This window comes from Ovis aries, chromosome 20, assembly GCF_016772045.2.
Source record: "Ovis aries strain OAR_USU_Benz2616 breed Rambouillet chromosome 20, ARS-UI_Ramb_v3.0, whole genome shotgun sequence".
NCBI lineage: Eukaryota > Metazoa > Chordata > Mammalia > Artiodactyla > Bovidae > Ovis > Ovis aries.
The window spans coordinates 33,648,005-33,720,093 of NC_056073.1; the positions used below are offsets into that span (position 1 = coordinate 33,648,005).

The window sequence follows — 72,089 nt, forward strand, 5'->3', positions numbered from 1 at the left end:
TTAATTGACAGATAAACTGTTTTCCTATTTTTCCACATCAATATCCAATCAACCTTTCAAAACTCCATTCTAAAGCCATCCCATTTGCGTCACTCCTATGATACACTCAGATGGACCTAGCTTTACTTCAATCCACTGTAGCACTGTGTTGGCATCACATCTTCTTTTTCTTCACTCTACCATGCCATATAGTAATTTGTGTGTTTATATCACCCTCTCCTTCTCCACAACTTGAGGGCCTACTTCTGGAAAATAGAGATTTTTTTTTAAATCTCAGTTTAAGTCCTCATTGTATCCATGCTATATGATTTACTAATCTATAAGGTCAGTGAACTTCAAAGGTTCTTCATTTGTTTGTTTCCATTCAGTAAACACTGCTACTATTCTTGATATAGCAAGGCCATTTCTTCAAATGTGATCTTACATGGAAATCTGTAAAGAGGGAACAATCGACACTTTCTGGATGGCAAGGAAGTGGTTGTTAATTCCTGTCTAAATGTCCCCTCTTTGGCTATTCCTTACTGACTCTATAGAATATCTATGATTCTGTTCAATATTGTCTGAAGTGTACAGTATTAACTTTATATGTCACAGTCAAGCAAGGAGAGTGCTTTCAAAGTCACCACCTTTGTTGTTGATCTAACATCCTAATTTATGCCTGAAATAAATTTTATAAGAGACAAATACATGAAGGTGTGTGTGGTCTATTGGTGAATGTATGTTTCCTCCAATTGCATTGTCCCCCTTATTGCCAAATTTCCCCTCTAATAAATACCATCCTCTTTGCTGGAAATATCTAGACATTGAAGGAAAAATATTTAAGCAAGTAACACAATAGAATTAGATGTTTTTGGCAGTAAATGACTTAGAAAGTGCTTACAGGGTTTTTTCACGGTCTTTTGCGTTTTGAAAGAAGAAAGTGAAAATACAAGAAAGCTGACACTTTACATGCATGAAGAAGCCAAAAGAGGAATTGATAGATTGCTTTAAGGCAGAGTATTCTGTTACGTTCTGAAAGGTTTGGGTCATCCCAGGTAGAGGCAGGGCAGGACTCAGGCAAGAATAACCCTGCCTATGAAGGAAGAGGTTGGTTTTGTGGGACAGTGTTCCTGTATGTGGGTGAAGGTGTCTTTGCCTAAAAAAAAATAATTTGGCTGGATTCTGCCCTGAAGAGTTGCCAAGCTTTGTTCATCTCTAGAACAATGACCTTTAGTAACAACATAAGAATACTCCTAATATAAAGGACAATTCCAGAAAAAAAGAGAAGAGAAAATGAAAATAAAAGGGAATATGAGATATTCACTCTTAGGATATTTATTTTTTATTTATTTTTTATTTTTTGCTTACAATCTTTATTGAAGTTATACAAAAAGAATCCCCGAAAAGTGAAAAAATACATTATATACAAAAACACTTTCCATTAGGAGGAAGGCTCTGCTCCCTCTCTTAACATGCAGTGCTTTCAACTGTAGCTCCGGCCTCCACTGTCCCCTCCACTGCTGCCCGGCTTTCAGCTTTATTCTCAGCCTCCTCCTCCATGTTTTCGGAAACTTCGGTTCCACTGGAAATAGTGTCCCCACTGCCTCCATTCACCTCCGGCTCTTGTTTGGCTTTCTTTGCATCATCTTTCCGGGGGCTCTCTTCCTCTGGTTTCCTCTTCTTTCTGACAAGGTGGGAAATATCAGTAACACAATTTGATGAGGAAGCACCATCTGTTGGCTTTCTACTGGCAATCATGGAAACTGAAGAGCTTCCGCCACTAGGAGTGAAACCTGAAGTAGAGCTCTCCACCAGAGTTGCTTTCAGAGCCAGTTCAGCTACATTCCCACTATGCTGGGACTCCTTTGCATCTTCTATCTTCTCTCTAATTTCAGGGAGCAGCTCCTTCAGCTCCTCAATTTCTTTCTCATATTCAGAAGGTGATCCTTCAGCCTCCTTCATCTGCTCATTTAGTACAGCCATTCTCTTCTCAATAACTTCAACAGATCTGCTGAACTGAGCCACTGCTTCATCATACTGAGAGTTGTACCCGTAGGCCAAGCCCAGCTGGTAGTGAGTCTCTGCAAGGAGCCGATCATGGGCTTCCAGATACTGTTCCTGCAGGTTTAGGCAAGTCTGGAACTCCTCCACAGCTTGGAGGTAATTCTCAGATTCAACACTAACTTCTCCAAGTTTAAGATGTGCCTGTGCAGCATAAAGCTGAGCCTCCTTCGTGTCTTGCCTTTTAAAAATGATCTTTGCTAAATCCAGCATATCCCAGGCAAGCTCTAGGTTCCCAATCTCCTCCTCTTCATTTTCTTGAAGGGACTTGTTTTCAAGAGCTGAATCATTTAGTGTTTCTTCAGCCTTGTCATTTTCTTTATCCTCCTCTTCTGAGCCCTCGGTTTCTTCACCCTCTTTCATCTGTTCTTCTTTGTCTTGTGCTTCTTCATTAGCAGCTATCTTAACTTTGTCTTCAGAGGAGTGCTCAGTAGCCCCCTGGGGCACCTCAGTCTCCACCCCATCTCCGGCTGCCTCAGACTCTTCTACAGCCAGCTTAGTCTCCTGGCTAGGAACCAACTCTGCCCTGACCTTCTCTAGTCCTGAGCCATCTTTTGTTCCTATCAGTCCTTCTGCAGTAGTCTGCAGTTTAGTGGAGGCGTGATCCCCTGCAGCTGACAGTCCATTGACTGCACCATCCTGAGGCAGAACTGTGTCCTGCCCGCCAGGCTTCTCAGAGACTTCTGATCCGGCTTCTGCAGCTGAGGCATCTGCAGCCTGTGTTGTCACCTCCGGTGACTCTTCAGCAGAAGGCAATTCTTGCCCTACCAACTGCTCAAGAATGGCCTTTCCTGGTTCACTTTCAGAGGCAGCTACCTGCTCCTTTGGCTCATCCCCACCCATATCCACTGGCTTGACTGCTTCTATCTCCACTGGAGTGCCCTGCTTTTCTAGAGTCACAACAGGTTGTTCTTTCAAAGCTTCTTTTGGTTTCTCCTCTATGCTCACAATTACTTCTCCCTGACCCCCTTTTTCTCTGCACTCTTCTTGGACGTCAGTTTCAGAAACTGATTTTCCTTCCTCAGCACCCGGTATTTCCTGATCTGGCTTCTTAGAAATGACTTCAGCTTCACTCAATCCTTCTGGTGCCGCTGCTCCTTTTCCCTCTTCAGTGGTTTCAGTTAACTGATCTGGAGCTGATTTAACTTTCTCCTGTAGTTCCTCTGCAGGCTCACCAATATCCATATCTTCTCTTGCACCCTTCTCCATTTCAGTTTCCTGTTCTTTATCCATTTCAGGCTTTACCAGAGACTTGTCTTCTGTTTTTTGGGCTTCTTTTTCTCCCATGGCGTCATAAACCTGTTCTCTCAACTCTTCCCTTGCTTCCTCATCTATGTTATCATTATTTTCTACCAGAGATTCTTCTTCTGTTTTTTCTCCTTCCTCCTCTTCCACATGCACACCTTCCAGGGCATTTCCCAATACACCATTCTCCATTCTTGCCAACTCCAAAAGCGATTTCCCATAAAAAAAGAAGGCTTCTCCACATTCATTAGCTGTCTCTCCATACTTCTTACCTAAAAGACTAGCTGCTTCCTGGAAGGCATTGACAGCTGCAGGAATATCACCCATTACCAGATGTTTCTGTCCTAATCCCAATAGTTTCTTAGCTTCACTATCCACATCCAGACTCTCCACTTTATCTGCAGAAGTGGAAGGAGCAGGGGCATCTTCTTCAATTTTGTCGGTGGAAACCAGCTCCGCGGTGATGGCGGCAGTGGCTGTGGACTCTGCGGCCATCGTTCCCCTGAGTGGTGGGCCAGCGGACGGGACACAGCCTGTGAGAAAAACAAGACGGAATTCAGGACGCCAGAGACTTGTTCAGGGACAGAAAATGGCAGATTGGAGTACTCTTAGGATATTTAAAAAAGCATATATATTTGGGTCCTTAAAAATAAAGTGTTCTAACAGCATTTCATCCTTCACTACCCAAGTCCTTGACTCACTTTCCCTTTCCTGCTTTCCTTCCTTCTTTCTCTTCCTTCTCTCTTATTCATCCCCCTTTCCCTTCTACCTTCTTATTTCCCATTTTCTGTTTATTAGAAATTACTGCTAACGGCCTAAAGATGCTGCAACACCAGCCCAGCAATGTCACTGACTTCTTAGGAGAGCCAGTCAAGAGATTGGCCCTCATCCCAGGTTGTTTGGAGGTGGTTGAATAAGCTGAGCAACCCTAATCCAGTCACATTGCTCCAGACTCAGTAGAGATTCAGTCTATTTGGAGAATTTTATAATTCAGGGACCTACAAGCCCATATTTGTAAGGCCAAATAATTAATGACAAGGATAGTTACTCTAAAAGGAAGAGAGAATGGCATCTCACTTCTCAGATAAATGTGTTTTTGAATCCAGCGTTCTGTCTACTTGGTGTCTATATGACCAGTTGGACAGCTATCCAGAGGCCTCAGGCGGGGGACAGATGCACACCACTATTTCTGCCATTCAATTGTTCAGAGTGTTTATGATACATGGGTTTCCTGCGGGTCAGCTAGTAGGCATCTGACTGTGGGCTACTTAATTTTCTCACGATGGTGCTTGCAGAGTGAGGGAAACAGATAGGCTGTCGTGACTACTGCAGGTGGGGAGCTGTGGGTTCCAGAACATTTCCCCTGATTAAAAAAGAAATATGAAAGATGCTCAACATCACTCATTATTAGAGAAATGCAAATCAAAACCACAATAACTTGTGAATGGCTCGATCCAAAATCTGCAAGCAATAAATGCTGGAGAGGAATTTTAGAATCAGCAATCCATCTGGGCACCACCAGAAAAAGGTTCATAGCATAGCCAGACATGAAACAACCTAGATGTCCATCAGATGAATGGATAAGAAGCTACATATACACAATGGAGTATTACTCAGCCATTAAAAGAATTCATTTGAATCAGCTAACACATATATGGAATTTAGGAAGATGGCAGTGACGACCCTGTATGCAAGACAGGAAAGAGACACAGATGTGTATGTCTGACGCAGGATGCAGCATGCTTGGGGCTGGTGCATGGGGATGACCAGGAGAGGGGAAACATGCATGAATTAAAAGCTGATCCCTAACTTGTGAATGTCCTGGAAAATCACAAGGATACCCCTCAAGGGAAACACTTGTCAGTCAGGGGGAATTTCGGATCAGTCCATCTGGACCAAGAAAAGGCTACAACAGCAGCATGTAAGTCAGTGATGGCAGAACTTTCCCATCTTGTTACCATCTACCCTGTTTCAACATGGCCTGAGGAATGACGATCCAGAGAGGAAGAGAGAAGGAACCTTGCAGAAATGGACACATCTGCATTTCCTGGTCAGTCCCCTGGGCCTCAGCAGGGGAGAGGGAAACACTGAAAAAGCTGAATATGAGATGGAGTTGACACTTGACTGACCTGGACTTGGGAAACCCAGAGTGATGGAATGCATGAAATGGGTGCAAGGTGATGCAGGAAATGAGGATGCAGTGGAGTGTGGGTGACGACAGCCCCTGGAGAAGGATGAGCCAGTTCACCTTTGAATCTGCTATGGTCTCAGCCTTTGTGTCCCCCAGAAATTTCATATGATGAAACCCTGATTCCCATGTTTATGGCATCCATAGGCGGAGCTTTTGTGAGGCGTTGGAGTTATGAGGATGGAGCCTCCTCAGTGAGTTGAGTGCTTTTATATGTAAGAGACACACAGATCTCCTGAGCCCTCCCTTCGTGTGAGGATACAGAAAGAAATGTGTGACCAGAAAGGACCCTGCATGACCACGCTGTGGAAATCCATTTCCATTGTTTTTAAGTCTGTGATTCAGTTTTGTTATAGCAACCCAGAAGGACCGAGACAGCGGCCTAACAATCCTTAGACAGTTCAGTAAACCTCGTGCTATTTATACAAAAGTGCAAAGTATTTATCTTGTCTGGTGTAACGCTGTCATAGCTGGCTGACAGTTCATGGCTGGCTTTTATAATGAATCTAGAGAATTCCGTCTTCTTGGTAGCATGACCAGAATGATGAACAATTGTCTAATTCTTTGATTCTAATAATTTGACCCAGAATAACTGGCTGTGATTCTTAAGTAATCTCTTCTTTTTTAATTTTAATTTTTTATTTTATTTTACTTATTGTTTTTGCCATACATTGACATGAATCCACCACGGGAGTACATGCGTTCCCAAACATGAACCCCACCTCTTAATGGTCTTCTTTGTAATGCCAGGTTCTGCTATTTGTGACTAATTTTAATAGAAGCTTCATTCTCTCAATTGTAGGGGTAGATTTTCTTTTGATCTTCTATTAAATGAAAATAAGAAATGTGAACAAATTGCCCTCTTAGATTTTGACATCTCTACAGAGTCTGTGTTTATTTTTTTTAAGAAGAGACCCGTTTCACAGAGCATGCATTAAAAAGCTGTAAATTTCAAACAAGCTTGCTATGGGATAGATCGTTATGACCATCTCAGAGCTGGATGGGATGGATGTGGATTTAGCAGTTGTTGTAGATCATTCGGCACGCCAGGAACTTGGTGTAAGTGTCAAGTTTATGTGCATCTCTGCGCATGCAGTGGAACAGCCTATAAAATGCAGAATGACGCCTATTTTCATTGCTCGACAGTAGGGGGTGTCCATACCAGTAAATGCGAGCCATCCTCAGCTTCTTCCTGACTGTAGAAATAACCTGAATATCCAAAAGATGATGACTTCTTATGTGTTTTATTAGTATTGGTTTATCTTTGTTCGTTCTAATTATCAAATTAAGATTTTGGGAAGACATACAAATATAAAATTCTCTAGATATAGATTTGGAGCCAGCCTCTAAGAAAACTATTAGGAATCTAAAAAGTAGAACCATAACTCAAGTTTGATTTTAACTTTCCTCTTTTCTTCCTTCCCACTCTCATCTTTTGATTTTAGGAGAACAGAGAAAGAAGACAAGTGGAACTTCGATAGCAGATGTTCTGGGTTACTTTGAAGAAAATGCTTGTCTTGGAAATTCTGTTCTCTAGTTCTCTTACTCTTGAAAATATTTCAACCATCTGTGCCCAGAAAGAGCAAGCTTTTGGTGGAATTGTGTGCAGTGCAGGGAAGGCTGCACATGTCAAAAATTGCAGTGAAATTCTGATTCCTTTACTATCACTGTGAATGACTAGGCTCCTGCTTTATGTAGTAGCAGTCTAGAATACAGAAGACATGAATCTTTTTCTTACAAAATGAGATATTTCCAAACTCCTTACCCTTACAGAAGTCACCTCTTTCATTCATGAGCAAAGCATGAAAGCCCTCTGTAGGATGCTCACCTGGCTGAACGGCCTCTCTATGAGTGCTTGAAGTTCTTTGGCTTTTTTCACATTTTCTCTAGCGCTGGATAGGGTAGTAACTGAGATTTCTTCCATAGTCCGCAGTTCCGTGACTAGCTGATACAGAGGTTTTTGCCAGGAGTACAGTAACATGAGTATCCACCTAATAAGGCCTTTGTTCTAAGCAACCATAAGAAACAGTCTCATTAAAAAATCATAATTCAGTGGTTTGGGTAACATGTGATCTTTGCTCAGAGCAGCTGACCTAAAAAACTTTCGGTTATTCCTATGTGCATGCAGAGATTTTTGAAGGTAGTAAAAGTTGCAAATGTATAAAATGAAAGCTATAAGTTCACACTTTGCTGAATTATTAGAAATCTAGGTTATTTTACTAACTAATACTTCTGATAAGTTCTAATTTATAACATGAAATATTTTCTTTGTTCTTCTGAATTCTACCACCACTCAGTGAGTTCTTTTATGTTTGTATATTTGTGTGAGAGAATCTAAGTATTTACAGCAAGTCAGTACGTGCCTGCAGTGCCTGACCCAGAAAAGAGGGATTCCACCTGTGCCCACATCATTGTCACCCAGTGATTCATTCGTATTATGAATCAGATTAGTGCTTCGTATTGATTTTCGATCAGTAATTTGTTCTATGATATTACAATAAAGAGACAAGGAAGAAGACATGGCATTCCTAAACAGGCTTCTCTCCTCAGCTGATCCCAACACCAGCCCCCTGCTGACTCAGAAGAGTCTGTTTTGTTGACATGTCTCCGGGCAGAAAAAGGCACAGCACTGTCTTTAGTAACAGCATCAGTGGGATTCACAATGGAGGGTTTCCCCCCTTGTTCACTACTACTAACAGAATTGAGCCTGAAAATCCAGGGGGTGAAGATCTCTAGTTAATATGCTTGATTTCTTTCAGCCATGAATTGTTTTACTGGTAAAGAACAGAGAACTGAATAGGATTAAATATAGTAATGCACATAAAGTGCTCAGTAAAATGTCTGGCCATGTAGTAACTCTCGATGAACTTTAAATTCAAGCTTGTTGAAACCGCTTCCTCTTTGACCTTTGTCCTTTACTTGATTATTCTCATTATTAATGAGCTTGACAGAGGAAAAGAATGCTGGTATCATTAAGAAGGTTGTAGAGAGAGAAGATAGTATTTTAAGGGGGGATGCATGTGAAAATATTTAAATAATGTTAGGACGAAGGATAACGCAGCAAATCAGAAAGGAAAGATTATAATGATGAAAATTTGGAGCTGCCATAAATGATTGAGGCTTGACACGTAAACTGTGTTGTCCTCAGAACAGAGGCAATCATTATGGCCATGAGAAGCAAGGCAATGTTTTATAGGCCATCATGGGGGACACTTACAAATTAAGAATAAAAGGTGACAGAGGAGTCATTGAGAATGACGAATGAAGGTGTCAGAGAAGTAGAAACAGAATCAGGAGAGCCTTGAAAGGCAGGTGTGGGGGCTTGGGTGGTGCAGTATAGGCTTCCCACATAGCAGTCACTAGTAACAGGGAGTACGCAAAACTGGGGTGTGTTTCTTACATATTCATGAATTTTGCAATCTTATATTTTACACATGGAAGTTCCCATTCATTTCCTGTTTTCATACAGTATAACAGCTGCAATCCTGTGTCTAATCCATTGGTTGAACTAAACTTGTCCGCATGGACGATCTATAGATCTGTTATTTATGTTGCTACTACATATCTTTAGTCATCTCTTGATTTTGCTCATGCTTCATCAACTGCATAATATAATTTATCTTCAATTGCTTACAGGCCTCCAACTTTTTCTGCATTTACAGTTGCCATTACCTCGAATAACCTGAAGCCTGGTAACCTACATACTGTCTCATTTGATCTGGTAAAAAAAATACCAGGTAAAAGACTCACGTTCATGCGTTGGATGTGCTCTCTCTCTTGAGGGATATAGAGGAAATTGGTGTGGCAGTCGTCGGAGGCATTGATATAGTATGGTTTGTCCTGGGCATACTGTAAATCCTGAAAGTGATCAGACAATTAGTTAGGGTTGTTGGGCATTCAGTAGATGAACCCATTACCAGAACATTAACATGTTGATACATGTATAATTTTTATTGGGGGGGCATCCGAAAATTTGAAAGTCATTCTTTTCCTACTTTTTCTATACATTGTTTCTACAAAATTGATTTTACATCTAACTTTTCTAAGTTTAACCTTTTCCCTTCTCTGTTATATTAGTATATATATTGTTTATTTTTTAGTATTTGAACCAAATATAGCACATATGTACCAATATTTGGTGCTTTCTAGGTGATGGTAGTGGTAAAGAACATTCCTGCCAATGTAGGAGATATAAGAAGACTTATGTTTGATCCCTAGGTGGGGAGCATCCCTTACAAGAGGGTAGAGCAGCATACTCCAGTATTCTTGCCTGGCTAATCCTATGGACAGAGGAGCCTGTTGGGCTACAGTCAGTAGGACTGCAAAGAGTTGGACACAACTGATGTGACTTAGAATGTATGCATGCACCTATATGTAACCATTTAATCTCTTGTTTACTGTGGGTTAGAGCCAATATATTCCCTTGCAAGGAGTTATACAGTTATGAGTTTGACTTATCTCTGAGTCCGCACCCCAAAATCTTAGTGTTCATTCCAGGTGCAGAATACAGTGTTGTTTATGGAGACAAAATGGTGTGGCAGAAATACATGGTATAAAGTTACAGGAAATACTAAGCAATGGACTGAGAATAATAAGAGTAGTAAAATCTAGCCAACACATTGATAGAGAAAAACTGATCTTTAGCAAAAGTTATGAACATTTAAAGAGATTACTTGGAAGAGTTGGAAAAAAAAAAAAAAAAGGACAGTCAAAAATGGAGGATGAAGCAAAAACTAGTGAGTAAGGGGAACTACGTGAATTTAGTAGAAACCTTTAGCACCGCTTTTTATTAGCTGTCTGCTCTGCTGTGTGCTCCTTGATTGACCTAAAAGAATTAACATACAACTTTCAAATATTTTCCTCAGAAATAGAATAATTGTTTCCATTGTAAACTCCCCTTCTATGGTAGCTCAAAACCTATTCCCTGCAAATCTTAAAACAATAATTCGTAGCATTAAAGAAACTACCAGCATTCGTTTTTGTGACCGGGATTCATGTTCTAACCACCAACTTCACTGCAGAGCAGTTCTCATTTATTGGCTATTTACTGTGAGCCTGGAGAAGAATGCCCAGAGAGACACTGAAGGACCTGAAAATCAGCATGCTTCCTTTCCCCAGTCCCACCTAAAAGTGCTTTGTGTCAGGTAGTATTGTGGACTGAATGTGTGTTCTTCAACTTCATGTGTTAGAGCCCTAACTGCCAAAGTACTGTGTTCTGAAATGGACTGTAGCCCATCAGACTCCTCTGTCCATGGGATTTCTCAGGCAAGAATACTGGAGTGGCTTGTTGTTCCCTCTTCCAGGGAATCTTCCAGACCCAGGAATAGAATCCAGGTCTCTCACGTTGGGGGCAGATTCTTTATCATCTGAGCCACCAGTGAAGCCCATTAACATTAAATGAGTTCGTAGGGTGGAAAACTGATCCAATAAATTTAGTGTCTTCATGAAGCGAAACAGCAGAGCATTTTCTCTTTTCTCTCTGTGTCTCTGTGTCTTTTCCTCCGTCTCTCTTCCCCACCCCCCACCCTGTGTGAGGATGCACAGAGAAGCCAGCCTGGGATGAAAGAGTTCTTACCTGAACCTCTCCTTGCTGGCTCCCTGATCTGGGACATCTAGCCCCCAGAACTCTGAGGAAATAAATTTCTGTTGTTTATTCCACTGAGTCTATTATATTATTTTATGGTATTCCTAGCCTACAAATACAAAATCATTTATTTTGGAAAATAAAAAACAAAATGAATGAAAGGAAATTGAAAAAGTTATTGCACTTGTTAGGAATCTTTGAGATTTCATTAAACTGATCCTTTCTTCGATTTCCACACCTTATGAGCAGACAGCTTCTTTGACCTAGTGTATTATTTGAAGTTTGGCTGATGCAGCTTTCTTGTTGAAAGGATGATATAGCCCAGTCACTTACGTGAAGGTTCCTTCTGGGAGCCTGGTGGGCTACAATCCATGGGGTCACAAGAGTCAGACACGACTTAGCAACTAAACCACCACCACCACAGTACTTACAAACTCATTGAACATTTGCACGGAGTGGTTATAGATGTTACTGGTCAGCTTGGCGGCATGGGAAAACAGGTCCATAAGGGCGGTCCGGCAGATGTCATCCCCATCAGGACAGAGGGACGGACATAAGAGGCCTTGGCACAAGAGCAGATTTGACATGATCAGCAGCAGGAGCAGGCAGGACCCTGTTTAAATAAAAACATGAGCCATTCTGAGATGATCTAGTCATGTGAGATGATCAAATCCATCCTGTGGAGGGAAGCCTTCTCTTTCTCTGTTGCTCTGAGGAGGAGTTGGTGCTGTAGCAGCTGGGGTGGGGAAGAAGAAGCGCCTTCTGTGTAAATTTACATGGATGATGATATTTGCACAAATAGAGAGTTGGAGAAGTAGGTTACTCCCTGTATTTTTGAATTGTTCCCAGGAGTACTTCTGTGCTCTGCAAACATTTGGAACTTAATTCTGAGCCAGAGTGTTTAGACCATTTTTTAAAGACAGTTTAATATTGGGACTCTGCAGACTCTGAGCAGGGAGGCCCTCTAGGAGTTTGTAATTTTTTCACTCTACATTGACGAATGCTTGCATTTAAGACACTGATGACAAGAAAAATACAGTTGCTCTGTGTGGTTTCCCATCACACTGGGGTAAAAGCGAACACGTGATTGACTGATCGCTACTATTGACTAAAAAGAGAATACTAAGAGAAAAAGAATACTGCACTTTGGATTTGCTCACTCGCCTTAGTAACCCCATGCATGTCTTTGATACTTTCCCATAAGCTTTCAAACATCTTAAAATTTGTGTTTCACAGTAACCCTGTGAGATAGCCTTAATCTTCACTATGATCATCAAGTTATGTCAATGAAGATGCAATGACTTGGAGAGGGCAAGTAGTTTTCCCCAGGTTCCATTATTAGCAGATGCAGGTGACTGGGCACCAATACTACTCATCTGTTCACTTCCTGATGTCACATCACACATGTCTGTGGCCCTCGGTTTGCATGTGTGTAACCACGACCACATCAGGAGCTGTGATGACTCTGCTTAAAGAGAAAAATATTTTGTCTTTGACTGCAAAACAGCAGTGATCCTAGAATACTGGTTTTATCCACTTGTTCTGCTCTGTCTATAAAACACTCACTGTTAAAGTCTTTGACTATCAGTGTGGGGGCCTGGTCTCCTGGCTAGCCTTTTTTCTAGGCACCTTGACAGTTCTTCTACTTTTATACATCCTTAATCTTCTCGTTATGTTTGTTTCTTCTCGAAAATAGCAAATAAATCTCCAAATGGTACTATTACCTGGTCAGCACCCAAGACAACATTATTGGCTCTGCAAACAAGGCCTACCCTTTCCTGACTTTGACTTTTTAGGGACAAAATTTATGTGTCTGGTCAGGAGTACATCCTGACAACCCATAGGGCTTAGTTTTTGAACCATTTCCAAACATCTCCTCTTTGATAGGAGAACTAGACCTTCATGATTCCATGAGATATTGCAATATTTCAGAAATTATTCCTGGCCCTACCTTTGGCCAACAGAAGCATAAAATCATAGACTCTTGCTAGCGTGATTTTAATATTACTTTTCCTGTGTGCGTCCTTTGTAAGTAAGCAGAATTTAAGACTGAGGTGAGCAAGAACTGAGTTTGGACAAGAGAACTGATAAAATAGAGATTTTAACCTCCTGAATGAGATCTGAACATGATTCTTTTTCCAATTTACCAGAAGAGTGGTAATTTAATGAAGGATAAGATATCAGCATTTACAAGGTTTATTCTGCTTTTAGTTATTTTAAAGCGGCATGGTATCCAAGAATAAACTGGTCATTTAAAATTAGGTGATGAAAATAAAAGAAGTGGTTCTCAAAAAGGAGACATATAAGTTGGAGAAATTTGGGACTATATCTCTCATCAACTAAAGAGCTTATTGTGAGAGGCAAGGAGAATAATAGGTTGTATAACACAGATGTATTTGTGTGCATATATTTCTGTGCATGTATACATGTGTTATGCATAAATATATGTTTAATTCCTACGTGGAATTTTAGACTTTATAAAATTCAGTTCTATAATGGATAGTTAATATAGCAGAATACACTAATTCCTAATTTAATTGATCATTTTTGGTAGATGACTAACTATATGATTTCTTTTTCTGTTAAAATGTTAGATGTGTCATTGCTTTGGTAGCACATATATCAAAAAATTGAAATAATACTGAGAATATTAGCATGGCCCCTGCCCAAGGAAGACACACAAATTTACGATGCATTCCATATTTTTCTGTATCAACTTCAAGGGTTGGGATGGGAAGGAAGGTGGGAAGGAGGTTGAAGAATGGGGGGAATAGGTAAACTATGGCTGATTCATGCTAATGTTTGGCCAAAAGCAGTACAGTATTGTAAAGCAATTACCCTTCAATTAAACATCTATAAATTGAATTATTAAAACTGTTATTGGGATCATATAACAGGTTCACATATCCGCTGTATGACTAAAGAGGGTCTGACTGGCAACTGATGGTGTCAATTATCGTCGGTTAGTGATTCATTTGAACTCCAGGAGTTGGTGATGGACAGGGAGGCCTGGCATGCTGCGATTCAGGGGGTCACAGAGTCAGACACGACTGAGCGACTGAACTGAACTGAGTGATTCATTAACTTTATAGTTGAATGGGAAAAATAAACTAACAAACATTATTGTCTGTGATTCAGTGCCATAGCAAGCTATAATCCTTGTCTGCATTCGCTTTTAGGTGGTATAGTGCCCAAACTTTGAAACTGAGGCTGTTCCCAGAAGCGCACAGTCATGAGTCTTGCCCAGGGTTTTGTTCCTGACGCTGGAGGCTTCTGTTCACTGGTCACTAAGGCCAAAATTTTCTCTGCTGAGCATTCTCTGGGTCTATCACGTGCACAAGACTTTATATTTTGGTTTTCTAATTTGATTATCTTATTCTTTTGACCAGACTACCAAATTCCCTTTACGACTTCTTTTTCAGACCCCTTGTACTTTGATCTTTCTGATGCTCATTAGTGTATCTGCTTTCATGTCTACCTCTCTGAGTAGTTCTCAGTTTCTACATAAACCCTACCCTATTCTCTTGCTGTCTGGATTTTGGCATTTAGCATCAGCATATTTTATGAACTCCATTTTTCTTCTGGTGCAGTTCCTGGTATACAGCTTAAGCTGGTTGGCTCGCATCTGGCTTGTTTGTGTTGTCTCCAAAAAATTAGAGAACTCTGCTTTCTTTCTAGCAGCCCCTTGTTTTGATACCATTGCTAATTTTCTGTGATTTCACTTCTTGCCTCATAAGCTTTGTCTTTCTCAATCTACTGTAACTTGAGTACTATGTGTCTCTATGTTGGTATTACTATTTTAAATCAATATTAACCTAGTGTGCATGAGAAGTAAAGGGAATAAAATTACAATAGAATAAGGATAATACATTCCCCCAAATTAAATTCCAGTAATGCTGCCAGTTTTAACTGACTTTCTATCCATGTATTGTTGAGGTCCCCTATTCATTTTTCTGTACTAGGTATTTCAATTTTGAAATAGAATGCAGAAAACAAGGGAGTGAAAATTCTGGAAAATACCTTGGATTTTAGATGCCTCAAGATTAAATATGTAATTATTAGTTTTTTTTATAGTTAGTAGGGCTATTCTTAGCACCTATAGCTCAGGGTAGGGTGATTGATCAGTGAAGGCAATGGCACCCCACTCCAGTACTCTTGCATGGAAAATCCCATGGGTGGAGGAACCTGATAGGCTGCAGTCCATGGAGTCGTGAAGAATCAGACACGACTGAGTGACTTGACTTTCATCTTTCACTTTCATGCATTGGAGAAGGAAATGGCAACCCACTCCAGTGTTCTTGCCTGGAGAATCTCAGGGATAGGGGAGCCTTGTGGGCTGCTGTCTATGGGGCCACACAGAGTTAGACACACTGAAGTGACTTAGCAGCAGTAGCAGCAGGGTGATTGATATTGAGTGAAGGATGTATATTGGGAACTGCAATCACGAAACAGGTAACTGGAGATAAAAAATACAATGCCAGGAAGACGCAGGCTTTTGTTCTGGAAAGAAAAACTTACCGTGTCTGTCATCTACTGTCTCTTCTTCAGATTTTTCAAAATACTTTCTTCCTTTGCTCATTTAAAAATATTGGTTGTTTGATATTTTTTCCTACTGAGTTGCATGAGTCTCTTATATATACTTGGATATGAAGTCCTTACCAAATATGTGATTTGCAAATATTTTTTTTTCATCCCATAGGTTGTCATTTCATTTTATTGATGGCTTCTTTTACTACGTACAAGGTTTTGAGTTTGATGTGGTCTCACTAGTTTATTTTTGCAGTTCTTGTCTTGGCTTTTGATGACTAAGTTGTTTGAGCTGCTTGTATTTTGGAAAGCAATCCTTTATCAGTTGTTTTATTTGCTATTATCTTCTCCTGTTATTACTAAAAGACACAGCCTGGCTGAATGAATACAAAAACAAGACCCATATCTATGCTGTCTACAAGAGACCCACTTCAGTCCTTGAGACACATACAGACTGAAAGTGAGAGGATGGAAAAAGGTATTCCATGCAAGTGGAAATAAAAAGAAAGCCAGATTGGCAATTCTCATATCAGAAAAAAGAGACCTTAAAATAAAAACTATTAGAAGGACTATTAGAAGGACTATTATAAAGAAGGACACTAAGAAATGATTAAGGGATCAGTCCAGAAAAGACATAGCAATTTTAAATGTTTATGTACCCACAATAGAGCACCTCAATACATAAGGTAAACACTAACTGACATAAAAGGGGAAATTGACAGTAACACAATAATAGTAGGGCATGTTAACACCCCACCTATACCAATGAACAGATCAACAGAACAGAAAATTAATAAGGAAACATAAGCCTAAAGGACATAGAGCAAACAGACCTAATTGATATCTTCAGCACATTCTATCCAAATGCAGAATACGCTTTCTTCTCAAGTGCACAGGGAACATTTTCCTCATCTCGGGTCACAAATCAAACCTCAGTAAATTTAAGGAAATTGAAATTATTTAAGGCATTTTCTCTGACCACAACACTATGAGATTAGATATCGATTATACGGGGGAAAAATCTTTAAAGAACACAAACACATGGAGATTAAACAACACATTTCTAAATCATGAACAGGTTACTGAAGAAATAAGGGAAATCAAAACATTCCTAGAAACAAGGAACAATGAAAACGTGATGATCTAAAACCTAGAGGATGCAACAAAAGCAGTTCTAAGAGGGAAATTTATAGAAATACAAATCCTACCTCAAGAATCACATTGAATAGACCACCTAACTTTATATACCTTTCACTGTTTTTAAATTTCTCTTATCAATGTCTTTAAGATTTTGTATAAAATCTTTCAACACCTTGCTTGAGTTTATTTCTTATTGTTTTATCTTTTTTTGATGCAATAGTAAATGGCATTGTTTTCTTTATTCTACTTTCTGATAGTTCATTGTTGATATATAGCTAGGCAACTGAGTTTCGTATACTGGAATATAGTAAACATAATGCATGCTACATCTTTAAAGAATAGACATTTTCCCACAAATAAGACATATAGTTGATCAACAGGTATATGACAAGCTGCTCAGCATCACTAATAATCAAAGGAAATGCAGATCAAAAGCACAACAGGTATCACCTCATACCTGTTTGAATGGCTAATACCTAAAGGTAAGAAATGACAAATGTTATTGAGGATGAGGAGAAAAAGGAGTGCTTATGCACTGTTGGTGGGGATGTATACCAGTGCAACTTCCATGGAAACATACTGTGGAGGTTCCTCAAGAAATTTAAAAGAGAACTGTTATGTGATGCATTATTCCACTTATGGATATATAGTCAAAGGAAATGAAATCTTTGTCTCAAAGAGAGATCTGTATTCCCATGTTCATTGCAGCATTATTCACAGTAGCCTTGATGTAGGCACAACCTGGGTATCTTTCAACAGGTGAATGGATTAAAACAATGTGATGTGACATATATATAGGTAAATATTATTTAGCCATTAGAAAAAGAAAGAAATCCTTCTTTCCATTTGCGGCAACATAGATGTAACTGGAGGGCTTTACGCTAAGTGAACTAAGTCAGAGAAAAACAAATGCCATAGGATCTCAACTATAAGGAATCTCAAAAAAAAAAAAAAAAGATGGAACTCAGAGTAGAGAAAATGATTATCAAACACTGGAGGGTAAGGGCAATAGAGAGAGACTTTTAAAGGTTACACACTTTCATATATAAAAAATTAATAAGATCTGAAGATATAACTTTGAGCTTCATGATCTAATTGTGGTATCTAATCATGAGTTTGAGCAAGCTCTGGGAATTGGTTATGGATAGGGAAGCCTGTGTTGCTGCAGTCCATGGGGTCACAAAGAGTGGGACATGAATGAGCAACTGAACTGAACAGAGGCTCTAATGTATAGCATGGTTAATGTAACTATAAGATTGTGTTATATTTTTGAAATTGTCTGAGAGAGTGGTCATCATTGAGAAGCATTCACCAACTAGATGGACATGAGTTTGAGTAAGCTCTGGGAGTGGAGGATGTACGGGGAAGCCTGGCATGCTGCAGTCTATGGGGTCTCAAAGAGACACGACTGAATGACTGACTCTAATGAAGAGAGTGGAACTTACCTGTGTTCTCTTCAAAAACCAAAAGTTAAACATGTGCGGTGATTGCAATGTTACTTAATAGAAAGGCAAACTCGTTTCTAATACATGCACAAATAGGGGTGAGTGAGGGGTAGGTGGAAGTGGGGTACACCTGTCTCCACTGATGCATCAGGAACATCTAAGATCCAGCAGTTCTCACAGAATACCATGAATATAGGCAGAACTCCATGACTACTGAGAAGGAATATCCAGATCCATACAGAACTCAGTAGGACAAAGGAAAAAAGGGACAACGAGGAAGGGGAAAGAAGGAGCAGAGCAAGTGGGACCAGCCTGCACCAGGGGGTGAGGGGGCTGAAGAACTAGGGAGAGATCCCCGCATCCATGGCCATCCACTGGGACGGGGGAGGCATTTGAAGCAGTTGGGGAGTGAACTCCCTAATCTGTGACAGTCTGAACAGAGTGAGAACCACATAGACAAGCCGTGCTGCAGCCTTTCATACCTCGGACAGGGTTGTAAGTCCACTGGTGTCCACGGAAGCTGGAAGCTGGAGCCATGGGGATTGCAGAATGATCCCAGGGTGAGGACTGCTATTGACCGTGGGGAGTCAGCCTGATGGGATGGGATGGATGAAATCTGCTGCATGGAATGCTTCTTAAGGAAAGCCATGAAGCCATAAAGGAGGGGATCTACTGCCTGTGGAGTAGAACTATCTCTTTCTCCATGCTGGTACCTGCAGGTTGAGCAATAAAGACTTCAGTGAATGTGGTCCTTAAGTGCCTGATGCACTAAGCAATGGATAATTTTGAATGTCTATATACCTGACCCTACCCTATTCTCTGTTAAATTTTGGTTTTAGCATCGTAATGTTTTTATAAAATTAAATTTCTTCTGGTAGAGTTTCTGATTTACAAATTAAGCTAATTTCTCACATCTGGTGTGTTCTTGGTGTTTCAAGAAACTTTGAGAACCTTCCTTCCTCTTAAGGCAATACTGTCCTTTATTTTACTACCATTGCTGATTTTGCATACTTTCACCTCTTGCATAATATATTCTGTCTTCTATACTCACTATAAATTTAGCAGTAGGTGTCCCTATGTTGGTATTAATATTTATATAAATTATTAACCTGATGCAGTAGAAAATCAAAAGGAATGCACTTAAAGCAATAATAACAAATTGCCCCCAAATTATAACCCATTAATGCTCCCATTTAAGACTGATTTTCTATCTATATATTATTGGGATCCTTTAACTCAATTTCCTTACTAGGTGGCTCAAGTTTGAAATGAAATATAGAAAACAATGGATTGGTAAACTCTGGAAATTACCTTCCTTTTGATATGCCTCATGAGTAAGTATGCAAATATTAGGTTTTTTTCCTCAGTGGGGCTGTTCTTAGTACGCATTATAGCTCATTGTGGGGTGATTGCTATTGATTCAAGATTGTACACTGTGAACTGTAATTGTCAAACAAGTGAATGGAGATGAAAGAAAGTAATGTCAGGAAGGCACAGGCTTTTGTTGTTCTAGAAGGAAAACTTTGCTGTGTATCTCATCTACAGTCTAATCTTCAGATTTATTGAAACTCTTACTTTTCTTACACTCCATTAAGAATTTGGATTTTTTTTTTTTTTGCCCTTGAGTTGTATGTTTCATGTATTTTTGGATATTAAGCCTTTATCAAATATATGATTTGGAAATATCTTCTGTCAATGTGTAAATTTTCATTTGATTTTCCTAATGTTCCTATGTTTGGAGTTGGATGTGGTCCCACTGGTTTGTTTTTGCAGCTGTTGCCTTTGCTTTTGGTGTGAAACCCCAAAACTCATTGCAAAGACCAATGGCAAGAAGATTACCTAAATGTATTCTTCTAGGAGTTTAATCACTTAAAGTCTTATTTTCAAATTTTTAATCCCTTTTTAATTGATTTTTGTGTATGTTAAAAGACAGGCAAAGTTTCGTTTTTTCATAGGAAAAAAACAGTTTTTCCAGTATCATGTTTGAAAAGCTTGTCTTTTCCCCACTGGATATTCTTGGCTCCTTTTTCATAAGATAACCGACCATATGGGTGTGCGTCTCTTTCTGGCTTCGCTGTTTTCCTCTGTTGATCTATGTGTCTATTTTCGTGCCAGAAACAAATCATTCTGTTTTGATTATTATAACTTTCTAATACAATTTGAAATCAGCAACCCTAGTCTCAAACTTTGTTCTTCTTTTTCAAGATCACTTTTATCTTTGGTGTTTTGTGATTTAATACAGCAGAATAGACCAAGAAGAGATGGAAAAAAATACACAGAAGAACTATACAAAAAAATATCTTAATGACCCAGATAATCACAATGGTGTAGTTTCTCACTCAGAGCCAGAAATTCTGGAATGTGAACTCCAGTGGGTCTTAAAAAGCACTGCTGGCAACAAATGTTGTGGAAGTGATAGAACTCCAGCAAAGCTATTTAAAATCCTGAAAGATGATGCTATTAAAGTGTTCCACTCAATATGTTAGAAAGTTTGTAAAAGCCAGCAGTGGCCAGAGGACAGGAAGAGGTCAATTCTCGTCCCAATTCCCAAGAAGGACAGTATTAAAGAATGTTCAAGAGACTAAACAGGTGCACTCATCTCCAATGCTAGTAAGGTTATGCTCAAAATCCTCCAGGCTAGGCTTCAGCATTATGTGAACCTAGAACTTCCAGATGTTCAAACTGGGTTTAGAAAAGGCAGAGGAACCAGAGATCAAATTGGCAACATTTGCTGGAACATAGAGATAGCGAGGGAATTCCAGAAAAACATCTGTTTCATTGACTTCACCAGACTGTGTCGATCACAACAAAGTGGAAAATTCTTAAGGAGATGGGAATACCAGACGAACCTTTCCTGACTTCTGAGAAAGCTGTATGCAGTTCAAAAAGCAACAGTTAGAGGCAGACAAGGAACAATTAACCGGTTCAGAATTAGTGAAGGAGTCCGTCAAGGCTGAATATTGTCACCCTGTAGATTTAAGTTATATGCAGAGCATGTCATGTGAAATGTTGGACTGGATGAGTCCTAAAGGCTGGAATCATGATTACTGGGAGAAATATTAACAATCTCAGATACGTGAATGATAATACTCTACTGGAAGAAAGCAAAGAGGAACTTAAGAGCCTCCAAAGAGGGTGAAAGAGAGAGTGAAAAAGCTGGCTTAAAACTCAATATCAAAAAAGCTAAGACCATGGCATCAGGTTCCATCACTTACATGCAAATAGAAGGGGAAAAGGTGGAAGCAGTGACAGATTTCCTCTTCTTGGGCTCTAAAATCACTGTGGATGGTGACTGCAGCCGTGAAATTAGAAGAAGACTGCTTCTTGGCAGGAAAGCTGTGACAAACCTAGACAGCGTGTTAAAAGCAAAAACATCACTTTGCTGACAGAGGTCTGTATGGTCAAGGCTATGCTCTTTCCTGTAGTCATGTACACAGGTAAGAGCTGGACAGACAATAAAGAAGGCAGAGTGCTGAAGAACCGATGTTTTCAAAAAGTGGTGCTGCAGAAGACTCTTGAGAGTCCCTTGGGCGCCAAGGAGATCAAAACCAGTCAACCTTAAATGAAATCAACCCCATTAACTCTGCGGAAGGACTGATGCTGAAGCTGGATCTCCGATACTTTGGCCATCTAATGTGAACAGCTGACTCATTGGAAAAGACCCTGATGCTGGGAAAGATTGAAGACAGAGGAAAAAGAGGGTGACAGAAGATGAGATGGTTGGATGACATCACCAATTCAATGGGCATGAATTGGGCAAATTCTAGGAGATGGTAAGGGACAGGGAAGGCTTTGGTGCTGCAGTCTGTGAAGTCACAGAGAGTCAGACATGACCTGGCAACTGGACAACAACAACAGTTTTATACAAGTTGTAGAATTTTCTTATTTCTGTTTTGTGAAAAATGCCTTGGAATTTTGAAAGAGACTTCAGTGAATATGTAGATAGCTGTGGGTAGTATGGATGCATTAACGATATTAATTCTTCCAGTCAATAAATATGAAATATGTTCTTTTTGTGTCTTTAAACATTTCTTTCATGAGTGTCTTGAATGTTCTCATAAATAGATCTTTCAACACTTTGCTTAAATTTATTTCTAAGTATTTTTTTTGATGCAATTGTAAGTGGGATTATTTGTATTTCTGTAATGTGTTTTGGTGTATGGATAGGTAAATGAGTTTTATATATTCAAATACAGTATACAAAATGCATGCTATTTTTTAAAGGATAGACAATTTTTCCTCACATAAGACAGTTTTTTACCTGGGCAGTTTTTTATCTGTATCTTTCAAAACTCTAAAATCCCATGGATATATACCAGGAGAAATCTATAATTCCTTAGTACTTGGCTTCCTATCAGCACCACAGAGCTTTCAGTATGGATGAGGCATTGGGTTACATTAGACAAGTCAGTCCCCTCATTGGGTGCCATGGTCTAATGCTTGCGTTCTCCCAAAATTCATACGTTGAAAACCTAACCTCCAAAGTGATGATTTTAGATGGTGAGAACATTTGAAAATAATTAGGTTGTGAGTTCAGAACCCACATGAGGGCAGAGCCCATATGAATGGGATTAGGGCTCTTGTGAAACAGGCCTGAAATACTCATCCCTTCTATTTAGGGATATATCCAGGAAGAGGCCCTCACTCATTCAACCATGCTGGCACCCTGACCTTGCTTGGACTTCTAGCATCCAGAACTGTGATAAATAACATGGTTGTATAAACCACCTAGCCTCTGGCATTTTGTAATAGCAGCCTGCATGCACTAAAACACTGGACATGATTAAATGGGGAAAAAAAATTATCAATAGTGTTTTCCCTTCCTAGGTCATGAATGTGGAACAGGTAGCATAGATATTCAATTCCAGTGGCACGTGGTAACATACTCCATAGAATTGTACATTTCTTTCAAATTGTAGTTCTTTGACATGCTCACTTTGAAACATATTTTCTTAGATGTAATCAACATTTAAACCAATAGATGGTGGATTTTATGCAATCAGTTGAGGGTGCTAAGAGCAAAGATAGAGGTTTCCCAAAGTAAGAGCAATTCAGCCTGAAGTCGGCACCATTACAGGTACCCCAGTCTCCAGCCTGTCAGCCTAAAGATGAAGCAACTGGGCCCTAAGGCCTATCCCTGGGTTCTCATCAGAATCCTAACATAACTGCTCTTTGACTTAGTAAACTTATCTTCACTTTTCTAGCCCTTGGTTTTATCAACTAAATAAGGACATTAGAGTAGAAAATCCTTTACATTTCCAGAGAATATGCAAATCTCTGTATAAAACATGATCCCAAACTGAGGTTTTATTCTTTTTCCTGAAAAGAAAATTATCGATTGGTTGTGCAGCTTCGGTGTTTGGATCTCTTCTACTTCTAATTATCTGCTCTATCTCACAGTGTATTTCTCTAGCTTAGCTTTAAGAAAAATTCCTTGATAGAAATAATTACTTGATTGTTATGGAATACTACTTTTATCTTTGGTCTTTCATTGAAAAGCAGGAGTTGTAGTTAAGCACAATACTGAGAGAAAACTGTTTCTAAATGTCAGTATGTCACTTTGAGGAATTTTGCTATGCATAGTTGCTCAGTTGAGTCCAACACTTTATGACTCCATGGTCTGACAAGTCCATGGACTGCAGCCAGCATCCACATCTGATTCTCCTGCTGACCATGGATGGAATCTATTAGAGTGGTGCATTGGCATGCTCTTTTCTCTATCAGTGATGCCCTTGCCCCAATGGGGTTCTCCCTGTAGAGTGTATACAGAGATCGCAGCCATGACAGTGGTACCTCATTTTGCATTTCCTGTTGAGCACATGTGTTTTGTTAGCCATGTATGGTTAGAAGATGGCATATCAGTTTCCGATTTTTCTCATGTTACCATGTGAATTTTCTATGTCTATGCAATGCAAGTTCATCTGAATTGAAAAGAAAAAATAAATAAATAACACAAAAAGAACTTTCATCTGGAATATTGGTTAAGCTTTTGTCCAGTTGTCAGTTTATTCAAAAGACTAGAGGCTGAGCATTTGCTTTTAACTGTAATATTTACCTCAAAAGGAACAAATAAACTGGTCTGTGAAAAATGCCAGTTTCTGCCATGGTTGATATTCAATAAATAGTAAGTGCAGGGTAGTTGGTGCAGCCTTTGTAAATCTAAGGGAACTGAATTAAAGCAGTGGGAATTGGTGTTGTTCAAATAATTAACTATAAGACAGAATGTGGTCAGTGAGATAAAAATGGTGAGAATGAAATTAGGAAGCCATAAGGAAGAAGATGGTACTTTCATCTGGACAAAGTAGGTAACAATTCATTAAGGAGGTGAATTTCTTCTGTGACTTCGAAGAGAGAGTAGGTGTTTGTGTCCAATGTAAGAATATTTGATTTGTAGACTCTCCTTAAAGTATTTTCATCGGTCATGATCAGAGAGTACAGCTAAGAAACTGAACTCCTCTAGTGAAGTTGAGAATCCTTTGGTGAAAAGTAGACTCAAGTGGCAGGTTCAGAGCACTGTCTCTAGTTCTGTCCTATTCAGCCTTTTAGTCAGTGACTCAATTATCACATTTGTTAGGACATGAAACTGTGAGGGCTAGTGTATGTGGAATAAAAGACCTTTGTAAATTAGGACTTAAATTTTAATAGAAAAACAGAAATGAGCTAAATTTCAAAGTTAAATGTTGCACCACAATTGGGACACGTGTCGAGAGGGAAAAGCACAGAATGCCATATGGCCCCATAACAAGGAGACCTGAGCTGCGTCAGAGTCAGGAAAGGCTATTGTGTGGAAGTGTTTTTTACTGAGATCTGAAAGATGTCGAGGAAGTAAACATGGAAGAAAGAGAGGGTGTTCCAGGGAGAAGAAGGCGCTTATAAAGAGCTTTAGCCGTATGTGAGAATATAGAGTGAGAAGAACACATGTGCCAGGACTGAGCCTTCAAGGAATTTAATTTACTTAGTAAAACTTATGCTAACTGGACAATGAATACAAGGTGGAAAAAGATCACTTCTGTGCAAGAGATAAGAATCAAGTTTTGCAGAGCATAGGAGATATTTCCATTTACCTGGTAATTCAGTAAAGATTCACTTAAACCTAGGAAACCTGGTTTCTATTGCTACTTTTGCATTGAGTTTTATAAGTTTAGATAAATGACTTAATCATTCTTGGATTTACTTATATATCCATAATATAGGAGGATTGTCTAGATAATTTCCAAGGTTTCTTCCTTTTCTGAATATCCAGTGAATCCCACTGGTTATTATCTGGAATTAGAAAAAAAAAAAACCAACAACAACCTTTTACATACCAAGTGTAACATCTGAACTACTTACAAAATTATATAAAAAGCATTGAAATTCTTGTTTTTCTCTTTTTTCAGTTTTTTTATAATGTATTTTCCAGATAAAATGGCAAGACATTTAAAGTATACATGACAATTTAAATAGGTATATATTATTAATGGATTCCCTCATTGATTTAATTAACATATCTATTAATGTCATCTCACATATTTACCTTTCAAGATCTTTTTGGTGAGGACTTTTAAGTTTTACTCTCTTACATGTGTACTGAGTGACTTCGATCATGTCAAACTCTTTGTGACCCCATGGACTATATAGCCTACCAGGCCCCTCTGTCCATGGGGAATCTCCAGGGAAGAATGTTAAGGTGGGTTGCCATGCCCTCCTCCAGGGGATCTTCCTGAACCAGGGATTCTACTCTTTTTTCCTTATGTAATGTCCTTGTATTCCTTTGTCTTTCCAAATTTTGTTTGCTCTAAAATATACTTTATCTCACATTAACATATGCTTTTATCCTTTTATTTTCCAAATATCCATGCAATTGTTTAGTTTCTTGTGCTTTCCTGGTGGCTCAGACAATAAGGTATCCACTTGCCTTGTGAAGACCCGGATTCAGTCCCTGAGCTGGGAAGATCCCCTGGAGGAGGACATGGGAATCCGTATTCTTGCCTAAAGAATTCCATGGACAGAGGAACCTGGTGGGCTACAGTCCATGGCATCACAAAGAGTCAGGCACAGCTTAGCAACTTCACCACCACCTGGTGTTCCTTCACATTTATTCCTTGGGAGGAACAGCCCTAGTCAGGCTGCCTTCTGATCTAGGTTGGAGGTCAGGAATGCTGGGCCTGGCTTGTCTTCTCTTAGGTGCTGCTGTGTTGCTATTCCACTCTTCAGGCCCTCATCTAGTTCACCTTCTTCTTGCCAAATATACAAGGTCCCCTTTAGTGGTCTTTTCTTTTTTCCAGAACAAACAAAGGTGTGGGAACTAAAAGATCAAGGCCATCTTGTCTGAACCAGAAGCCCAAGGTGTGTTTTATAACCTAGGTAAGAAATTTCATGGAGTGAAATTGAGGAGGAAAGTGGAAAGGAGTCTACAGTAGACTGTAGATGAAAGGCTGGAGTCCCTTTCTTTAGAAGTCATCAGAAGCTGAGAAAGTATTGTTTCTAGGTGATATGTATATTCAGCTCTAGTGAGTACATTTTCTGTTTCAGAAAACTGTAAGCCTTCTGCATTTTTTCATTAATTTTCTTTACAAATGCATATATGTAATGATATCCACATGACATTTTATTCATTCTTCTAGGCCATTGCTCCACCTTTATTATGACTTGAGATTTAAACCCTGAAAAAAAGATATCTATTGTAGAGTTTGGATTATTTTCCAGTAGATGAATTGATGGAATAACAAAAAAACTAAAGATGATTACTTAATTGAGCTCACAAAATTTTATATATGCATATGAAGAGAGTTATTCACATATAATTGTATTCTTGGCCCCTTGTGGTATTCTGAGAACATTGATTGAAACTGTATGTAATGAAATTACTCTATTATGATAGTTAAACAACTCATATAAATATGTGTGTACATTCAGAATCCATTAGTCCACTTGCCATAAATATGAGTGTCCTCATTGCCTGGGGAAGAAAATGTTAGCATTTCCATATATTTTTATCTCACTGCTATTTAATTTATATTTTGTGTATATTTTTAAAATGTCATAATATATTAGAATAGCAATGCATACATAATATTTTTACATAATATAATTAGGTCACTGACAGTGTGTTGAAAAATGAAAAATAATTTGGAGTTTAGTTCTTCAGGAAACAGAAAATTATCAAAATTTGCTGCATAAATGTTACTTAATTTGGGGGAGTTTACCAACCATTTTTTGTGAAGCCAGTTCAACTGAAGAGAGGCAGAATGTTCAGAACATCCATGTTTGCATGAGTTTGCATAGAGCCTCAGAGATGGAAATATTTTTGAAGTTGGGTAGAAGACCAAGAGACCTGCCTGTGACTGGACAGGGGAAAACTTGAATCTTGAATGCAAGAGAGCATGTTTGCTCCCCTCAGTGTGGTCTAAGTTGTTTTTCTTTAAATCACCTCCCTTTCTTCACCTTAATTCCTTAAACCCCATCCTTTGCTTTACTATTTCTTTTCCAATAGTACAGATCACCTGTTAACATACCATATAATGTACTTGGATTCATGTTTATGCAGATTATTTGAAGATAATATTTTAGACCCAACATGATTGCCAAAATGCACATTAAAAAAAGAAAACTGTACTAGTTGTTTTCTTTATCCAAAATATAATTATATTCCTTTTCAGAAACTGTTCATTACATAGGTGTGTGTACATATATGTTTATATATATAAATATATTTCCATCTAGTCAAACCTATGGTTTTCCCAGTAATTAGTATGGATGTGAGAGCTGGATCATAAAGAAACTGGTCACTGAGAAATTGATGCTTTTAAACTGTGATGTTGGAGAAGACTCTTGATAGTCCCTTGGATTGCAAGGAGAGCAAACCGGTCAATGCTAAAGGAAATCAGCCCTGAATATTAATTGAAAGGACTGATACTGAAGCTAGAAATCCAATACTTTGGCCAAATGATGCAAAGAACTGACTCACTGGCAAAGACCCTGATGCTGGGAAAGATTGATGGCAGGAGAAGGAGATAGCAGAGGATGAGATAGTTGAATGGTATCACCAACTCATGGACATGAGTTTAAGCAAGCTCCAGGAGATGGGAGCTGGACAGGGGAGCCTGATGTGCTGCAGTCTGTGGGGTCTCAAAGACTGGATATGACTGAGTGACTGAACTTAACTGAAGATATGCATATGTGTTATATATATAATATAATGATTATATGATCATTATACATAGGTCACATTGACAAATATGTTATTTTATTTTTAGGCATCATTATACATAGTTAATATTGACATACAATGTTATTTTGGTTTCAGGTGTACAATGTAATTGTTTGAAATATATTGCAAAATGATCACCTCAATAAGTCTGGTGAAAATCTGTCACTAGAAATAGTTATAATTTTCCTCTTGTGATAAAAGCTTTTACAATCTCTTAGCAGTGTTCAAATAGACAATAAGTATATTCCCTTTTTGACTTAGTGCACTTAAATAAGACAAGTGGCTTTGAGTCTTAGAATCAAAGAATCATGTTGAAATAGTTGAGTTGAATCAAACTTCTCAGTGCCAACTCATTACAGTTTTCTTGAAAAATCCATTCCTGATTAGGCCCACCTTGCTCCATCACACATACTATGTTATGCAGGCATAGATTGGTGTTATCAGGCTTATGTTATGTTTCCCACTTGTCCATGCATTTTTTTTCTCGATATCTTTCAGTGCTTCATCCATCTCCTGTCTTCACTATCCAAACAGGTTATAATTATGGCAGAAGATATCTAAGTAGATAGACTCGCAATTGCTGCCCATTGGGCATTTTGAAAAGAGGCTGGGAAGGAGTCCTTCCAGTATTATAGTTTACTTTCAGGCGATTAGAAAGCTTTTCAGTTTGAAGAGTCCATCAATACAAATATATCTCAGGAGTGAATACTGTTCATTTATTTGATTAGTGATTAGCTGATCATCTGCTGAGAGTAAGGCAATGAAGTGTTAGTAATACAGGGAGGATTCAGGTAAAAGGATGAGAACCTCTTGGAGAAAGTGGGCACATGATTAAGGAGAGCATTACCTCTAGTTTGTTTAGGTTTTAGGTTTTGTCTAGGCTGGCTCTGTAAAGGTATGGGTTGTTTCCATTTGATTTCCATTCATCCTCTATGCTTTACAATGTATGTCTTATTTAAGTATTGAAAGTGACTAGAGACTTACTGCTTATCACTGGGTAGTCGTGCTTTGGTTCTGGTATTCCATAGGGTCTAGCAGAGGCACCTTAGATTACTTATTTCTATCATTTGCTGCAGAACCTTAACATTTTTTTGGTGATTTCTGGTATTAAGTTGATGAAATACAGGAAAATAGAACTCAGGTGCTTTTGGATAAAACCTTAATTTATCTCCTCCCTTCTCTCTGACTTTTCAGCCATTTATTGACTCAGCTAGTCCCATATTGTGGATGCCTTTTTTGACTCTAATGTCTGCCTCATCCCTTGCATGTGGTCAAGGTCTATTTCATTTCCTGTAGCTCTCGCATGCTTTGCTTCTTTTCACTTGGCAGAGCCTTCTTTGATTTTTAGTGTCATAATGTTCCCAGCTCTTTCTGGTCTCTTTCTTTTCCTCTACCAGCCCCAACAGCCACAACTTCACAATCCCCATTAAAGTTTCTCTTTTCTAGTTATGGACATTCTGGTCCCTTGGACTAAATGTTCTTGGTTTCCTGTTGCTTTGTAGAATAAAGACAAACTCTCCAAATTGGAATATATGATTCTCTCTAATGCATAAAAATCCGTATAAGTATTTCTCCATTCTAACCCTACAATAATATATACAGTATATCATGGGAACATAGTCATGAGAGATACAACATGTATGGTAAAACATGAACATTTCTTGTGTTTTTGTCAGACTTGATTATTCACTAATACCTTATAATGCTTTATGTATTTGTTTCCTTGATCTAGGTTGTCTGAGATCCTTCTTCATAAGATGATCCTAAATAAACTGACAGATATACTGTTTTCCTATTTTTCCACATCAGTATCACATCAACCTTTCAAAACTCCATCATAAAGCCATCCTATTTGCGTGACTCCTATGACACACTCAGATGGCTCCTAGCTTTACTTCAATCAACTGAAGCACCGTGTTGACCTCACATCTTCTTCTTCAGTCTACCATGTAATATAGCAGCTTGTGTGTTTATATCACCCTCTCCTTTTTCACAACTTGTGGGTCTACTACTGGAAAAAATAGATTTTTTTAAACCTCAGTTTAAGTCCTCACTGTATCCATGACATGTCGTTTACTAATCTATAAGGTCAGTGAACTTCAAAGGTTCTTCATTTACTTGTTTCCATTCGGTAACCACTGCTACTATTCTTGATATAGTAGGGCCATTTCTTCAAATGTAATGTTACATGGAAATCTGTAAAAGAGGGGGAAATCAATGCTTTCTGAATGGCAAGGGAGTGATTGTTAAATCCTGTCCAAATATCCCCACGTTGGCTATTCCTGACTGACTCTATAGACTCTCTATGGCTCTGTTCAATATTGTCTGAAATCTACAGTATTCATGTTATACATCATAGTCAAGCAAGGAGAGACCTCTGAATGTCACCGCTACTGTTTTTGATGTAAAGTCCTAAATTTATGCTTGAAATAAATTTTATAAGAGACAAATACAGGCAGACGTGTGTGGTATATTGGTGACTGTATGTTTCCTCCAATTGCATTGTCCCCCTTATTGCCAAATTTTCCTTGTAATAAACAACATCCACTCTGCTGGAAATATCTAACATTGAAGGAAACAAAGTTGAGCAAGTAACAAAATAGAATTAGGTGTTTTAGGCAGTAAATGACTTAGAAAGTGCTTATAGGGTTTTTTCATGGTCTTTTGCCTTTTGAAAGAAGAAAGTGAAAATACAAGAAAACTGACACTTTACATGCATGAAGATACCAAAGGAGGGATTGATAGACTGCTTTTGGGGAGAGTATTCTGTCATGTTCTGAAAGGTTTGGGTCATCCCAGGTAGAGACAAGGGCAGGACTCAGGCAAAAATAACCCTGCCTACGAGGGAAGAGGTTGGTTTTGCTGAACAGTGTTCCTGTATGTGGGTGAAAGGTGTCTTTGCCTAAAAGAAGATAATTTGGCTAGATTCTGCCCTGAAGAGTTGCCAAGCTTTGTTCATCTCTAGAACTATGGCTTTTAGTAAACAAAAGAATACTCCTAATATAAAGAACAATTTCAAGACAAAGATGAGAAGAGAAAATGGAAATAAAAGTAAATATGAGATATTTGCTCTTAGGATATATATATATATATATTTGGGTCCTTAACAATAAAGCATTTATGTGATTATGGTTTCAGTGTGTCTGCCCTCTGATGCCTCTAGCAACACCTACTGTCTTCTTTGGTTTTCTCTTACCTTGGAGGTGGGGTATCTCTTCATGGCTGCTCCAGCAAAGCCCAGCCCTTGCTCCTTACCTTGGACAAGGGGTATCTCCTCTTGGCCACCCCTCCTGACCTTGAACGTGGGGTAGCTCCTCTCAGCCGCTGCCCCTGAACTCGAGTGTGGGGTAGCTCCTCCCAGCAGCAGCCTCTGATCTCAGGCGTGGGGTGGTTCCTCTCCGCCGCCATCCCTGACCTCGGAAGTAAGGTAGCTCCTCTCGGCCACTTCTGCGCCATCGCAGCCTGGCACGCTCGACCGCCGTCCCTGACCTCAGACATGGGGTAGCTCATTTCGGCCGCGCTTCTGCAGCTGGCGCGCTTCTGTGCAGTCCGCCGCAGCCGGCGCACTTCTGCTTGGTCCGCACAGAAAGCTATTCAGTCTAATCACACGAACCACAGCCTTGTCTAACTCAATGAAACTGAGTTAGACATGCCATGTGGGGCCACCCAAGATGGGCGGGTCATGGTGAAGAGGTCTGACTAAATGTGGTCCACTGGAGAATGGAATGGCAAACCACTTCAGCATTCTTGCTTTGAGAACCCCATGAACAGTATGAAAAGGCAAAATGATAGGATACTGAAAGAGGAACTCTCCAGGTCTGTAAGAGCCCAATATACTACTGGAGATCAGTGGAGAAATAACTCCAGAAAGAATGAAGGAATGGGGCCAAAGCAAAACGAATACCCAGTTGTGGATGTGACTGGTGATAGAAGCAAGGTCTGATGCTGTAAAGAGCAATACTGCATAGGAAACTGAAATGTTAAGTCCATGAATCAAGGCAAATTGGAAGTGGTCAAACAGGAGATGGCAAGAGTGAACATCGACATTCTAGGAATCAGCGAACTAAAATGGACTGGAATGGGTGAATTGTACACAGATGACCATTATATCTACTCCTGTGGGCAGGAATCCATTAGAAAAAATGGAGTAGCCATCATGGTCAACAAAAGTGTCTGAAATGCAGTACTAGGATGCGACCTCAAAAAAGACAGAATGATCTCTGTTTGTCTCCAAGACAAACCATTCAATATCACCATAATCCAAGTCTATGGCCCAACCAGTAATGCTGAAGAAGCTGAAGTTGAACGATTCTGTGAAGACCTACAAAATATTTTAGAATCAACACCCCAAAAAAGATGCCCTTTTCATTATAGGGGACTGGAATGCAAAAGTAGGAAGTCAAGAAACACCTGGAGAAACAGGCAAATTTGGCCTTGAAATACAGAATGAAGCAGGACAAAGGCTGAGTTTTGCCAAGAGAACACACTGGTTATGGCAAACACCCTCTTCCAAAAACACAAGAGAAGACTCTTCACATGGACATCACCAGATGGTCAACACCGAAATCAGATTGATTATATTCTTTGCAGCCAAAGATGGAGAAGCCCTATACAATCAGCAAAAACAAGACTGGGAGCTGTTTGTGACTCAGATCATGAACTCCTTAGTGACAAATTAAGACTTAAATTGAAGAAAGTAGGGAAAACCACTACACCATTCAGGTATGATCTAAATCAAATCCCTTATGATGATACAATGGAAGTGAGAAATAGATTTAAGGGACTAGATCTGATAGATAGAATGCCTGATGAACTATGGAAGGAGGTTCGTGACATTGTACAGGAGACAGGGATCAAAATCATCCCCATGGAAAAGGAATGCAAAAAAGCAAAATGCCTGTCTGGGAGGCCTTACAAATAGCTGTGAAAAGAAAAGAAGTGAAAAGCGAAGGAGAAAAAGAAAGATATAAGCAGCTGAATGCAAAGTTCCAAAGAATAGAAAGGAGACATAAGAAAGCCTTCCTCAGTGAGCAATGCAAAGAAATAGAGGAAAAGAACACAATGAGAAAGACTAGCAATCTCTTCAAGAAAATTAGAGATACCAAGGGAACATTTCATGCAAAGATGGGCTCGATAAAGGACAGAAATGGTATGGGCCTAACAGAAGCAGAAGATATTAAGAAGAGGTGGCAAGAATACACGGAAGAACTGTACAAAAAGGAGCTTCACGACCAAGATAAAAATGATAGTGTGATCACTCACCTAGAGCCAGACATCCTGGAATGTGAAGTCAAGTGGGCCTTAGAAAGCATCAGTACGAACAAAGCTAGTGGAGGTGATGGAATTCCAGTTGAGCTCTTTCAAATCCTGAAAGATGACTCTGAAACAGTGCTGCACTCAATATGCCAGCAAATTTGGAAAACTCAGCAGTGGCCACAGGACTGGAAAAGGTCAGTTTTCATTCCAATCCCAAAGAAAAGAAATACCAAAGAATGCTCAAACTGCCACACAATTGTACTCATTTCACACGCTAGAAAAGTAATGCTCAAAATTCTCCAAGCCAGGTTTCAGCAATACGTGAACCATGAACTTCCAGATGTTCAAGCTGGTTTTAGAAAAGGCAGAGGAACTAGAAATCAAATTGTCAATATCCACTGCGTCATGGGAAAAGAAAGAGAGTTCCAGAAAAACATCAATTCCTGCTTTATTGACTATGCCAAAGCCTTTGACTGTGTGGATCACAATAAACTGTGGAATATTATGGAAGAGATGGGAATACCAGACCACCTGGCCTGCCTCTTAGGAAACCTATATGCAGGTCAGAAAGCAAAAGTTAGAACTGGACATGGACCAACAGACTGGTTCCAAATAGGAGAAGGGGTACGTCAAGGCTATATATTGTCACCCTGCTCATTTAACGTATATGCAGAGTACATCATGAGAAATGCTGGGCTGGAAGAAGCACAAGCTGGAATCAAGATTGCCGGGAGAGATATCAATAACCTCAGATATGCAGATGACACCACCTTTATGGCAGAAAGTGAAGGGAACTAAAATGCCTCTTGATGAAATTGAAAGAGGAGAGTGAAAAAGTTGGCTTAAATCTCAACATTCAGAAAACTAAGGTCATGGCGTCTGGACCCATCACTTCATGGGAAATAGATAGGGAAACAGTGGAAACAGTATCAGAGTTTATTTTTGGGGGCTCCAAAATCACTGCAGATGGTGATTGCAGCCATGAAATTTAAAGACGCTTACTCCTTGGAAGGAAAGTTATGGCCAACCTAGATAGCATATTGAAAAGCAGAGACATTACTTTGCCAACAAAGTCCATCTAGTCAAGGCTATGGTTTTTCCAGTTGTGATGTATGGATGTGAGAGTTGGACTGTGAAGAAAGCTGAGCGCCAAAGAATTGATGCTTTTGAACTGTGGTGTTGGAGAAGACTCTTGAGAGTCTCTTGTACTGCAAGGAGATCCAACCAGTCCATTCTGAAGGAGATCAGCCCTAGGATTTTCTTTGGAAGGAATGATGTTAAAGCTGAAACTCCAGTACTTTGGCCACCTCATGCGAAGAGTTGACTCATTGGAAAAGACTTTGATGTTGGTAGGGATTGGGGGCAGGAGGAGAAGGGGACGACCAAGGATGAGATGGCTGGATGGCATCACCGACTCAATGGGCATGAGTTTGAGTGAACTTCAGGAGTTGGTGATAGACAGGGAGGCTTGGGGTGCTGCAATTCATGGGGTTGCAAAGAGTTGGACACGAATGAGTGACTGAACTGAACTGAACAGCATTTCATCCTTCACTACCCAAGTCCTTGACTCACTTTCCCTTTGCCGCTTTTCCTTCCTTCTGTCTTTCTCTTCCTTCCCTCTTATTCATCCCACTTTCCCTTCTACTTTTTGATTTCCTATTGTCTGTTTCCTAGGAATTACTGCTAAAGCCCTAAAGATGCTGCAACACCCGCCCAGGAACATCACTGTCTTCTTAGGAGAGCCACTCAAGAAACTGGCCCTCATCCCAGGTTGTTTGGATGCTGTTGAACAGGCTGAGAAATGCTAATGCAGTCACATTGATCCAGTCTCAGTAGAGAATCAGTATATTTGGAGGGTTTTATAATTCAGGGACCTTCTACGGCATGTTTGTAAGGCCAAATAGTTAATGACAAGGATAGTTACTCTAAAAGGAAGAGAGAATGGCATCTCAGTTCTCCGATAAATGTGTTTTTGAATCCAGCATTCTAATTGCCTCTGTGTCTATGTGACCAGTTGGACAATTGTCCAGAGGCCCCAGGTGGGGGACAGATGCACACCAGTATTTCTGCCATTCAATTGTTCAGAATGTTTATGATACATGGGTTTCCTGTGGGTCAGCTAGTAGGCAGCTCACTGTGGGCTACTTAATTTTCTCCAGATGGTGCTTGCAGAGTGAGGGAAACAGAGAGGCTCTGGTGACTACTGCAGGTGGGGAGTTGTGGGTTCCAGAATATTTCCCCTGATTATAAAAGAAATATGAAGTTGGGGATCCCCAACCTGTGAATTTCCTGGAAAATTACAAGGATACACCACAAGAGAAACATTTGTCAGTCAGGGGTAATTTCAGATCATTTCATCTGGACCAACAAAAGGCTACAACAGCACCATGTAAGTCCGTGATATCAGAACTTTTCCCTCTCGTTTCCATCTACCCTGTTCCAACGTGGCCCAAAGAATGAAGATCCAGAGAGGGAGAGAGAAGGAACCTTGCAGAAATGGACACATCTGCATTTCCTGGTAGGTCCCCTGGTCCTCAGCAGGGGAGAGGGAAACACTGAATAGGCTGAATATGAGATGGAGCTGACACTTGACTGACCTGGACTTGGGAAACCCAGAGTGATAGAATGTGTGGAATGGCTGCAAGGTGATGCAGGAAATGAGGATGCAGTGGAGAGTGGGTGACGACAGCCCCTGGAGGGGGATGAGCCAATTCACCTTTGTATTTGCTGTGGTCTCAGCCTTTGTGTCCCCCAGAAATTTTGTATGATGAAATCCTGATTCCCATGGTTATGGCATCCATAGGTGGGGCCTTTGTGAGGTGATAGAGTTATAAGAATGGAGCCTCCTCAATGAGTTGAGTGCTTTTATATATAAGAGACACACAGAGCTCCTGAGCCCTCCCCCCGTGTGAGGATATAGTAAGAAGTGTGTGACCAGAATGGACCCTGCATGACCACACTGTGGAAATCCATTTCCTTTGTTTTTAAGCCTGTGATATTTTGTTATAGCAACCCAGAAGGACTAATACAACATCCTAACAATCTTTAGAGAGTTCAGTAAACCTCATGCTATTTATACAAAGGTGCAAAGCATTTGTATTGTATGGTGTAACACTGTGATAGTTGGCTGACAGGTCATGGCTGGGTTTCATAAAGAATCCTGAGAATTCAGTCTTCTTGGTAGCATGACCAGAACCATCAACCATTGTCTAATTCTTTGATTCTAATAACTTGACCCAGAATAATTGGCTGTGATTCTTAAGTAATCTTTTAATGGTCTTCTTTGTAATGCCAGCTTCCTCTTTTTGTGACTAATTTTAATAGGAGCTTCATTCTCTCAATTGTAGGTATGGATTTTCTTTTGATTTTCTATTAAATGAAGATAGGAAATATGAACAATTTGCCCTCTTAGATTTTGACATCTCTACAGAGTCTGTGTTTATTTTTTTTAAGAGAAGACCCATTTCACAGAGCGTGCATTAAATTTCACAGAGCAGCTGTAAATTTCAAAGTAGCTTGCTATGGGATAGATCATTATGACCGTCTCAGAACTGGATGGGATGGATGTGGATTTAGCACGTTTTGCGGATTCGACATGCCAGGATGTTGGTGTACATGTCAACTTTACGTGAATCACTGCGCAGGCACTGGAACAGGTTATAAAATTCAGAATGACGCCTATCTTCATCGCTGGATGTCAGGGATGGGAGTCCTGACCAGTAGATACGAGCCTCGTACATCTTCCACCTGGCTGGAAGAATAATCTGAACACCCAAAAGATAATGACTTCTTATGCATTTTATTAGTGTTAGCTTATTTTGTCCCTTCTAATTATCAATTTACAATATGGGGAAGACATAAAAATATAAAACTCTCTGAAGTGATGTGAAGTCGCTCAGTCATGTCTGACTCTTTGCGACCACATGAACTGTTGCTTATCAGGCTCTTCCGTCCATGGGATTTTCCAGGCAAGAGTGCTGGAGTGGATTGCCATTTCCTTCTCCAGGGGGTCTTCCTGAACCAGGAATCAAACCTGGGTCTCCCGCATTGCGGGCAGATGCTTTACTGTCTGAGCCACCAGGGAAGCCCTCATAAAACTCTCTAGATATGGATTTTGGAGCCAGCCTATGAGAAAACTATTAGGAAGCTAAAAAGTAGAAACATAACTCAAGTTTAGTTTTAACTTTCTCCTTTCTTCCTTCCCACTTTCATCCTTTGATTTTAGGAGAACAGAGAAAGAAGACAAGTGGAATTTGAATAGCAGATGTCCTGGGATATTTTGAAGAAAATGCTGATGTTTGTAATTCTATTCTCTAGTTCTCTTATTCTTGAAAATAGTTCAACCACCTGTGCCCAGGAAGAAGCAAGATTTTGGTGGAATTGTGTACAAAGCAGGGAAGGCTGCACATGTCAAAAATTGCAGTGAAATTCTGATTCCTTCACAGTAGAATCTATCACTATGAATGACTAGGCTCCTGCTTTATGTAGCAGCAGTCTGGCATATAGAAGTCATGAATCTTTTTCTTACAAAATGAGATAATTCCAAACACCTTACGCATTACAGAGGTCACCTCTTCCATTCATGAAAAAAGCAAGAAAGCCCTCTGCAGGATGCTCACCTGGCTGAATTGCCTCTCTATGAATCCTTGAAGTTTGTCTGAATTTTTCTCATTCTTTATGGCATTTGATAGGATAGCATCTGAGACATTTCTCAAACTCGGCAGCTCTTTGACTAGATGATACAGAGGTCTATTCCAGGAGTACAGTAATATGAGTATCCACTTACTAAGGTCTTCATTCTAAGCAACCATAAGAAATAATCTCATTAAAATAATCACAATTCAGTGGTTTTGGTAACATGTGATCTTTGCTCAGAGCAGCTGACCTAAAAAACTTGGTTATTCCTATGTGTATGCAGAGATATTTGAAGGTAGTTAAAGTTGCAAAAGTATAAAATGTAAGCTATTAGTTCACACTTCACTGAATTATTAAGAGCCTAGGTATTTTAGAAACTAATTCTTCTGATGAGTTCTATATAACATGAAGAATTTTCGTTTTCCTCTGAAATTCTACCACCACTCAGTGAGTTCTTCTGTGTTTGTATATTTGCGTGAGAGAATCTAAGTATTTACAGAAAGTCAGTACGTGCCTGCAGTGCCTGACCCAGGAAAGAGGGATTCCACCTGTGCCCACATCACTGTCACCCAGTGATTCATTCGTATTAATGAATCAGATGAGTCCTTCGTATTGATGTTTGATCGGTAATTGTTTTATGATATTACAACAAAGAGACAAGGAAGAAGACATGGCATTCCTAAACAGGCTTCTCTCCTCAGCTGATCCCGACACCAGCCCCCTGCTGACATCAGAAGAGTCTGTTTTGTTGACATGTGTCCAGGCCGAAAATGGCACAGCGTTGTCTTTAGTAACAGCATCAGTGGGATTCACAATGGAGGGTTTTCCCCCTAGTTCACTACTACTAGCAAAATTGAGTCTGAAAATCCCGGAGGCTGAAGATCTCTAGTTAATATGCTTGATTTCTTTAAAGCCATGAACCGTTTTAGTGGTAAAGAACAGAGAACTGAATAGCGTTAAATATAGTAATGCACATAAAGTGCTCAGTAAAATATATGTCCATGTAGTAACTCTCAGTAAACTTTAAATTTAAGCTTATTGAAAAATCCCTCCTCCTCCTCCACTTTGATATTTTTCCTTTACTTGATCATCATCTTTATTAATGAGCTTAACAGAGGAAAAAAATGCTGGTATCATAAAGAAAGATGTAGAGAGAGAAGATAGTATTTTAAGGGGGGATGCATGTGAAAATACTTTAAATAATGTTAGGATGAAGGATAATACAGGAAATCAGAAAGGAAAGATTATAATGATGAAAATTTGGAGCTGCCATAAATGATTGAGGCTTAATATGTAAACTGTGTTATCCTCAGAACAGAGGCAATTTTTGTGGACATGAGAAGCAAGGCAATGTTTTATAGGCCATTATGGGGGAGACTTACAAATTAAGAATAAAAGGTGACAGAGGAGTCATTGAGAATGACCAATGAAGGTGGTGTCAGGGAAGTAGAAGCAGAATCAGGAGATTCTTGAAAGGAAGATGAGAGGGCTCAGATGGTGCCGTATAGGACTCCACGTAGCAGTCACTAGTAACATGGAGTACTCAAAACTGGGTGTGTTTCTTACATTTCATGAATTTTGCAATCATATTTTATACATGAAAATTCCCATTTATTTCCTGTTTTTGTACAGTATAATAGCTGCAATCCTGTGTCTAATACATTGGTTGAACTAAACTTGTCTGCATGGACAATTTATAGATCTGTTATTTATGTTGCTTCTACAGATCTTTAGTCACCACTTGTTTCTGCCTATGCTTCACTAATTGCATAATATAATTTCTCTTCAATTGCTTACAGTTCCTTCACCTTTTTCTGTATGTACAGTTACCATTACCTCTAATAATCTGAAGCCTGGTAAGCTACATACTGTCTCATTTGATCTGGTAAAAAACAAACAAACAAACAAACAAAAAAAAAAACAGGTGAAAGACTCACGTTCATCTGTTGGGCTTTGTCTCTTTCTTCAGGAGTATGAAGGCGATTGGTGTGGCAGCTCTTGGTGGCATTGATATAGTACTGTTTGCCCTGGGCATATTTTTCATTCTGAAAGTGATCATGCAATTAGTTAGGGTCGTTGGGCATTCAGTAGATTACCCCATTACCAGAACATTAACATGTTTGATAGACGTGTAATTTTTTTTTAAATGGGGGGGGGCATCACAAAATTTGAAAGTCATTCCTTTCGTACTTTTTCTATACATTGTCTCTATACAAATGATTTTACATAAAACATTTCCAAGTTTAACATTTCCCCTTTTCTGTTTTATCATTATCTTTTTTTTTCTTAGTATTTGAACGAAATATAGTACATGCTGCTGCTGCTGCTAAGTCACTTCAGTCGTGTCCGACTCTGTGCGACCCCATAGACAGCAGCCCACTGGGCTCCCCTGTCCCTGGGATGCTCCAGGCAAGAACACTGGAGTGGGTTGCCATTTCCTTCTCCAATGCATGAAAGTGAAAAGTGAAAGTGAAGTCGCTCAGTCGTGTCTGACTCTTAGCAACCCCATGGACTGCAGCCCACCAGGCTCCTCCATCCATGGGATTTTCCAGGCAAGAGTACTGGAGTGGAGTGCCATTCTTTTCTCCAAATATAGTACATAAGTACCAATAATTGGTGCCTCCCAGGTGATGGTAGTGGTAAAGAACATTCTCGCCAATGCAAGGGATATAAGAAGACTCAGGTTTGATCCCTAGGTGAAGAGCATTCCTTGCAAGAGGGTACAGCAGCATACTGCAGGATTCTTGACTTGTGAATCCTATGGACAGAGGAGCCTGTTGGACTTCAGTCAGTAGGGCTGCAGAGTTGAGTTGAACACAACTGAAGTGACTTAGAATGCATGCAAGCACCTATATTTAACCATTTAATTTCTTGTTTCTTGTGGGTTAGAACCAATATATTCCCTTATAAAGAATTATACAGTTATGACTTTGACTTATCTCTGAATCCACACACCAAAAAGCTTAGTGTTCATCCCAGGTGCAGAATACAATTTTGTTTATGGTGACAAAATAGTACGTCAGAAAAACAAGGCATAAAGTTATAGGAAATACTAAGCAATGGACTGAGAATAATAAGAGTAGAAATCTAGCTAACATTGATAGAGAAAAAGTAATCTTTAGCGAAAGTTATGAACATTTAAAGAGATTACTTGGTAGAGTTGGAAAAAAAAATGGACAGTCAATAATGGAGGATGAAACAAAAACTAGTGAATAAAAAGAACTATGCGAATTTACTAAAAACCTTTAGTATCATTTTTTATTAGCTGTCTGCTCTACTGTGTGTTCCTTGACTGACCTAAAAGAATTAACACACAACTTTCAAATAACTTCGTCAGAAAGAGAATAATTGTTTCCAATTGTAAACTCCCCTTCTGCTGTAGCTCTAAAGCTATACCCTGCAAATCTTAAAACAATAATTTGTAGCATTAAAAAAAAACTACCATTATTTGTCTTTGTGACCGGATTTCAGCTTTGTTTAACATATTCCATCCACCCAGTTCACTGCAGGGCAGTTCTCATTTATTGGCTATTTACTCTGAGCCTGGAGAAGAAAGCTCAGAGAAAAATTGAAGCATCAGTAAATCAACATGCTTCCTTTCCCCAGTCCCACCTAAAAGTGCTTTGTGTCAGGTAGTATTGTGGACTGAATGTGTGTTCTTCAAATTCATGTGTTAGAGACCTAACTGCCAAAGTACTGTGTTTTGAAAAGGGTTCCAACTTTTTGGGACCCCATGGACTGTAGCCCACCAGACTACTCTGTCCATGGGAGTTCTCAGGCAAGAATACTGGAGTGGCTTGCCATTTCCTTCTCCAGGGAATCTTCCAGACTCAGGGATAGAACCCAGGTCTCTCACATTGCAGGCAGATTCTTTACCATCTGAGCCACCGGCGAAGCCCATTAAGGTTAAATGAGCTCTTAAGGTAGAACACTGATCCAATAGGTTTAGTGTCTTCATGAAGCAAAACACCAGAGAATTCTCTCTGTGACTCGGTGTCTTTTATTCTATCTCTCTTCCCCAGCCACCACCCTGTGTGAGGACACACGGAGAAGCCAGCATGGGAAGAAAGTTCTTATCAGAACCTCACCTTGCTGGCACCCTTATCTGGTACCTCGCCCCAAGAACTGTGAGGAAATAAATTTCTGTTGTTTATTCCACTGAGTCTATTGTATTCTTTTATGTCATTCCGAACTGACAAATACAACATCATTTACTTTGGAAATTTACAAAAGAAAATGAATGAAAGGAAATTGAAAACGTTATTGCACTTCTAATGAATCTTTGAGATATCACAAAACTGATCCTTTCTTCAATTTCCACATCTTATCAGCAGACGGCTTCTTTGACATAGAGATTGTGTTATTTGACGTTGGCTGATGTAGCCTTCTTGTTTAAAGGACGGTATAGCCCAGTCAATTACACCAGGTTCCATCTGGGAGCCTGGTGGGCTACAGTCCATGGTGTTGCAAGAGTCAGACATGACTTAGCATCTAAACCACTGCCACCATAGTACTTACAAACTCATTGAACATTATGGTGGAAAGGTAATGGAAGTCGTGGGACAGCCTGGCGGCATCGATAAACAGGTCTGTAAGTGTTTTCAGGGGGATGTCAAATACATCTGGACTGCAGGATGGGCATGAGTTGCCTTGGCACAAGAGCAGATTTGACAGGACCAGCAGATGGAGCAGGCAGGACACTGCTTAAATAAAAACATGAGCCATTATGAGATGATTGAGTCACCTTAGTTTAATAAACCCATCCTGTGGAGGGAAGCCTTCTCTTTCCCTGTTTCTCTGAGCAGGATTTGGTGCTGTAGCTGCTGGGGTGGGGAAGAAGGAGCACATTCTGTATCAATTTACATGGATGATGATATTTGCACAGATAGATAGTTGGAGAATAGGTTACTCCCTGCATTTTTGTATTGCTCCCAGAAGTACTTCTGTGCTCTGCAAACATTTGGAACTTAATTCTGAGCCAGAGTGTTTAGGCCATTCTTTTAAGACAGTTTAATGTTGGAACTCTGCAAACTCTGAGCAGCAAGGCCCTCTAGGAGTTCGTAATTTTTTTCACTCTACATTGACTAATGCCTGCATTTTAGACACTGAAATGACAAGAAAAATACAGTTGATCTGTGTGGTTTACCATCACACTGGAGTAACAGTAAATACATTACTGACTGATCGTAGTACAGAGTACAGAGAGAATACTAAGAGAAAAAGGATACTGTTTTTTGGGTCTGCTCACTCACCTTAGTAACCCCATGCATGTCTGTGATACTTTCCCAAAAGCTTTCAAATATCTTAAAATTTGTGTTTCACAGTAACCCTGTGAGATAGCCTTAATCTTCACTATGATCATCAAGTTATGTTAATGAAGATGCAATGACTTGGAGAGGGCAAGTAATTTTCCACAGGTCCCATTATTAGCAGATGCAGGTTACTGGGCACCAATACACTCATCTGTTCACTTCCTGATGTCATATCACACATGCCTGTGGCTCTCGGTCTGCATGTGTGTAACAGGAACACATCAGGAGCTGTGATGACTCTGCTTAAAGAGAAAAATATTTTGTCTTTGACTGCAAAACAGCAGTGATCCTAGAACATTGGTTCTATCCACTTGTTCCACTCTGTCTATAAAACACTCACTGTTATAGTCTCTGACAATTATCAGTGTGGGGGCCTGGTTCTCCTGGCTAGCCTTTCTTCTAGGCACCGCAACAGCTCTTCTACTTTTATGCATCTTTAATCTTCTCATTACATTTGTTTCTTTGAGAAAACAGCAAATAAAACTACAAATGGTAATACAAGAATATTACCTTGTCAGCACCCAAGACAACGTCATTGGCTCTGCAAACAAGGCCTGCCCTTTCCTGACTTTGACTTTTTAGGGACAAAATTTATCTGTCTGGTCAGGAGTACATTCTGACAACCCATGGGGATTAGTTTTTGAACCATCTCCAAACATCTCCTCTTTGATAGGAGAACTAGACCTTCATGCTTCCATGATGTATTGTAATATTTCAGAAATTATTCCTGGCCCTACCTTTGGCCAACAGAAGCATAAAATCATAGACTCTTGCAAGTGTGATTTTGATATTATTTTTCCTGTGCATCCTTTGTAAATAGGCAGAATTTAAGACTGAAGTGAGCAAGAACTGAGTTTGGACAAGAGAATTGATAAAATAGAGATTTTATCCTCCTGAATGAGATCTGAACATGATTCTTTTTCCAATTTACCAGAAGAGTGGTAATTTAATGAAGGATAAGATATCAGCATTTACGAGGTTTTCTCTGCTCTTCGTTTGTTTAAAGGGGCATGGTATCTAAGAATAAAATGGTCATTTGAAATTACATGATGAAAATAAAAGTGGTTCTCAAAAAAGAGACATATAAGTTGGAGAAATTTGGGACTATATCTGTCATCAACTAAAGACCTTATTGTGAGAGGCAAGGAGAATAATAAGTTGTATAACACAGACGTGTTTGTGTGCATATATTTCCGTGCAGTATACATGCGTTATGCATAAATATGTGATTAGTTCCTACATGGAATTTTGGACATTATAAAATTCAAATTCTATAATGGATAGTAAATATAGCAGAATACCCTAATTCCTAATGTAATTGATCATTTATTGGTAGATGACTAACTCTATGATTTTTTATTCTGCTAAAATGTTAGATGTGTGTTTGCTTCAGTAACATGTATATTAAATAACTGGAATAATACTGAGAAGATTAGCATGGCCCCTGCCCAAGGAAGACACACAAATCTGTGAAGCCTTCCATATTTTTCTGTAACAACTTTGAGGTTTGGGACAGGAAGGAAGTGGAAAGGAGGTTAAAATTCGAGGGAACATAGGTATACCTATGGCTGATTCACACACTACTGTCTGTGATTCAGTGCCATAGCAAGCTATAATCCTTGTCTGTGTTCTCTTTTAGGTGGTATAGTGCCCACATTTTGAAACTGAGGCTGTTCCCAGAAGCGCACAGTCGTGAGTCCTGCCCAGGGTTTTTGTTCCTAATGCTGGAGGCTTCTGTTCGCTGGTCCACTAAGGCCAAAATTTTCTCTCCTGAGCATTCTCTGGGTCTATCATGTGCACAAGTCTTTATATTTTGGTTTTCTAATTTGATTCTCTTATTCAGACTACCAAGTCCCTTTACGATTTATTTTTCAGACCCTTTTGTGCTTTAATATTTCTGATGCTCATTCATGTATTTGCTTCCATGTCTACCTCTCTGAGTAGTTTTCAGCATCTACATAAACCCTACCCTATTCTCTTACTGCCTGGATTTTGGCGTTTAGCATCAGCATATTTTATGAACTTCATTTTCCTTCTGGTGCAGTTTCTGGTATGCTTTTAAGCTGGGTGTCTCACATCTGGCTTCTTCATGTTTTCTCCAAAAATTAGAGAACTCTGCTTTCTTTCTAGGCAGGATGCCCCTTGTTTTGATACCACTGCTAACTTTCTGTGATTTCACTTCCTGCCTCATAAGCTTTGTCTTTCTCAAACTACTGTAACTTGAGTACTATGTGCTCTGTGCTGGTATTACTATTTTAAATAAACATCAACCTAGTGTACATGAGAAATAAAGGGAATAATATTACAAGTGTTAGTAATAATACATTCCCCCAAATTATAATCCAGTAATGCTCCCAGTTTTAACTGATTTTCTATCCATGTATTGTTGAGGTCCGCTACTCATTTTTCCATATTAAGTGTTTCAATTTTGAAATAGAATGTAGAAAACAAAGGAGTGGAAAATTCTGAAAATCACCTTGGATTTTATATGCTTCAAGATTAAGTATGCAATTGTTAGTTTTTTATAGTTAGTAGGGCTCTTCTTAGCACATATATCTCAGTGTAGAGTGATAGCTATTGAATAAAGGCTGTATACTGGGAACTCCAATCACTAAATAGGTGATTGGAGACAAAGAATGCAATCCCAGGAAGACACAGGCTTCTGTTCTGGAAGGAAAAACTTAGTGTCTCTCATCTACTGTCTACTCTTCAGATGTTTCAAAACACTTGCTCTTCCTCTGCTCATTTAATAATTTGGGTTGTTTGATTTCTTTTCCTATGAGTTGCATGAGTCTCTTACATATACCTGGATATGAAGCCCTTACCAAATATGTGTTTTGCAAATATTTTTTTTTTAATTCCATAGGTTGCCATTTCATTCTATGGATGGTTTCTTTCACTATGCAAAAGTTTTTGTGTTTGATGTGGTCCCACTAGTTTATTTTGCAGTTCTTGCCTTCTCTTTTGATGACTGAGTTGTTTGAGATGCTTGTATTTTAGAAAGCAATCCTTTTTCAGTTGCTTTTTTTTTGCTATTATTTTCTCCCATTCTTACCAAAAGACACAGACTGGCTGAATGGATACAAAAACAAGACCCATATATATGCTGTCTACAAGAGACCCACTTCAGTCCTTGAGACACATACAGACTGAAAGTGAGAGGATGAAAAAGAAAAAAAAAGAAAGCCAGATTGGCAATTCTCATAACAGAAAAAATAGACCTTAAAATAAAAACTGTTATAAGAGATAAAGAAGGACACTAACAAATGATTAAGGGATCAGTCCAAGAAAAAGACATAACAATTTTCAATATTTATATACCCAATGTAAGAGTACCTCAATACATAGTTAAACACTAACTAACATAAAAGGGGAAGTTGACAGTAATACAATAAGTGTAGGGCATGTTGACATCATACCTATACCAATGGACAGATCATCAAAACAGAATATTAATAAGGACACATAAGCCTAAAAGGAAATATTAGAGCAGACAGACCTAATTGGTATCTTCAGCACATTCCATCCAAATCAAGTGCACATGGAACATTTTCCTCATCTTGGGTCACAAATCAAACCTCAGTAAATTTAAAGAAATTGAAAGTATATCAAGCATTTTCTCTGACCACAACACTATGAGACTAGATATCGATCATAGGGAAAAAAACAACAACTCTAAAGAACACAAACACATGGAGATTAAACAACACATTTCTAAATAATGAACAGGTTACTGAAGAAGTATCTGACTCTTAGCGACCCCATGGACTGCAGCCCTCCAGGCTCCTCCGTCCATGGGATTTTCCAGGCAAGAGTACTGGAGTGGGGTGCCATTGCCTTCTCCACTGAAGAAGTAAGGGAAATCAAAACACTCATAGAAACAAAGAACAATGAAAACATGATGATCTAAAACCTATAGGATGTAACGAAAGCAGTTCTAAGAAGGAAGTTTATAGTAATACAAATCCTACCTCAAGAAACACAGTGAATAGACAGCCTAACTTTACATATCTTTAACTCTTTCTAAATTTCTCTTATCAATGTCTTAAAGGTTTTGCATCAAATTTTTCAACACCTTGCTTAAGTTTATTTCTAAGTGTTTTATCTTTTTGTGATGCAATAGTAAATGGGATTGTTTTCTTTATTCCACTTTCTGATAGCTCGTTGTTGATATATAGGTTGGCAACTGAGTTTCATATATTGGAATATAGTAAATATAATGTATGCTACATCTTTAAAGAATAGACATTTTCCCACAAATAAGACATGTAGATGATCAAGAGGTATATGACAAGATGCTCAGCATCACTAATAATCAAAGGAAATGAAGATCAAAAGAACAAGAGATATCATGTCATACCTGTTTGAATGGCTAGTACCAAAAATGTAAGAAATGACGAATGTTATTGAGGATGTGGAGAAAACAGAGTGCTTATGCACTGTTGGTGGGGATGTATACTGGTGCAACTACCATGAAAAAGTACTGTGGAAGTTTCTCAAGAAATTGGGGCTGGTGCACGGGGATGATCCAGAGAGATGATATGGGGTGGGAGGGGCGTTCAGGATTGGGAACTCATGTATATCTGAGGCTGATTCATGTCAATGCATGGCAAAACCAATACAGTATTGTAAAGCAAAATAAAGTAAAAATTAAAATTAAAAAAAAGAAATTTAGAAAAGAACTGTTATGTGATGCATTATCCCACTTCGGGATATGTAGTCAAAGGAAATGAAATCATTGTCTCAAAGAGAGACCTGTATTCCCATGTTCATTGCAGCATTATTCATAGTAGCCTTGGTATAGGAACAACCTGAGTATCTTTCAAGAGGTGAATGGATTAAAACAATGTGATATGACATATATAGTTAAATATTATTTAGCCATTAGAAAAAGAAATAAATCCTTCCATTTGTGGCAACATGGATGAAACTGAAGGGCATCACCCCAAGTGAACCAAATCAGAGAAAGGCAAATACCATATGATCTCAATTATAAGGAAACTCAGTAGAAAAAAAAAAAAAAAAGATGGAACTCAGAGTACAAAAAATAATTACCAAAGACTGGAAGTGAAGTGAAGTGAAGTCTGCTCAGTCGTGACCGACTCTTTGCGATCCCATACACTGTAGCCTACCAGGCTCCTCTTTCCATGGGATTTTCCAGGCAATAGTACTGGAGTGGATTGCCATTTCCTTCTCCAGGGGATCTTCCCAACCCAGGGCTTGAACCTGGGGTGCATTGTAGACAGACGCTTTACTGTCTGAGCCACCAGACTGGAGGGTAGGACAAATAGGGAGAGATTTTCAAAGGTTACATATTTTCATGAATAAAAAATTAATAAGGTCTGAGGATCTAAGTTTGAGCTTCATGATCTAATCATGAGATCTAATCATGAGATTGAACAAGCTCTGGGAGTTGTTTTTGGACAGGGAAGCCTGTGTTGCCGAAGTCCATGGGGTCACATAGAGTCGGACACCACTGAATGACTGACTGAACTAAAAAGAGAGGAACTTACCTGTGTTCTCTTCAAAAAGCAAAAGACAAACATGTGTGGTGATGACAGTGTTACTTAATAGAAAGGGAAACGTGTTTCTAATACATGCGCAAATGGGGGTGGACAAGATGACGGAGGGGTAGGTGGAAGTGGGGTACACCTCTCTCCACGATGCATCAAGAATGTCTAAAGATGGAGCAATTCTCACAGAAGACCAGGGGAACACTGGCAGGACTCCCTGACTACTGAGAAGGAATATCCAGATCCATACAGAACTCAGTAGGACAAAGGAAAGAAGGGACAACGAGGAAGGGAAAAGAAGGAGCAGAGCAAGTGGGACCAGCCTGCACCTGGGAGAGAAGGAGCTGAAGCACAGGGAGAGATTCCCACGTCCATGGCCATCCACTGGGACGGGGGAGACATTTGAAGCTGTTGGGGAGTGAACTCACTAATCTGTGACAGTCTGAACAGAGTGAGAACCACATAGACAAGCCATGCTGCAGCCTTTCATACCTCGGACAGGGTTGTAAGTCCACTGGTGTCCACGGAAGCTGGGAGCTGGAGCCATGGGGATTGTGGAATGATCCCAGGGTGAGGACTCCTGTTGACCATGGGAAGTCAACCTGATGGGATGGGATGGAGGAAATCTAACGCATGGAATGCTTCTTAAGGAAAGCCATGAAGCCATAAAAGTTGGGTTCAACTGCCTGTGGAGTAGTGCTATCTCTTTCTCCATGCTGGTACCTGCAGGTTGAGCAATAGAGAAAGACCTCAGTGAGGGTGGTCCTTGAGTGCCTGATGCACTAAGCAATGGAGAACTTTGAATGTTTATATACCTGCCCCTACTCTATTCTCTGCCTAAATTTTGGTTTTAGCATTGTAATGTTTTTATGAACTTAAATTTCTTCTGGTAGAGTTTCTTGTTTACAAATTAAGCTAATTCCTCACATCTGGCTCGATCTTGGTGTTTCAAGTAACTTTGAGAACCTTCCTTCCTCAAGGCAATACTGCCCTTTACCTTACTACCATTGTTGACTTCCCATACTATCACTTCTTGCCTAATATATTCTATGTCTTTCTCTATTCACTATAACTTTAGTAGTATGGATCCCTGTGTTGGTATTAATATTTATAATAAATTATTAATGGATGCAATAGAGAATCAAAAGGACTACAGTTACAACAGTAGTAATAAATTACCCTCAAATTACAATCCATTAATACTCCCATTTAAAACTGATTTTCTATCTATATATTATTGAGGACTCTTAATTCATTTTCCTTACTAGGTGGCTCAATTTTGAAATGAAACATAGAAACAATGGAGTTGTAAACTCTGGAAATTACCTTCCCTTTGATATGCCTCATTAGTAAGTATGATTAGCCTCCTCCCTGCAATGGGGCTGTTCTTAGTACACATTATAGCTCACTGTGGGGTGATTGCTATTGACTGAAGAATGTACACTGTGAACTGTAATTGTCAAACAAGTGAGTGGAGATGAAGAAATTAACACCAGGAAGGCACAGGCTTTTGGTGTTCTAGAAGGAAAACCTTGCTGTGTCTCTCATCTACAGTCTAATCTTCAGATTTATTGAAACTCTTACTTTCCTTACACTCCATTAAAATTTGGGGTTATTTGGGGCTTTTTGCCCTTGAGTTGTATGTCTCATGTACTTTGGATATTAAGCCCTTATCAAATATATGATTTGGAAATATCTTCTGTCAATCTGTAAATTGCCATTTGATTTTGTTGATGTTTCTTTGTTTGGAGTTTGATGTGGTCCCACTTGTATGTTTTTGCAGTTGTTGCCTTTGCTTTTGGTGTGAAATCCCAAAACTCGTTGCAAAGACCAATGGCAAGAAGAGTAGCTCAATGTATTCTTCTAGGGGTTTAGTTGCTTAAAGTCTTAGGTTCAACTTTTAATCGCTTTTTATTTGATTTTTGTATATGGTAAAAGACAAGGGTACAGTTTCAATTTTTCATAGGACTATCCAGTTTTCCCAGTGCCATTTTGAAAAGCTTGTCCTTTCCCCACTAGATATTCTTGGCTCCTTTTTCATAAGCTAACCAACAATATATGGGTTTACTTTTCTTTCCAGCTTTGCTGTTCTGCTCTGTTGATCTACGCGTCTGTTTTCGTGCCAGAAGCAAATCATTCTGTTTTTGATTCTTATAGTTTTCTAATGCAATTTGAAATCAGAAACCATAGTCTCGAATTTTGTTCTTCTTTCTCAAGATCACTTTGACTCTTTGGTATTTTGTGATTTAATACAGCAAAATAGACCAAGAAGAAATGGAAAAAGGACACAGAAGAGATATACAAAAATATATCTTAATGACCCAGATAATCACAATGGTGTAGTCTCTCATTACAGCCAGACATTCTGGAATGTGAAGTCAAGTGGGGCTTAAGAAGAACTGCTGCCAATAAAGTTAGTGGAGGTGATGGAATTCCAGCAAAGCTATTTAAAATCCTAAAAGATGATGCATTTAAAGTGCTCCACTCAATGTGTCAGAAAATTTGGAAAAGCCAGCAGTGGCCAGAGGACAGGAAGAGGTCAATCCTCATCCTAATTCCCAAGAAGAGCAGTACTAAAGAATGTTCAAGCCACTGGACAGGTGCACTCATCTCCAGTGCTAGTAAGGTTATGCTCAAAATCCTCCAGGCAGGGCTTCAGCATTATGTGAATCTAGAACTTCCAGATGTTCAAGCTGAGTTTAGAAAAGGCAAGAGGAATAGAGATCAAATTAGCAACATTTGCTGGAACATAGAGAAAGCAAGGGAATTCTGGAAAAACGTCTGCTTCATTGACCTCACCAGACTGTGTGGATCACAACAAAGTGGAAAATTTTACAGAGATGGGCACACCAGATAAACCTTACCCATCTTCTGAGAAACCTTTATGCAGTTCAAAAGGCAACAGTTACAAGCAGAAAAGGAACAATAAACTGGTTCAAAATTAGTGAAGGAGTCTGTCAAGGCTGAATATTGTCACCCTGCTGATTTAACTTATATGCAGTGCATGTCATGCGAAATGCTGGACTGGATGAGTCCTAAAAGCTGGAAGCAAGATTGCTGGGAGAAATATCAGCAACCTCAGATATGTGAATAATACAATTTTAATGTCAGAAAGCGAAGATGAACTAAAGAGCCTCTGATGAGGGTGAAAGAGGAGAGTGAAAAAGCTGGCTTAAAACTCAATATCAAAAAAGCTAAGATCATGGCATCTGGTCCCATCACTTACATGGCAAATAGAAGGGGAAAAGGTGGAAGCAGTGCCAGATTTCCTCTTCTTGGGCTCTAAAATCACTGTGGATGGTGACTGCATCCATGAATTAGAAGACGATTGTTTCTTGGCAGGAAAGCTATGACAAACCTAGACAGTGTGTTAAAGGCAAAAACATCACTTTGCCGACAGAGGTCTGTATAGTCAAGGCTATGCTCTTTTCAGTAGTCATGTACTCATGTAAGAGCTGGACAGACAATAAAGAAGGCAGAGTGCTGAAGAACTGGTGTTTTAGAAAAGTGGTGCTGTAGAAGACTCTTGAGAGTCCCTGGGCACCAAGGAGATCAAAACCAGTCAACCTTAAAGGAAATCAACCCCATATACTCTTCGGAATGACTGATGCTGAAGCTGAACGTCCAGTACTTTGGCCACCTAATGTGAACAGCTGACTCATTGGAAAAGACCCTGATGCTGGGAAAGATTGAAGGAAGAAGAAAAAGAGGGTGACAGAGGATGAGAGGGTTGGATGGCATCACCGATTCCATTGGCATGAACTTGGGCAAATTCTAGGAGATGGTAAGGGACAGGGAAGTCTGGCGTGCTGCAGTCTGTGAAGTCACAAAGAGACAGACTGGACCTGGCAACTGAAGAACAACAGTTTTATTTTATTTCATTTTTAAAATTTTTAGTTTATTTACTTTACAATACTGTATTGGTTTTGCCATACATTGACATGAATCCACCATGGGTGTACATGAGTTCCCAAACATGAACCCCCTCGCACCTCCCACCCCATTCCATCTCTCTGGATCATTCCCGTGCACCAGCCCGAAGCATCCTGTATCCTGCATCAAACATAGACTGGCAATTCGTTTCTTACATGATAGTATACATGTTTCAATGCCATTCTCCCAAATCATCCCACCCTCTCCCTCTCCCTCAGAGTCCAAAAGTCTGCTCTACACATCTGTGTCTCTTGCTCTCTCGCATACAGGGTCATCATTACCATCTTTATGGCTTACTTCACTCTGTATAATAGGCTCCAGTTTCATCCACCTCATTAGAACTGATTCAAATGTATTCTTTTTAATGGCTGAGTAATACTCCATTGTGTATATGTACCACAGCTTTCTTATCCATTCATCTGCTGATGGACATCTAGGTTGTTTCCATGTCCTGGCTATTATAAACAGTGCTGCGATGAACACTGGGGTACATGCGTCTCTTTCTATTCTGGTTTCCTCAGTGTGTATGCCCAGAAGTGGGATTGCTGGGTCATAAGGCAGTTCTATTTGCAATTTTTTAAGGAATCTACACACTGTTCTCCATAGTGGCTGTACTAGTTTGCATTCCCACCAACAGTGTAGGAGGGTTCCCTTTTCTCCACACCCTCTCCAGCATTTATTGCTTGCAGACTTTTGCATCGCAGCCATTCTGACTGGTGTGAAGTAGTACCTCATTGTGGTCCTGATTTGCATTTCTCTGATCATGAGTGATATTGAGTATCTTTTCATGTGTTTGTTAGCCATCCGTATGTCTTCTTTGGAGAAATGTCTATTTAGTTCTTTGGCCCTCTTTTTGATTGGGTCATTTATTTTTCTGAACTTGAGCTGCATATGTTGCTTGTATATTTTTGAGATTGGTTGTTGGTCAGTTGCTCATTTGATATTATTTTCTCCCATTCCAAAGGCTGTCTTTTCACCTTGCTTATAGTTTTCCTTTGTTGTGCAGAAGCTTTTAATTTTAATTAGATCCCATTTGTTTATTTTTGCTTTTATTTCCAGAATTCTGGGAGGTGGATCATAGAGGATCCTGCTGTGATTTATGTCAGAGAGTGTTTTGCCTATGTTCTCCTCTAGGAGTTTTATAGTTTCTGATCTTACGTTTAGATCTTTAATCCATTTTGAGTTTATTTTTGTGTGCGGTGTTAGAAAGTGATCTAGTTTCATTCTTTTACAAGTGGTTGACCAGTTTTCCCAGCACCACTTGTTAAAGAGATTGTCTTTACTCCACTGTATATTCTTGCCTCCTTTGTCAAAGATAAGGTGTCCATATGCGTGCGGATTTATCTCTGGGCTTTCTATTTTGTTCCATTGATCTATATTTCTGTCTTTGTGCCAGTATTATACTGTCTTGATGACTGTGGCTTTGTAGTAGAGCCTGAAGTCAGGTAAGTTGATTCCTCCAATTCCATAGTTTTATACAAGTTGTAGAAATTTTTTTTTGTTTGTTTTGTGAAAAATGCCTTTGGAATTTTGAAAGAGACTGCAGTGAATATGTAGATAGCTTTGGATAGTATGGATTTATTAACAATATTAATTCTTTCAGTCAATAAATATGAAATATGTTTCCTTTTGTGTCTTTTAACCATTTCATGAGTGTCTTGAATGTTTTCATACATAGATCTTTCAACACCTTGCTTAAAATTATTTCTAAGTACTTTATTTTTTGGATGCAATTGTAAATGGGATTATTTGTATTTCTGTAATATGTTTTGGTGTATGGATAGGTAACTGAGTTTTATATATTCAAATACAGTATGCAAAATGTATGCTACTTTTTTACAGAATAGACAATTTTCTGCCCAAATAAGACATATAGAATGCTCAAGAAGTATATGACAAGATGCTCAACATATCTATCAGGGAAGTGCAAATCAAAAGTACAACATATACTACGTCATTCCTGTTTAAATGGCTTTTACCAAAAAGTAAGAAATAAGTGTGATTGAGACTGTGTAGGAAATGGAGGTCTAATAGGTTATTTGTAGGAATCTATATTGGTGCAACTCCCATGGAATACCTTCTGGAAGTTTCTCACGGAATTTCACAAAGAACTGTTATATGGCCATTAATCCCACTTCTGGATATATATTCATTTCTGCATATATATTCAATAGAAATGAAATAATCATCTCAAAGAGAAATCTGTACTCCCATGTTCATTGCATCAATATTCACAGTAGCCTAGAAACAACCTATTATGGGAACAATCTAAGTATCTGCCAGTAGTGAAGAGATTAAAACAATGTGATGTGAGATATATAGATATGTGTGTGTGTGTGTGTGTGTGTGAATTTTATTTAGCCATTAAAAAAGAAAGAAATTTTTCCATTTGTTGCAGCATGGATGAATTTGGAGGGCCTTATGTTAAGTAAAATAAGTTAGAGAAAGACAGATGCTGTATGATCTCAGTTGTAAGGAATCTAAAAAAGAAATTGGAAATCAGAAACAGAGTAGGAGAGTGATTGCCATAGCTTGGAGAGTGGAGGAAATAGGGACGGGTTTATAAAAGGTTATACATTTTAGCATATGAAAATTTTAAGGTCTGAGTATCTAATGTATAGCATTATTACTATAACTGATAAAATTGTGTTGTATAATTGATGCTGTCTAAGAGAGTGGAACTTACCTGTGTTCTCTTTAAAAAATAAGAGGTAAACATGTCACATGCCAGCTAAGATACTTAATTTAATAGAAAGGGAAAATCTTTTCTAATGCATTATGGCAGAAGGGTAGGTGGAAATGGCAAGTATACTGGAATGGGTTGCCACTTCCTCCTCCAGAGGAGCTTCCCAACCTAGGGATTGAACCATCTCCTGTGTCATCTGCATTTCAGGCAGATTCTTTACCTGCTGATCCATCAGGGAAGTCCTAACAAAACTACAATATGTCCTAGAAATTCCACTATTGGACATATACCCTGAGAAAACCATAATTCAAAAAGACATGTGAACCCCAAAATTCATTCCAACAGTGTTTACAATAGCCAGGACATGGAAGCAGTCTAGATATGAATTGAGAGAGGAATGGATAAAGAAATTGTGGTACATCTATTCAAGGGAATTTTAATTAACCTTAAAAAGAAGTGAATTTGGGTCACTTGAGCTGAGGTGGATGAACCTGCAGCCTGTTATGTAGAGTGAAGTAAGTCAAAAAGAGAAAACCAAATATTATATACTAATGCGTATATATGGAATCTAGAAAAATAGCACTAGTTAAACTATTTTCAGGGCAGGAAGAGAGACACAGACAGAGAACATGTTTGTGGACACAACAGGGGAAGGAGAGGGCAAGTTGAATTGAGAGAGTAGCGTTCAAACATAGTACATTACCATATGTAAAATATTTATGGATAGCCAGTGGGAAGAGGCTGTGTGAACCAGGAAGCTTACCCAGTGCTCTGTGACAACCTAGAGAAGTGGGATGGGGTGTGTAGTGGGGGATTCAAGAGGGAGGGGATACGTGTATACTTATGGCTGATTCATGTCATTGTACAGCAGAAACCAACACATTGTAAAGCAATTATACTTCAATTAAAAGTAAAATTAAAAAATAATATACATATATCAAATTATCCTGTCCTTGGAAGGAAAGTTATGACCAACCTAGATAGCGTATTAAAAAGCAGAGACATTACTTTGCCAACAAAAGTCCGTCTAGTCAAGGCTATGGTTTTCCCAGTGGTCATGGATGTGTGAGAGTTGGACTGTGAAGAAAGCTGAGCACCGAAGAAATGATGCTTTTGAACTGTGGTGTTGGAGAAGACTCTTGAGAGTCCTTTGGACTGCAAGGAGATCCAACCAGTCTATTCAAGGAGATCAGTCCTGGATGTTCATTGGAAGGACTGATGCTGAGGCTGAAACTCCAATACATGGCCACCTCGTGCAAAGAGTCGACTCACTGGAAAATACTCTGATGTTGGGAGGGATTGGGGGCAGGAGGAGTTGTAAGCAGTTTAGCATTAGATCTTTGAGGGACCATCTTTGTCTAGCAGCTCCATAGCCACCCTATCCTTGTCAGAAATGAAGATGATTTACACAGATAAGGAAAATAAAGAAGTCTCGCTTCCCTGGTGGCTCAGATGGTATAGAATCTGACTGCAATGTGGGAGACCTGGGTTGCACCCCTGGGGCAGGGAAGATCCATGCAGAAAGGAACGGTTACCCAATCTAGCATTCTTGTCTGAAGAATCCTTTGGATAGAGAAGCCTTGTAGGCTACAGTCCCTGGGGATCACAAAAAGTCAGACATGCCTGAGCAACTAACACACAATGAACTTTGAGGATTTGGAAGCTGTATTAGAGCTAAGGCTAGCTTATGGAAAAACCAATACAATATTGTAAAGCAATTAGCCTCCAATAAAAAAAAATAATAAAAAATAAAAATTTAAAAAAAAAGGGAAAGCAAAACTCTTTGAGTCAGGCAAGAATAGGATGCACGAACACTTTTAGGCCAACAGGGCAAAGGAAGAGAATGGATATTGCAGTCTCTAAAGAGTCTTGTACATAGCTGCAGCTAAAAGTGAGGGCCTCTGACCAGAGCTCTGGGCTTCAGTGGAGAAACTTGGCCACTTCCCAGCAAGAAAGGAGTCAGAGGAAATAATCAATCCACTAATCTTTCTCCACTAACTCACCAAACTCTTTTGTCCACCTTGGCCAAATTCAAGTAGAAGTTAAAGGCGAGGAGAGCTAGAGGGATAAAGTCTGGTGGTCCTCAGCCTCCAAAGATTCATAACATAATAGAAAATGATCTACAGGGTTCCCCAGTTCAGTTCAGTCGCTCCGTCATGTCCGACTTTTTGCAACCCCATGAATCTCAGCACGCCAGGCTTCCCTGTCCATCACCAACTCCCGGAGTCCACTCAAACTCACGTCCATCAAGTCAGTGATGCAATCCCGCCATCTCATCCTCTGTCGTCCCCTTCTCCTCCTGCCTCCAGTCCCTCCAAGAATCAGAGTATTTTCCAATGAGTCAGCTCTTCGCATGAGGTGGCCAAAGTATTGGAATATCAGCTTTAGCATCAGTCCATCCAAAGAACACCCAGGACTGATCTCCTTTATAATGGACTGATTGTGCGTCCAAGGGACTTACAAGAGACTTCTCTAACACCACAGTTCAAAAGCATCATTTCTTCGGTGCTCAGCTTTCTTCACAGTCCAATTCTCACATCCATACATGACCACTGGAAAAACCATAACACTGACTAGATGGACATTTGTTGGCAAAGTAATGTCTCTGCTTTTCAATATGCTATCTAGGTTGGTCATAACTTTCCTTCCAAGGAGTAAGCATCTTTTAATTTCATGGCTGCAATCACCATCTGCAGTGATTTTGGAGCCCCCCAAATTTAAGTCTGACACTGTTTCTACTGTTTCACCATCTATTTGCCATGAAGTGATAGGACCAGATGCCATGATCTTCGTTTTCTGAATGTTGAGCTTTAAACCAACTTTTCACTCTTCACTTTCACTTTCATCAAGAGGCCTTTTAGTTCCTCTTCACTTTCTGCCATAAGGGTGGTGTCATCTGCATATCTGAGGTTATTGAGATTTCTCTCAGCAATCTTGATTCCAGCTTGTGTTTCTTCCAGTCCAGCGTTTCTCATGATGTACTCTGCATATAAGTTAATTAAGCAGGGTGACAATATACAGCCTTGACGTATTCTTTTTCCCATTTGGAACCAGTTTGTTGTTCCATGTCCAGTTCTAACTGTTGCTTCCTGACCTGCATACAGATTTCTCAAGAGGCAGGTCAGGTGGTCTGATGTTCCCATCTCTATCAAAATTTTCCACAATTTATTGTGACCCACACAGTCAAAGGCTTTGGCATAGTCAATAAAGCAGAAATTGATGTTTTTCTGGCGCTCTCTTCTTTTTTCCATGATCCAGTGGATGTCAGCAATTTGATTTCTGGTTCCTCTGCCTTTTCTAAAACCAGCTTGAACATCTGAAAGTTCACGGTTCACGTATTGCTGAAACCTGGCTTGGTGAATTTTGAGCATTACTTTACTAGCATGCGAGATGAGAGCAATTGTGCAGTAGTTTGAGCATTCTTTGGCATTGCCCCTCTTTGGGATTGGAATGAAAACTGACCTGTTCCAGTCCTGTGGCCACTGCTGAGTTTTCCAAATTTGCTGGAAATTGAGTGCAGCACTGTCACAGCATCATCTTTCAGGATTTGAAATAGCTCCACTGGAATTCCATCGCCTCCACTAGCTTTGTTCATAGTGATGCTTTCCAAGGCCCACTTGACTTCACATTCCAGGATGTCTGGCTCTAGATTAGTGATCACACCATCATGATTATCTGAGTCGTGAAGATATTTTTTATACAGTTCTTCCATGTATTCTTGCCACTTCTTCTTAATATCTTCTGCTTCTGTTAGGTCCAGACCATTTCTGTCCTTTATCGAGCCCATCTTTGCATGTAATGTTCCCTTGGTATCTCTAATTTTCTTGAAGAGATCTCTAGTCTTTCCCTTTCTGTTCTTTTCCTCTATTTCTTTCCATTGCTCACTGAGGAAGGCTTTATGTCTCCTTGCTATTCTTTGGAACTCTGCATTCAGATGCTTATATCTTTCCTTTTCTCCTTTGCTTTTTACTTCTCTTCTCTTCACAGCTGTTTGTAAGGCCTCCCCAGACAGTCATTTTGCTTTTTTGCATTTCTTTTCCATGGGGATGGTCTTGATCCCTGTCTCCTGTACAATGTCACGAACCTCCGTCCATAGTTCATCAGGCACTCTATCAGATCTAGTCCCTTAAATCTATTTCTGACTTCTACTGTATACTCATAAGGGTTTTGATTTAGGTCATACCTGAATGGTCTAGTTGTTTTCCCTACTTTCTTCTATTTATGTTTGAATTTGGCAATGAGGAGTTCATGATCTGAGCCACAGTCAGCTCCCAGTCTTGTTTTTGCTGATTGTATAGAGCTTCTCTACCTTTGGCTGCAAAGAATATAATCAAACTGATTTCAGTGTTGATGATATGGTGATGTCCATGTGAAGAGTCTTCTCTTGTGTTGTTGGAAGAGGGTATTTGCTATGACCAGTGCACTCTCTTGGCAAAACTCTATTAGCCAAGGTTCCCCAGGGGCATATAAAGAATATCAAACACACCCACCATTTCTATGTAGTAGCTATGATTTCTTTATCTTATGAATCTAGTTGTAGTTATGTTTGCTAGACATTTAGGATGACTGAGTAGGATTAACTTTAATGGGAGAATTCAGTTTCTGATTTGACCTAGATTCAAGTATTTGTCACTGCGTTTCTGGTATCAAAATATTATTACTGGGACCCTAACTGACTGTATCCTTGGTTCACTTAAACTCCTTGAAGAGATAGGTAATGTGACCAGATTTAGGAAGGAACCAGAAACTTTCAAGATATGTTTTTATACGTTGTTGAATTTATTTGGTTGATTTGCATGTGCGAGAGTGAAAACTTAATTCCAAATTTGTGAGAGACATTAGTCTGAAATTTCCTTTTTGTACTGTCTTTGTCTGATTTTGATACAGAGTGATACTGGCCATATCTAATTAGTTGGGAATGGTTTCCTACACTTTTATTTTCTTGAAGAGATTATGTCAAACTGATCTTAATTTTTAAAATATTTGTTAGAATTCTCTGGTCAAACATTCTTGGATTGATAATTTCTTTTTCAAAAGTTTTATGTCACAGTTTCAGTATCATTAAAGTTTATAGGAGTATTCAGATGATGTACCTATTTTTGCTTCAAGTATTTTGAGATTATGTTGTTTGATATATACATATTTGATATGCATGTATCCTGCTGAATTGACTCTTTTTTTCCTTATATAATGCTTGTATTCCTTTGCTTATAGATATTCTCTTTGCTCTGAAGTCTACTTTATCTAATATTAACATATATTTTTATCCTTTTAGTTTCCAAATATCCATGCCATTATTGAGTTTCTTGGGCTTTCCAGGTGGCTCAGACAATAAGGAATCCACTTTCCTTATGAAGACCTGGATTCAATCCCTGGGTTGGGAAGATCCCTTGGAGGAGGTCATGGGAATCCTTTTCTTACCTGGAGAATTCCATGGACAGAGGAACCTGGTGGGCTATATTCCATGGGTCACAAAGCGTCAGGCACAGCTTAGCAACTAACCCACCACCTGGTGTTACTTCATGTTTATTCCTTGGGAGGAACAGCCCTACTCAGGCTGCCTTCTGATCTAGGTTAGAGGTCAGGAATGCTGGGCCTGGCTTGTCTTCTCTTAGGTGCTGCTGTGTTGCTCTTCCATTCTTCAGGCCCTAAACTAGTTCACCTTCTTCTTGCCAACTATACAAGGTCCCCTTTAGTGGTCTCTTCTTTTTTCCAGAACAAACAGAGGAGTGGGCACAAAGAGGTCAAGATCATCTTGTCTGAACCAGAAACCTGAGATGTGTTTTATAACTTAGGGAAGAGATTTAATGGAAGGAAGTTGAGGAAGAAAGTGGAAAGGAGTCCACAGCAGGCTGGAGTTGACAGTCATGCAGTCCCTTTCTTTAGAAGTCATTAGAAGCTGCGAAAGTATTTTTTCTAGGATATATATATATATATATTCAGCTCTGAGTAAGTACACTTTCTGTTTCTGCAAACTGTAAGTCTTCTGTATTTTTTCATTAATTTTCTTTACAAATGCATATATATATATATATATATATACATGTATATACACACATAATGATATCCATATGACATTTTATTTATTCTTCTAGACCATTTCTGTTCAGTTCAGATCATTTGCTCAGTCTAGTCTGACTCTTTGCGACTCCATGAACTGCAGCACGCCAGGCCTTCCTGTCTATCACCACCTCTTGGAGTTCACCCAAAACCATGTCCATTGAACTGGTGATGCCATCCAACTATCTCATCCTCTGTCATCCCCTTCTCCTCCAGCTCTCAATCTTTCCCAGCATCAGGGTCTTTGCAAATGAGTAAGCTCTTCACATCAGGTGGCCAAAGTATTGAAGTTTCAGCTTCAACATCAGTCCTTCCAATGAACACCCAGGACTGATCTACTTTAGGATGGACTGGTTGGATCTCCTTGCAGTCCAAGGGACTCGAGTCTTCTCCAAAACCACAATTCAGGAGCATCAGTTCTTTGGTGCTCAGCTTTCTTTATAGTCCAACTCTCACACCCATTTATGACCATTGGAAAAAGCATAGCCTTGACTAGATAGACCTTTTTGACAAAGTAATGTCTCTGTTTTTTAATATGCTTTCTAGGTTGGTCATAACTTTCTTTCCAAGGAGTAAGCGTCTTTTAATTTCATGGCTCCAATCACTATCTGCAGTGATTTTGGAGCCCCCCAAAATAAAGTCAGCCACTGTTTCCACTGTTTCCCATCTCTTTGCCATAAAGTGATGGGACTGGATGCCGTGATCTTAGTTTTCTGAATGTTGACCTTCAAGCCAACTTTTTCACTAGGCCATTTTTTTCAGAGTCATAGCTCTGCATTTATTACTATTTGGGATCGAAATCCTGAAAAAAAGAAATCTATTGTAGAGTTTGGATTATCTCCCAGTAGATGGATTGATGGAATAACAAAACAATTAAAGATGATTCCTTAATTGAGCTCACAAAATTTTATGTATGCATATGAAGAGAGTTATTCACATATAATTTTATTCTTGTCCCCTTGTGTTATTCTGAGAACTTTGATTGAAGCGATATATGAAAGAAATTACTTTATTATGATAGTTAAACTACTGGTATGATTATGTGTGTACATTCAGAATCCATTAGTCCAGTGGCCATAAAGATGAGTGTCCTCATCCCCTGGGGAAGAAAATGTTACCTTTTCCATTTATTTTTATCTCACTGTCATTTAATTTATATTTTGTGTATATTTTTTAAATGTCATAATATATTAGAATAGCAACACATATAAAATTTTTAACATAATATAATTAGGTCACTGACAGTGTGTTGAAAAATGGAAAATAATTTGGAGATTAGTTTTTCAGGAAACAGAAAATTATCAAAATTTGTTGCATAAAATATTACTAATTTTACCAACAATTTTTTACAAAACCAGTTCAACTGAAGAGAGGCACAATGTTCAGAACATCCATGTTTGCGTGAGTTTGCATAGAGCCTCAGAGATGGAAATATTTTTGAAGTTGGGTAGAAGACCAAGAGACCTACCTGGACAGGAGAAAACTTGAATCTCAAATGCAAGAAAGTATGTTTGCTCCCCTCTGTGTGGTCTAAGTTGTTTTTCTTTAAATCACCTCCCTTTTTTCACCTTTATTCCCTAAACCCTATCCTCTGCTTTACTATTAGTTTCCAATAATACAGATCACCTGTTAACATACCATATAATGTACTTGGATACATGTTTATTGCAGATTATCTGTTTTCCGCTAGCTGCTATATCAGTTCCATGAGGACAAGTGTCTGCCTGCTTTTTTTATAGATGTAAACTAAACACCTATAAGAGTTTTTGAGTCAAGGAGAAATTAAGTCATTGATCAACTGGTTAAAAGACCAATAGCAGAGTACTGGGCAGGCCTACAGGTTTCAAAATTTTGTGGTTTTAATTAGCTATTATAAATAAACTATTCTGCAGTTAATATTACAGGTTAAGACATGTTTCTGTTTCTTTTATCAGCAGAAACATAAACTACATTTGAAGATAAGTTTTTAGACCCAACATGATAAGTAAAATGCATGTTTGAAAAAATATATATACTAGTTGTTTTCTTTATCCAAAATATAATTTTTTTCTTACCTAGGTGTGTCTACATATATGTTTTTATATATAATTCAAATTCCATCTCTTCAAAGCTATGGTTTTTCCAGTAGTCAATATGGATGTGAGAGCTGAACCATAAGGAAACTGAGCACTGAGGAATTAATGCTTTTGAACTACGATGTTGGAGAAGACTCTTGAGTGTCCCTTGGACTGCAAGGAGATCAAACCAGTCAATACTAAAGGAAATCAGTCCTGAATATTCATTGAAAGGACTTATACTGAAGCTAAAGCTCCAATACTTTTTCCACCTGATACAAAGAACTGATTCATTGGAAAAGACCCTGAAGCCAGGAAAAACTGATGGCAGGAGGAGAAGAAGATGGCAGAGGATGAGATGGTTGGATGGCATCACTGAGTCAATGGACATGAGTTTGAGCAGGCTCCAGGAGATGGTGAAAGACAGTAGAACTTGATGTGCTGCAGTCCATGAGGTCTCAAAGATTTGACCATGACTGAGTGACTGAACTTAAATGAAGGTATGCATATGTGTTATGTATATAACATAATGATCACTACACATAGGTCACATTGACAAATAATGTTATTTTAGTTTCAGGTATCATTATACATGTATAATATGGACATATAATGTTATTTTCAGTTCAGGTGTACAACATAATTATTATATATATATATATATATATCAAAAGGATCACCACAGTAAGTCAGGTGAACATCCATCACTAGAAATCGTTATACTTTTCTTCTTGCAATGAGAACTTTAAGATCTCTTAACAGTGTTCAAATAGCCAATAAGAATAGTCCCTTTATGACTTAGTGCAGTTAAATGAGAAATTGCCTAGAGTCTTAGAATCAAAGAATCATGTTGAAACAGTTGAGTTGAATCAAACTTCTCAGTGCCAACTCATATAGAGCTTTATTTAAAAATTCATCTCTGATTAGGCCCGCCAGGCTCCCAAACCACATGGTTTGGTGTGCAGGCATATATTGGTGTTTAAGGCTTATGCTCTCTTTTCCACTTGTCCACGCATTTCTTTCTCGACATCTTTCAGTGCTTTATCCATCTCCTGTCTTCACTATCCAAACAGGTTATAATTATGGCAGAAGACATCTAAGTAGCTAGACTCATAATTGCTGCCCACTGGGCATTTAGGAAAGAGGCTGTGAAGGAGTCCTTCCAGTTTTAGAGTTTTACTTCCAGGGGATTAGAAAGCCTTTCAGTTTGAAGAGTCCATCAATAGGAATATATCTCAGGATTGAACACTGTTTAATTATTTATTTGATTAGAGATTAGCTGACCATCTGCTGAGAGTAAGGTAATGAAGGGTTAGCAAACAAGGGAGGATTCAGGCAAAAGGATGAGAACCTCTTGGAGAAAGTGTACACATGATTAAAGAGACCATGACCTCTATTTGGTTTAGGTTTTAGATTTTGTCTAGGCTGGCTCTGTAAAAGTATGGGTTGTTTCCATTTGATTTCCATTCATCCTCTATACTTTACAACGTATGTCTTATTTAAGTGCTGAAAGTGACTAGTGACTTACTGCTTGTTATTACTGGGTAGTTCTGCTTTGGATCTGGTATTCCAGAGTGCCTAGCAGAGAATTCATAGCATGCTTATTTCTATCATTTGCTGCAGAACCTTAACATTTTTTTGGTGATTTCTGGTACTAAGTTGATGAAATACAGGAAAAGAGAGCTCAGGTGCTTTTGGATAAAACATTAATTTATCTCCTCCCTTCTCTCTGACTTTCATTGATTGACTCAACTAGTCCCATATTGTTGGATGCCATTTTTGACTCATGTCTGCCTCATTCCTTGCATGTGGTCAAGGTCTATTTCATTTCCTGTATCTCTCATATCCTTTGCATCTTTTTAATTGGCAGGGCCCTCTTTGATTTTTAGTGTCATAATGTTCCCAGCTCTTTCTGATCTCTTTCTTTTCCTCTACCAGCCCCAACAGCCACAACTCCACAATCCACATTAAAGTTTCTCTTTTCTAATTCTGGACATTGTGGTCTCTTGGACTAAATGTTCTTGGTTTCCTGTCGCTTTGTAGAATAAAGACAAACTGTCCAAATTGGCATATATGATTCTCCTTAATGCAAAAAAATCCATACAAGTATTTCTCCATTCTAACCCTACAATAATATATACAGTATATCATGGGAGCATAATCATGAGAGATACAAACACGTACAGTAAAAAATGAACAATTCTTGTGTTTTTGTCAGACTTGATTATTCACTGATACCTTATAAGCTTTATGTATTAATATCTCAGTTGCTTTGATCTGGGATGTCAGAGTTCCTTAATTCATAAGATGATCCTAAATGAATTGACAGATGTACTGTTTCCCTTTTTCCATATCAATATCCAATCAACCTTTCAAACCTCCATCATAAAGCCATCCCATTTGTGTCATTCCTATGACACACTCAGGTGGCTCCTCGCTTTAGTTCAGTCTACTGTAGCACCGTGCTGGCATCACATCTCATTCTTCACTCTATCATGCAATACAGCAATTTGTGTGTTTGTATCACCCTCTCCATCTCCACAAGTTGCGGGCCTGCTTCTGGAAAATAGAGACTTTCTTAAACCTCAGTTTAAGTCTCACTGTATCCATGACATGTGACTTACTAATCTATAAGGTCAGTGGACTTAAAAGGTTCTTTATTTATTTGTTTCCATTCGGTAACCGCTGCTACTATTCTTGATATAGTAGGGCCATTTCTTCAAATGTAATGTTACATGGAAATCTGTAAAAGAGGGGGAAATCAATGCTTTCTGGATGGCAAGGGAGTGATTGTTAAATCCTGTCCAAATATCCCCTCTTTGGCTATTCCTGACTGACTCTGTAATAGATCTATAGCTCTGTTCAATATTGTCTGAAATCTACAGTATTCACTTTATATGTCACAGTCAAGCAAGTAGAGGACTCTCAATGTCACCACCTCTGTGCTTGATGCAAAGTCCTAAATTTATGCTTGAAATAAATTTTATAAGAGACAAATACATGAAGATGCATGTGGTCTATTGGTGAGTGTATGTTTCTTCCCATTGTCCCATTTATTGCCAAATTTTCCCTCTAATAAATATCATCCTCTCTGCTGGAAACATGGAGACATTGAAAGAAAGAAAGTTAAGCAAGTAACAAAATAGAATTAGGTGTTTTAGGCAGTAAATGACATAGAAAGTGTTTGCAGGGTTTTTTCATGGTCTTTTACCTTTGGAAGAAGAAAGTGAAAGTACAAGAAAGCTGACACTTTACATGCATGGAGGAGCCAAAGGAGGGATTGATAGTTTGCTTTGGGAGAGAGTATTTTGTCATGTTTGAAAGGTTTGGGTCATCCCATGTAGAGGCAGGGGCAGGACTCAGGCAAGAATAACCCTGCCTATGAGGGAAGAGGTTTGTTTTGCGGACAGTGTTCCTGTATGTGGGTGACACTTTTCTTTGTCTAAAGGAAGATAATTTGGCTGGATTCTGCCCTGAAGAGCTGCCAAGCTTTGTTCATCTCTAGAACTATGGCCTTTAGTAACAACAAAACAATACTTCTAATATAAAGGACAATTTCAAAAAAAAGAGGGGAGAAGGGAAAATGGAAATAAAAGGGAATATGAGATATTTGCTTGTAGGATATTAAAAACGCATATGTATTTGGGTCCTTAAAAATAAAGTGTTCTGACAGCATTTCATCCTCACTACCCAAGTCCTAGACTCACTTTTCCTTTGCTGCCTTTCCTTCCTTTTGTCTTTCTCTTCCTTCTTCCTTTCTCTTCCTTTCTCTTATTCATCCCACTTTTCCTTCTACCTTTTGATTTCCCATTTTCTGTTTAAGAAGAATTACTGCTATGGCCCTAAAGATGCTGCAACACCAGCCCAGTAACATCACTGACTTCTTAGGAGAGCCAGTCAAGAGATTGGCCCTCATGTCAGGTTGTTCGGAGGCTGTTGAACAAGCTGAGCATCCCTAATCCACTCACATTGCTCCAGTCTCAGTAGAGACTAAGTTGATTTGGATGATTTTACAATTCAGGAATGACTAGGGCATGTTTGTAAGGCAAGATAATTAATGACTAGGATAGTTACTCTAACAGGAAGAGAGAATGGCGTCTCACTTCTCAGATAAATGTGTTTTTAAATCCAGCTTTCTGATCTACTCAGTATCTATATGACCAGTTAGTCAATTGTCCAGAATCCATAGTGGTAGATAGATGCACACCAGTATTCTGCCATTCAATTGTTCAGAGTGTTTATGATACATGGGGGTCCTGTGGGCTGCTTAATTTTCTCCAGATGGTGCTTGCAGATTGAGGGAAACAGAGAGGCTGTGGTAACTACTGCAGGTGGCAAGCTGTGGGTTCCAGAATATTTCCCCTGATTAAAAAGGAAACTATGATGTTGGGAATCCCCAACTTGTGAATGTCATGGAAAATCACAAGGATACCCCTCAAGGGAAACACTTGTCCATCAGGGGGAATTTCAGATCAGTCCATCTGGGCCACAAAAGGGTTACAACAGCAACATGTAAGTCAGTGATGTCAGAACTTTCCCTCTTGTTACCATCTACCCTGTTCCAACATGGCCTAAGGAATGAAGATCCAGAGAGGGAGAGAGAAGGACATTTGCAGAAATGGACACATCTGCACTTCCTGGTAGGTCCCCTGGGCCTCAGCAGGGGAGAGGGAAACATTGAATAGGCTGAATATGAGGTGGAGCTGACACTTGACTGACCTGGACTTGGGAAACCCAGAGTGATAGAATGTGTGGAATGGCTGCAAGGTGATGCAGGAAATGAGGATGCAGTGGAGAGTGGGTGACGACAGCCCCTGGAGGAGGATGAGCCAGTTCACGTGTGTATGTGCTATACACTCAACCTTTGTGTCCCCTGGAATTTCATATGATGAAATCCTGATTCCCATGTTTACAGTATCCAAATCGTTGCAACCACATGAACTGTAGCCTACCAGGCTCCTCCATCCATGGGATTTTCCAGGCAAGGGTATTGGAATGGATTGCCATTTCCTTCTCCAGGGGATCTTCCCAACTCAGGTATCAAACCTGGGTCTCCTGCATTGCAGGCTGATGCTTTCACCATCTGAGCCACCAGGGAGGCCCTAATGTAGGAAATGAGGGTGCAGCGGAGTGTGGGTGACAACAGCCCCTGGTGGAGGATGAGCCAGTTCATCTTTGTATCTGCTATAGACTCAGCCTTTGTGTCCCCCAGAAATTTCATATGATGAAATCCTGATTCCCATACTTATGGTATCCATAGGTGGGGCCTTTGTGAGGTGATGGAGTTTTAAGGATGGAGACTCCTCAATGAGATGAGTGCTTTTATATATAAGAGACGCACAGAGCTCTGAGCCCTCCCCCATTATGTGACCAGAATAGACCCTGCATGTCCATGGTATGGAAATCGATTTCTGTTGTTTTTAAGCCTGTGATATTTTGTTATAGCAACCCAGAAGGACTAAGACAGCATTCTAACAATCTTTAGAGAGTTCAGTAAACCTCATGCTATTTATACAAAGGTGCAAAGCATTTGTATTGTCTGGTGTAACACTGTGATAGTTGGCTGACAGATCATGGCTGGGTTTCATAAAAAATTCTGAGAATTCAGTCTTCTGGATAGCATGACCAGAACCATGAACAATTGTCTAATACTTTGATTCTAATAACTTGACCCAAAATACTTGGCTGTGATTCTTACATAATCTCTTAAAGGTCTTCGTTGTAAAGCCAGCTTCTGCTATTTGTGACTAATTTTAATAGGAGCTTCATTCTCTCAATGTAGGGGTGGATTTTCTTTTGATTTTCTATTAAATGATAAAAAATCTTAAGAAATTGCCCTCTTAGACTTTGACATCTCTACAGAGTCTGTGTTTATTTTTTTAAGAGGAGACCAATTTCACAGAGCATGAGTTATACGGAGAGTGGTAGGACGGGGGTTCAGGATTGGGAATTCGTGTACACCCATGGTGGATTCATGTCAACGTATGGCAAAACCAATACATATTGTAAAGTTAAAAAAAAAATAAATAAAAAATAAAGAGCAAAAAGAAAACAAATCTAAGGAAAGAAGAAAAGGAAAGCTTGCTCTGGGATAGATCATTATGACCACCTCAGAGCTGGATGGGATGGATGGGGATTTAGCACGTGTTGTTGATTCGACACAATAGGATCTCAGTATAAATGTAAACTTTCCATGAATCCCTCTGCAGGCACTTGAACAGGTCATAAAAGGCAGAATGAAGAATATCTTCATCGCTGGACACCAGGGATGGGAGTTCTGACCAGAATATGAGATCCTCGGTCAGCCGCCTTATTGGAAAAATAATCTGCATACCCAAGGGATAATGACTTCTTATGTGTTTTTAATTAGTATTTGCTAATTTTTTTTTTTTACTTCTAATTATCAAAATAAGATTTGGGGAAGACATACGAATATAAAACTCTCTAGATATGGATTTTGGAACCAGCCTATGAGAAAACTAAGAGAAATCTAAAATTTAGAAATGTAACTCAAGTTTAGTTTTAATTTTCTCTTTTCTTCCTTCTCACTCTCATCCTTTGATTTGAAGAGAACAGAGAAAGAAGACAAGTGGAATTTCAATAGCAGATGTCCTGGGTTACTTTGAAGAAAATGCTCATCTGGTAACTTCTTCTTCTTCTTCTTTTTTTTTTTTTTTAAGACCTTTCACTTTTATTTTTTAATTTTTTATTTTTTAATTTTTTTAATTTTAAAATCTTTAATTCTTACATGCATTCCCAAACATGAACCCCCTCCCACCTCCCTCCCCATAACATCTCTCTGGGTCATCCCCATGCACCAGCCCCAAGCATGCTGCATCCTGCGTCAGACATAGACTGGCGATTCAATTCTTACATGATAGTATACATGTTAGAATGCCATTCTCCCAAATCATCCCATCCTCTCCCTCTCCCTCTGAGTCCAAAAGTCCATTATTCGCATCTGTGTCTTTTTTCCTGTCTTGCATACAGGGTCGTCATTGCCATCTTTCTAAATTCCATATATATGTGTTAGTATACTGTATTGGTGTTTTTCTTTCTAGCTTACTTCACTCTGTATAATCGGCTCCAGTTTCATCCATCTCATCAGAACTGATTCAAATGAATTCTTTTTAACGGCTGAGTAATACTCCATTGTGTATATGTACCACAGCTTTCTTATCCATTCATCTGCTGATGGACATCAAGGTTGTTTCCATGTCCTGGCTATTATAAATAGTGCTGCGATGAACATTGGGATACATGTGTCTCTTTCAATTCTGGTTTCCTCGGTGTGTATGCCCAGAAGGGGGATTGCTGGGTCATAAGGTAGTTCTATTTGCAGTTTTTTAAGGAATCTCCACACTGTTCTCCATAGTGGCTGTACTAGTTTGCATTCCCACCAACAGTGTAGGAGGGGTCCCTTTTCTCCACACCCTCTCCAGCATTTATTGCTTGCAGACTTTTGCACCACAGCCATTCTGACTGGTGTGTAGTGGTACCTCATTGTGGTCCTGATTTGCATTTCTCTAATAATGAGTGATGTTGAGCATCTTTTCATGTGTTTGTTAGCCATCCGTATGTCTTCTTGGGAGAAATGTCTATTTAGTTCTTTGGCCCATTTTTTGGATTGGGTCGTTTATTTTTCTGGAATTGAGCTGCATAAGTTGCTTGTATATTTTTGAGATTAGTTGTTTGTCAGTTGCTTCATTTGTTATTATTTTCTCCCATTCAGAAGGCTGTCTTTTCACCTTGATTCTATTTTCCTTTGTTGTGCAGAAACTTTTAATTTTAATGAGATCCCATTTGTTTATTTTTGCTTTTATTTCCAGAATTCTGGGAGGTGGATCATAGAGGATCCTGCTGTGATTTATGTCAGAGAGTGTTTTGCCTATGTTCTCCTCTAGGAGTTTTATAGTTTCTGATCTTACATTTAGATCTTTAATCCATTTTGAGTTTATTTTTGTGTGCGGTGTAAGAAAGTGATCTAGTTTCATTCTTTTAAAAGTGGTTGACCAGTTTTCCCAACACCACTTGTTAAAGAGATTGTCTTTACTCCATTGTATATTCTTGCCTCCTTTGTCAAAGATAAGGTGTCCATATGTGTGTGGATTTATCTCTGGGCTTTCTATTTTGTTCCATTGATCTATATTTCTGTCTTTGTGCCAGTACCATACTATCTTGATGACTGTGGCTTTGTAGTAGAGCCTGAAGTCAGGCAAGTTGATTCCTCCAGTTCCATTCTTCTTTCTCAAGATTGCTTTTGGCTATTCGAGGTTTTT

The 72,089-nt window shown here is 39.2% G+C and overlaps 3 protein-coding genes and 2 non-coding genes across 6 annotated transcripts; 2 read left to right on the forward strand and 3 right to left on the reverse strand.

The window, feature by feature from the left end:
- Positions 1-1,298: 1,298 nt before the first annotated feature.
- Positions 1,299-3,884, reverse strand: LOC114109594 (nuclear autoantigenic sperm protein). Its single transcript, XM_042236763.2, has one exon. It carries the CDS (start codon positions 3,778-3,780, stop codon positions 1,447-1,449), a length of 2,334 nt encoding a protein of 777 aa, XP_042092697.1. The 5' UTR covers positions 3,781-3,884; the 3' UTR covers positions 1,299-1,446.
- A 2,209-nt stretch (positions 3,885-6,093) lies between these two features.
- LOC114109612 (placental prolactin-related protein 4-like) lies at positions 6,094-33,106 on the reverse strand. Its single transcript, XM_060403453.1, has 6 exons — positions 21,385-33,106; positions 18,652-18,882; positions 11,489-11,670; positions 9,224-9,331; positions 7,302-7,481; positions 6,094-6,682 (listed from the first exon to the last, which is right to left on the reverse strand). The coding sequence occupies exons 2-6, from the start codon at positions 18,704-18,706 to the stop codon at positions 6,491-6,493; spliced, it is 717 nt and encodes a 238-aa protein (XP_060259436.1). The 5' UTR covers positions 18,707-18,882; positions 21,385-33,106; the 3' UTR covers positions 6,094-6,490.
- LOC114109805 (U6 spliceosomal RNA) lies at positions 13,660-13,764 on the forward strand. Its single transcript, XR_003586380.1, has one exon. It is a non-coding gene; the product is annotated as a U6 spliceosomal RNA (small nuclear RNA).
- Positions 33,107-37,025: 3,919 nt separating the features above from the next.
- On the reverse strand, positions 37,026-49,709 carry PRP2 (prolactin-related protein-2). Of its 2 annotated transcripts, none has more exons than XM_042236716.2 (5): positions 49,570-49,709; positions 42,771-42,955; positions 40,190-40,297; positions 38,237-38,416; positions 37,026-37,381 (listed from the first exon to the last, which is right to left on the reverse strand). In XM_042236716.2, exons 1-5 carry the CDS (start codon positions 49,622-49,624, stop codon positions 37,190-37,192), a joined length of 720 nt encoding a protein of 239 aa, XP_042092650.1. In that variant the 5' UTR covers positions 49,625-49,709; the 3' UTR covers positions 37,026-37,189.
- Positions 44,945-45,053, forward strand: LOC114109744 (U6 spliceosomal RNA). Its single transcript, XR_003586327.2, has one exon. It is a non-coding gene; the product is annotated as a U6 spliceosomal RNA (small nuclear RNA).
- Positions 49,710-72,089: the final 22,380 nt, after the last annotated feature.

Excerpts from the sequence above, each read along its gene's own strand:
- LOC114109594 (XM_042236763.2), bottom strand. The coding sequence starts at position 3,780 with ATGGCCGCAGAGTCCACAGCCACTGCCGCCATCACCGCGGAGCTGGTT.
- LOC114109612 (XM_060403453.1), bottom strand. The coding sequence starts at position 18,706 with ATGGCTCCAGCTTCCAGCTTCCGTGGACACCAGTGGACTTACAACCCT. Across the intron at positions 9,332-11,488 it reads TGCAAATGTTCAATGAGTTT|GATTTACAGTATGCCCAGGA; the intron begins GTAAGTACTGTG and ends GATCACTTTCAG. Across the intron at positions 7,482-9,223 it reads AGCACATCCAACGCATGAAC|AACAAAGGCCTTATTAGGTG; the intron begins GTGAGTCTTTTA and ends ATGGTTGCTTAG.
- PRP2 (XM_042236716.2), bottom strand. The coding sequence starts at position 49,624 with ATGGCTCCAGCTCCCAGCTTCCGTGGACACCAGTGGACTTACAACCCT. Across the intron at positions 38,417-40,189 it reads ACAAAGCCCAACAGATGAAC|AATGAAGACCTTAGTAAGTG; the intron begins GTGAGTCTTTCA and ends ATGGTTGCTTAG. Across the intron at positions 37,382-38,236 it reads TAGAGAGGCAATTCAGCCAG|ATTATTCTTCCAGCCAGGTG; the intron begins GTGAGCATCCTG and ends TTGGGTGTTCAG.